The sequence below is a fragment of the Cannabis sativa genome, chromosome 4 (genome assembly GCF_029168945.1).
Source record: "Cannabis sativa cultivar Pink pepper isolate KNU-18-1 chromosome 4, ASM2916894v1, whole genome shotgun sequence".
Taxonomy (NCBI): Eukaryota; Viridiplantae; Streptophyta; class Magnoliopsida; order Rosales; family Cannabaceae; genus Cannabis; species Cannabis sativa.
Genome location: NC_083604.1, coordinates 80,440,477 through 80,501,424, shown reverse-complemented (window position 1 = coordinate 80,501,424; position 60,948 = coordinate 80,440,477). Strand labels below are relative to the sequence as shown.

Genomic DNA, 60,948 nt, shown 5'->3' with positions numbered 1-60,948 from the left:
TGGAGAGTATCTTGAAGTAACATGGGCAAAATTGGTACAATGTTTAAAAAAAGAGGTAAAAATGATAGACTTTTAAAAAAAGGGTAAAAATGAAAGAGGACAATATAAAAATGGTATAGAGTGTAATTTTCTCTTTAATTTTGTTAGAAAAAATTACAACCCGTGCATTATGGGTGGCCTGGGCAAATTATAGCCCAACAAACCCAACCTGATGGGCCGACTAACCCGGCCCTGTTAGTATGGGCTTTATGATATTGGGCTGCTACTTTCACTCTTTCTCACCCTAGCAAACAACGGGACTCTCGCTCTCTAACCCTAACCCTAACCCTAACCCTAACACGACTGCCTTCCTCTCACCACACCAGACGAGGTCACCGCCTCTTGGCCGGGAAAACTCATGCAAGGACGCGAAGAAGGTAACTCGTCTAAACCTTGTTTTTTTCTTTTTTCTGGATTTCTTCTTTCAAAACATTGTGAGTTGTGGTGTTTTGTTTCTTTGATTTTGAGTTTATTAGTTCATAGTTTGTAACTTTATATTTATATTTTCTTTTCAATCATGTTTTATATAATTTTATTTTAGTTTTCTGTGATTTTAGATTTAACTCTTGAGTGTATTGTTTTGCTAGTTTTTCTTTTTTATATGATTTGGGATTTGAGTGTGTTATCAGTGTCATTTTGTTCGCTTTTGTTTGGTCTTTTTAATCTACAACAATTTCTTGTTCATTTGTCTTTTCACTGTTAACTATCTTCTCCCTTTTACCAATAACAAAACTAGTGTATATTATTTAAATCTTGAATTTATATTTATATATACATTAATGTGTTATGGAGGAAGATATTTCAGACAATCATATAATACCTCTCCAACCATGATTTTTTGTTTTTAATTTAAATCTGAGTATTTTGAAACTCTAGATTGTGAAAAGGGAATTAATTATGTTAGAAATACTTAGTTTTGTGATATTAAAATTAGAATGTTTCATTGTTTTTTGGGGGAATCTGGGAAAATTACATGAAATATGGGATTTCATAACAAAGTTAGAAAAATATGGCATTTTTAGGTTTGCCACTTTTCTATGGCATTTTTTCACATTTAAGTTTTTTATGGTATTTGATATGCCATATTTTTATAAACTTATTATCCAATCCCATATTTTATGTTTTAGTTTTTAGCTTAATTAGTTTTATTTATTTTTTTAATTTATTTTACACTTACATTTTAAGATTTCTTTTTATTTGAAAAATTTACACCAAATACTACATTTTTTTTCAAACATTACATTTTTAATTTGACAAGAACATTTTACTTTTATACTTTTATTAATTTTTTTTTCTTTTTTACTTATTGAAACTTCAAAAAGTTTTTTTTTTTGTCTTTTTTATATATTTTTAGTCAATTTTGGCTCTCTTTTTTCTTTTCAACTTTTAAATCAGTTGCTATTTTTTTTTTTTTCTTTCTTTCGCTTATCTCTCTCTATTTTTTTTCAATTTTTTTCTCAACCTAATTTTTTTCTCTTAATATATATAATAAGTGTACATTTTTATATTTCATTTTTTTTTTACAAAAATTAAACTTGTTTTTTTATTTAAACTACTATTCGTTTTTTTTTTGTTAAAAACTAATTATTCAATTAAAAACAAAGTAAAAAAAAACCAAGCTTCATCAATATCATCCCGAAAAAAAAAAACAATATAAAAAATCATAATTTAAAAAGAATCCAAACTTTAAAAACTAAGCTTCATCAATATGAAAGTTAAACTAATAATTTCATTTAAAGAATACAAAAAATAGTTTCATCAACAAGATAATGAAAAAAATTACAATCTAAAGACGATACTAACTTTAAAAACCAGTTTCATCAATATTAAAATAAACGAATTATTTCATTAAAAGAGGCAAAAAAAAAAAAAAAATAGTTTCAACAATAACATAATAAAAAATACACAATGCCTAATAACTAAACTTTTACAAATTAACGATACTAAATTTAAAAACCAGTTTCGAACATATAAAATTTATATCAATACCTAATAATCAAACTTCTAACTTCATTCTTTATTTTGGCATTTAATTTTTTATTTGCTTGCTCAAAAATTAGAGTTAATTTAAACATACAATATGCAGCAAATATAACAAAGAGAATCACAAATTAAAATCAAAGAGAAAAAAAAGAAACAAAGAAAATTAAAGAGACAAAAGTGCAATAAAAACCATAAAAGAATAACAAAAAAAAAAACAGTGGAATGTGAGAAACCAGTTAGTAAAACAACCAAAATAAAAACAAACAAATAAAAACCAGCTTTCGAGATAAATTAATAAAAAATTGAATAAAACTCAATTATGAACAACAATAAAAAAAAATTAATTACTTAAAAAAACTAGTTATGAAAATAATAAAATAATATGTATGTCAGAAACTGATTAATTAAAATAAAATAAAAATTGTTGTTCAAATATCATACAATAATAAAACTGGTTTTATACAAACGAAAAAATATATAATAATATCATAAAAATTGAGCAACCCCATTACGTAATAAGTTAAAACATGTGAAACCAGCTTTCGACATGTGAAACCGATTTGACGTTATAAAAAATCATAACAAAATACAAATGTTAATAATAAAGTTAATTGAAACCAAGCTTCATCGTACAATCAAATAAAAACATACACACACACAAATATACAAAAAAAAAAAAATACTAATCACAAATATAATCAAAACAACACATAATGCCTACCAATAATTTAATAACAAAATATAAGTGTAAGTTTCCAACCTAGAAACAAAATAATAAAAAAGTAACTTGAAAAAAAATTCTAATAACATAATGAAACTATTTTTTTTATTCTTTTAATGAAATTAATAGTTTCTTTTAATGTTGATGAAACTGATTTTTAAAGTTTATATTATCTTTAGATTATAATTTTTTATATTGTTTTTTCTTCGTGAGGATGATGTTGATTTAAACCTGCTTTTTTTTTTTTTTTCTTTTTTCTGTTGCTTTTAATGAAATAATTAGTTTTTAACAAAAAAACAAAGAAAAAAAATAGTAGTTTAAATAAAAAAAAACAAGTTTAATTTCTGTAAAAAAAATAATATCTATAGTTGAGATCATTTTTTATTTATTTTAGTATTTTATTTTTTTAAAAAAGAAAAAATAAATAAAAAGAAACACAAATTTTAAGTTTTTTATGGCATTACTCAAGACTTTTTCCCATATTTGTAAGTTTTTTAAAAAAATGCCATATTTAGTGTAATTAAGTTTTTATGCCATATATATCAAAACTTATTTTTATTTTCCCATATTTTTGTAAATAGCCCTAATTATTATTTTGTTTGACTTAATATTCGGAATTTTTTAATAATTTAATTATTATGTTAATGTTGGTTTTTGAATAGACAATTAATCTAACTAAAAAGCCAAGCAACAACAAAGGAGAACTCAAGAACTCAAGAGACCTTGTTGGTTGGATTTCATCATTTCAGTTTATAGAGTTGGGTTATACATAAAAAAAGTTTTGAATGGGTTAGAAATTTCTAGGATCAGATCTCAGAATTATGTTCATTTTACTTTTTTGAAGGAACAAGTTCATTTTATTTTATGTTTCTGTTAAGATATGAATTGTCAGTAAAATCATCTCAATTTTACATGGTAAACTGTTTACATATTATCTGTAACTTATTATACTTTATTGAGAATTTTACTCAAAATTTGGGAGCGGTTAACAGGTTTGATTGAACTGAACTGAAGCCCTAACCATGGAAACCCTGGAACCAACAACCCCTTCTCCTTCATCGAAAGCAGTAAATATTGATTTCAGAAGCCCTGGCTCCACTCCTTCGCCTCTAGCACCATCAGTATCAAGGCTGTGGAGGCCAGCCGCCCAGCGAAATCTGCGAAACCAGTGGTCAAAGCTATCTTCTTTAAGGAAAGAGTGGAACTCTTCCTCTTCCAATGGACGATCTCTTGCCACCTCTCTTGTCAACACTTACCTTAATGAGAAATTCATGCCCTCAATGGAATTGGGTGCTCTAAGTGATATACCTGATATTAGAAAGACAGCTTCATGGAAACTGTTTAAGCAGTTCGAGCTTTATTGGAGCAAATTGTTGACATCTTATAAAAATTTGGTTGCTGTTGTAACTCAGATGAGCAAAGTTAGTAAATCCATGAGATGCTATCTCAAAGGGACAGGTAATGCTTCATTAGTAGAATTTTGTAGCTCTTCTGAAGACATAAATGATTCAGGAGATGGTGGTGGATTTCCAGTCTTTGTTTTTCGGTCAATTTCTTGTTTTGAGAAATTGTCTGAGGAGCTTGTTCAGATGTTTATACTTGAATTGAATTTGAAGCGTTTTCTTGTTGTGGAATTGTTATCTCTCAGTTGTGAATCTTCAAATGTCAAAAGGTTGAATTGGTCAGATGAGCTCTATCCAGGAGAATTTGATGATCTGAAAGTTTGTAGCTTGTTTTCTGAGGACACATCCGGGCCAGTCCAACCGCGATTGGCGGTCTCACAGTCTGATGTCTCAATTTCACGTCGCGATAATCGACAGTTGAATCATAATAATACTATGGAGGTTTACCTTACAACATGGCTTGCCGAGGTGAACATATGTTCTCGGAGAGTGAATGGTATATTTGCTGAAATTGGAGAGGAAATTCGGTTAAACATTTTGTAAGCTGGTTTGGATGCTGAAACTGAAAGACCAAAAATTTGGAGGAATAAAGAAGAGGTATTTTTCACACCAGTTTTTGCAGTTTGGTACATAAGAAAGGGGAGAATTAGGTAAAGGTTAAATTGTTGAGTAGGTCCTTGTAAATTTATTGACTGAGCTGAATTTTGACTATATTGTAGGTGTGACTTGTGAGTGACTTAGTGAAGTTGGATATATTTTTGTTCAAAAAGACATGGAATTTTTCTATAGAAAATCAAAGCAATTAGTAAATATGTATATATTTACGTAGAGGCATATGTCATAATAATTTGATTTGATTTTGGCATTGTTGTGTTAGTTATTTTGATGTGCATGACATCTGTTGGTGGTGTCAAAAGAAAAATGACTATTCGAGTCCCTCCTCAGTTACCTAAATAACAATTGAGTTTTTGCGGTTAAATTCTCTTACTGATATAATTTTATCTACACTTAACCAGTTTAAATTTTGATAGTAAAATTTTTGAAACTATATAATTATTGGCAATTTTAAGGTAATTTATTTTTCACAAACGGTTAATTTACATTTTTTGTGTATATTATTTTTTACAAGTGGCACGTTTATATTATATACGTAATATTATTATTTAAAAATTATAATATATATTTTTTATTTTGTATTTAATTTTAAAATAATTTTTAAATAGTTTTTAAATGATAATATTAAGTGTAATAAAAATGTATCACGTGTACAATACTATATGCAGTTCATGGTAGAGTTAGTTGGATGATACCTTAAATTTACTAATAGATTAGTAGTTTGGAGGGTTTTCCAGCTAAAATTTAAGCTGAATAATTAAGTGCAAGTAAAACGATAATTAAGAGGATTTAATCGCTAAAAATTCAATAACAATTGATATATTTTTCTTGGTGAAATTTGATTAAATGTGCTAATTTTAAAAACTGTGGACAAAAGATATCCATCGGATCTTATTAGATCACTATCAGCCACATCATACTTCTAATAATTTTCTTAAAATGTGATGAAGTAAGACCCATCGGGCCATTATACCTGTTATTTTTTTCATTAAAAGTTGTACAACAAGTAAATCAAAATTTGCTCATGTAACAAATGAAAATACAATACTATATTTAGCAGAGTTGATCAGAACTTGCTAGTATAATACATAACAGTATGATTACTAAAAATTAAACCAGTATTTTTAACATCGGTACTTGCAAGACTTTTTGTTGTACCCTTTACCACTACACTTGTTACAAGTTCGTTGTATCACTATCTCTTTACCATTATAAAGAGTTCACTTTGACTTAATTCTTTCAACATTTTGCTTCTTTGGTCGCCCTACTAGTTTCTTCTCAAAAGACACTTCAACTGTCATGTTCTTTATGTCATTAGGTAATTCTCAATCATTCTCGTCACCAACTAGCATAATTGTACATTCATTTGTGCTCCTATAATATTTTATTGTGCAATATGGTCAACATTATGTGTACATACTAATACTTTGTTGCTCAGCAGCAGCACATGCATGAGGACAAGAAAACTTCATGATTTAGAACAACCTGCAAGTGCAAGTTCGTTCCTGCAAGTCCACTACGACACCGTTCTCAACTGATCCTTTAAGGTGGACATTCAATGTATAAGGTCCACATCTGTCGACGTTCAAATACCGAGATTTCTCAAACTGCAATGCCAAGTCCTCCATTTCTAGTGCTAGTGTCTTCGTACACTTGTCAGTTTTTTCTTTTCGCGTAGCAAACCAATCTTGGACTTTGAACCCCGAGAATTCAACACAAGCAATGACTGTAAAGTCTCTTAAGTCCTTAGTTGTGTTGTTGAAGCTTTTAGCCCATTTACTCGTCATTACATTGTAATATTCTCCTGGAAAGTACATCTGAACCCATCTTTCAAATCTAATCTCCTCAAGATATATAATGTAACCAAAACATTCATTGCTTCTATCTTCTTTAATTCTCTTTGAAACTCTGTTTTCGAATACATATAGGCACAAGTGTAAATATGACTCGTGAATACATCAGTTTTGAACTTGTGGATGACGTTCATAGTAATGTGGTGGTAGCATGCACCATGGTGTGCATCAAGGAACATGAGCTGCAAAGCATGAATAATGTTTTGATGCATGTCCAACACAAAGCCTAAGTTCTCAACATCACCATTTGCTTCTTTCAAGCTCCTCATATAATAGGTCCAAGAATCATGATTTTCACTGTCAATTACCGCGAAAGCTATCAAAAAAATATGGTTGCCTGAATCTAATGTCATTGTAGACAACATGTGCCCACCATATTTAGTCTTCAGGAAAAATCCATCAACGTACACAATAGGTCGACAAAACCTAAATTCACACCTACAAGGACCTAGCAAAAAAAAAAAACAACAATACTTGAAGCAACCATCCTCAGGCATAAAATCTATAATGATACCCAGATTTCTTAATTGTAGCATGTGCAAGTAAGCCAACAATTTTAAATACTAAGCTTCAAGTACACCCCAAACTAGGTGTAGTACCTCCTCTTTGCACCTCCAAGTATTTTTTCATAACTCATTCGGATGCCATAATAATTGTATATATATATTTAAAATACATATAAATGTGTAGATTGAATTGGATCAGTTACTTTTATATGTCAATTAACATTCAATTCGCACAAATACAAATTTTAAACTTTCCAATTTAATTCAATCTGCAGATAAATGTACTTTATGAATTGGATTGATTATTTTATGAGCAACCATAAATGAGATGACATGATTGTTCATACAAATTGCACTTTTAAGGTAAGATTTGCTTTGAGTATGTCGCATCACAATGTCTTGTGTCGTATGATAGTGTATGTCGCATCACAATTTCACATGTCGTACGGTCCCTTTTATGAAGTAATATCCTACTTTTTTTTCTTTTTTGGCAAAGTATGAAGTAATATTATTCTATTCAATGTAATGTGAACCCAAAAAGTGGTCTAGCTTTTTCCGGCAAAAAAGAAAAGAGAAAGGATATCACGTCCTTTTAAAGATTTTATGAGAAGTTTATAGTAGAATGAAGAGGATGATGAGATGACCCATCAAAAAATTGAAGAGGAGATTTTTAAGCTTTGTTGAAGTTAGTGTGTGATAATAGATAACATGAAATAAACAAAACAATCATTAATCTTTGCAACAAAACAAGAAGATTGATCACAAAAACAAAACAATAAAATGTCCCAAAACTAAAAAAAGAAAAAGAAAAAGAATGCTTATTATTTCATACTCATCATCTCTCCATTCAAGTAAGGCAAAATTCTCAACTTTCTAACCATACTAATAATACTATACCAACCATTAATCTATAAATGAAGAGAAAGATCAAGTTTTGGATCTTTACCCTTATCACAATTGACAATATTATTATTATTATGACTAATGATACTATGATTCATCACTTGAGATCCATTTTGAGATGACCCAACTCCACCAAAGCCATTATATCTTATACTTCTCTGCCAATTCAAGAAGCTTTTTTCATCTTCTTCACATGGATAACTCCCACCATAATAGACGAAATTCTCAAACTTTGGTGCTCCATTTGACCCGAATTGATGAGCAGTAGTAGTAGTAGTAGTGTTGTGATTATTAGTAGTTGTAGTTGGGAAATAGCGAAAGTTAGAGGCATGAGCATTTATATACATTGGAGGAGAATGATGATGATGATGAAAATGGCCCATATGATGATTTGGAGCAAAAACCATGGTTTGTTGAGGGTGTGAAGAGAAGTTTAATGGGGTGTATTCAGATGCTCTTTTGGCTTTTCTAGCTGCTGTTCTTTCTTTTTTGTGAGCATTTTGATGACCCCCTAAAGCTTGAGAACTGTAAAACTTTCTTGTACAGAACAAACAGGGGAACACTCTTGATGTTGTGTCTTCTACATTGCTTCCTCTAACTTGGATTGATTTCTCTTCATCTTCCATAGTTTCTGAAAGTGGGAAAAGGAGAGAACAAAAAAAGATTAAATTTTTAAGACACCCAAATAGAGTTAAAGAAAGGATAACAAGAAAACCCTCTTTTTTCTTTGAAGAAAAATTGTACTTGGGGAATAGGTGTAGAGATTGGGTTGGAAGTTTGGCCTTTGAACTGATCAAAAAGTGTAGATAAAAAGGGTAGTTCAGAAGGTTTGTAAAAGAGTTGGAAAATGTGAAGTCTTGGCAAGTTAAGTATAATTATTAAATAGAGTATTTCGAGTTAAAGAGATGTATGGGCTTTTGGGTTGGAAACAGAAAAAAGAAAAAGATAAGAAGAAGAGGAAAAAGAGAGAGAAATTTCACTTTCCAATCCGAATAAAAACTTCTCACCAATCACTCCACAACAGGCTGCATAGGAAGTATTGGATTATATATAGTTTCCCCACTTATCTCTCTGACAATTACATTTTCCTTTTTTTTTTTTCAGGGGCTTTACACGGTTTTTTAAATTCCATTTCTAACGTTTTATTATATAATTTTTAATGTCATTAATGACTAAATACATGTATATCCACCACTTATTCTTTCCCTATCTAATCACTACTCTTGTAAGTGGCAAAACACTCTGTTACCACCTTATAAATGAAGATCAGTGTGATTAATAGGAGTAGAGTGGTCCCTTCATTTTTCACATTTAAGAAAGTTGTAAGTGAGTGGTTTATTTTTATTTAAATATTACTACATTTATATAGTGTGTGTGGAATCAATATAAGTCATCAGTTATGTCAGAGTAAGAGGTAAGCTTTTAAAGAGATGATCAGGGTTTGTGATACCTTCAATGGCCAATGTGGATTGGGGGGGACTTTAAAGCTAAAGTCAGTCTTCACATCACACACCCACTTGTGTCTGGAACTCAGTAGTGGTTTTCTTTTCTTTTTCTTTTTTTTTTTCTTTTCTTTTTTGCCTTGAGATGAGCTTATTTATACTGCTACAATCCTCTGCTTTTCTATAAATAGTTATGGGGCAAAATTAAGCACCAGTAGCCATTAGCCAATGGTCCTTGCTGCTCTCTTGTCTATCTCTTCCCAATCCCACCGCCAATCTCATGCAATTTGTCACTTTTCACAAAACCCATTCCTTTTACCTTGCATGCACTGATATATCAACGTCACTCTCTGTTTGAATAATGGAATCCAATACGTTTTAAGTTTAAGCTCCATGTTGATGCTCCCTTACACGTGGCCACCTTATTTGGATTGTTGTTGTAATCTCGATGTAGACAAATCTGACGGCTCTTATTTCTTCAACAAACAAAAGACATGGACCAAAACACAAAACTCAAACTCTCTCTCTCAACTCCTACTTTAGTTTCCATCTAACGTGGAATTGTTTAACTATTTATTGCACTCTTAATAATGGGGCCCCCTATCACTCTGTTCCCTAATTGTATTGGACCGTGAAACTCTGTACAGTTGGGGTTACTATAGTTAATAGTTCTACTAAGTTCCTGTGGATTTTTGTCTCTTTTTTTTTTTGGAAGGATCGTAAGAGTTCAAAGTGAAATATAAACACCAATGTTTGGACGAAAAACAAACCATGCTAGATTTGTTTTATGGGCATAATGTGACAAAATGGGGGAAAAGAAATAATGCTGAGGATCATTGAGCTCTCTCTCTAATTGGTCAAGTACTTAATGTAAAGAAACCAACATATAATTTTCTGCAACAGTTTTAAATTTAAAGAAAGATGAATTATATTGCTATAATTTGACTCTTAAGAAGTTAACCTGTTACAGAGAATTGGAGATACATACCAGACTATATTCCCCAGTCTCTAACCTGCCAATTAAAAATCTATCCTTGAGATTAGTTGTACAGGGTCAGTAATTGGCACTGGAAGAATAGTAAAATGTGCAATTTTTCAACACAAAACGACACCAGCAATTATCTGTGTGATGATGATGACCACAACTCTTCTTAAATGATAATGTGAGAAAAATCTTACCCTTCAATGACTGCATGCATAGAACTGCAACTTTGGTATGGAGAAAATTTTATTGTCATGGGAGACTTAGAACATACCGAATATACAGTTGTCCAAGAAAGCAGCATCATAAGACAAGTTATGGTTGATTACACTGAAATGGATTTACTGTAGGGAAGACAAACATTAAGCCTAGAAAACGTACATAAAATTCATGGGGGGAAAGAAAACCAACTTTTGCTTTTCTCTGAATGAATATTGACTACAAAAATAGATATATAATTACAAGTTATGGAAGTAGGAATCAGAGCCTAATGCACAACACTACACATAAAATATATATATTTATATATAAATATATCTGGGGTATCAAAAGAGGTCCATTACGACCAGGTAAAACCAATGAACGAGGGCAGTCGATTGGGAAATTGAGATTTAGGCACAACCGAAACATTTACTTATAGAGAAAAAACTTGATGACACCAATTCTGGTTCTGGGTCGGGCTTCTTGCGAGGAAGATGCTTAAAGAAGGCTTTCACTGCTCCTGTCACACCATCTTCGTTCTCCATGGCCTTGGCGAGCTCAAGAGCACGTTCTTTCACCTGGAATCATCATTGATGTGTGATTCAATGAAGATAATAAAATCTTCTTAAAGCACAATACCAAAAATAATTACCTTGTCATCAATCATATAATTTATGGCATCAATCAACTTTGGAAGTGAAAATTGGTCAACAGGAATAGGTGCAGGACCTACTTCTCTAGCGTGTACTCGTTCTCCCCAGAAAGGTTGGTCTCCAAAGAAAGGAACAATGGTTGTGGGACACTGTAATATGAAATTAAAAAAAAAAAAAAACATAATCAGATAAATGTTTAATGATTAAAATAAATAAAGGGGTGGAAGAATGAGTGAATTAAGCAGAGGCAAAACAAAGAACTGAAAAGATAAGGATATGCATAATTCGATTAGAAGCTATTACCGCCGCTTTTAGACCAGCAGCCGTTGTTCCTGCACCTCCATGATGCACCTGAAGTTACAGCATCAAATCATAAAGATTCCGAGATGGTATAGAAGAAAAATGCCACTTCTCTAATTCTTTTCGATATTTTCCATATTTATTATTAAAAAAAATTGTGTTTGAAACTGAGGTATACTATCATTAGCGCAGCCTATTGAGAATTAACAGTCTAAAACAAGTTAATAGAATGCAGAATTGGAAGCCATAAAACTAGATAAGTAAGCCATACCACAGCCTTGCATTGTAAAAAGAGCCAGTCGTGTGGGCAATTGTCCAGCAAGTATATTGATTCTTTGGGTTCAGCCACTAGCAGTAAACAAAAACCAGGTGAAGAAGATTAGTGCACAGGTGAGATAATTATAATAGCCTTATTCGATCAAAAAACTTACAGTTTCCAAGGCCACCCCAGCCTTTGTTGATGATTCCTCTTTGTCCAGTTTTTTCAAGCGCATCCACAATTATCTGGGTCATTTTTTCTGGCTCTTGAACAGGCTTATAAGACCAGAAAGGGGAACAGAAATTAAGAGGACGAAACAGAAAATTAATTCCAGAATATCTACGAGTAAAGTCTAAAAAAGTTGCACAATTTTGGTCAATCTATACATTTGGAGGAAGAACCACCAAAAAACTGTAACAAAATTCTAATTAATTAGAGGAATAAGAATAACAAGCCAACTGGACTAGACTATTGGAAAAAAATTGTAGTGGTTAAGCTCACTAGTGAGATGAAATTCATGCTAGTGAAAGCTTATGAGTAAACTAGGATAAGTACATTAAAATTACAATTAACGCTCAAAATGCACCGATTAAGGTGTAAAATTTATGGCAAAATTTTTCGGTTTGGGAAAGCTTTATTTCTCTTAATGGGAAAGGTTAACTATAAACCCTATAAAAGGAAAGCTTCTTCTCTACTTTTTTCCCCTCTAATCCCAGTTGAAAGAACTATTAAACCAAAATAGTTTTGTTACATAACAGAAAAGGCCTGTTGATAAAAGAATTAAGATAAGAAACTTACAAGGCTACCAAATCCAATATAAATTGGTTTTTGACCAGCTTTAAGCCATTTTACAAGTTCCTCTGGAGGTTCATAATTTGATGCAAGATCCAGGAAACAGAAACCCACTACATCTACTTTTGGACCCCAATCTGCAAATTATTTAACGAATATATTTCTAAAATGGTTAAGCTAAATAATATTATGCTTATTCATTGCAAGTAATGAAAATGGAAATAAAGAACAGGATAGCATATGAACAACAAAGAATCGCAGGCAACACTATTAGGTACTCACTAATACTCAGTCAAATAACAAAAATTAACATAAGAATATTGAAATGTAAAGCAGCTACCTTTAGGTTTAGGAACCAGGTGGGGACTCCATATATATCCATGAGGAATGTCTGAATCTGATGACCCTTGTGAGCCACTTAAATATGTGACAGGACGGAGTTTCAGCTTCTTTTTGCGAAGATCATTAATCATGTCCCGTATTCCCAGCCAAATCAAAGAGTCCACAATTTGATATGACAGCTAAATATTGTGAGCATAAAAATAACATTAGAATATACACCAAATCTTGGAAGAATAAATGTAATGGAGGATGGCAGTGATCATAGATGTGTGTATTAAAGTCAAAGACTCACTCTATATCCAGCTTGTTGCTTGACACGGGACAGAGGATGTGGAAATTCACTAGTTGGCCTGATGGGAATTAGAACATGTACATCGCATATTATAATCTCTATTCACTATATAGAGTCACCAGATTGAGCTAAAAATGGACTATTAAAAAAATTTTATCTGCAAAAGCTAGATAATACAAACTTAATAAGATCCCATTAATGAAATAAGACTTACGTCCAGGGCATTGTGAAAAATATATGAATCGGTATTTTTAGTGCTTCAGCCACATGTGTATGCCCTAAAGAAACATTTATTAAACATGAGTATCTTGAGAAACATAAACAAAGAACTCTAAAAATGGCTCTTTATAGAACAACTTAATACTATATAGAAAATAAATAACAGAATAAACATATAAATCAGTAAATAAAAAGTTTAATTTGACCATTTCACAAGTTGCAGTCACAAAGGGAAAAAAAAAATTAACAATACCAAATGGATACAAATATAGTATCCGAATATGGTTTCTTTTGTTCTAATCACTTCTGTAGTATCTCATTAAACTTGCAGAATCGTGATTTGACCAAAATATTTGATTAACCTCCTCCCATCTAGCATATTGAAATTTTTTGAACAGAATTGGCAATAAAGATAAACACCTAATAGAACAGTCCGATAAAATTATTTTTTTTAAAAAAAAAAAAAAGTTATTAATTGGAGAGAGACTTACAAAAACCATTTCCTGTTAGTTCCTGTTTGAAAGGTTAAAACAACATAGTTTTCTCTCTTTTTTGTTTTCTTAAACAAAGTTTTTATTATTTGACTGTTGCGGATCTGTTATTTTTTCACAACAATAGGATGTACCACAATAGCATAGTAAGCAATAGAAAGTCCCTCGCTAGCTTTACCAAGTACAAGTCCTTTCCAGGTAGCTAGATGTTTTGATTTATAATGCCTATCCTATTTCTTTCACACAACATTCATTTTAACATAGACGTGCTTCCAGGTTCCCCTCTCTTTCCCAGAAAGCTGCTTAACTTGGAAATTACAATTGATAGATAAATCCTTATGCAAAGGTTGAAAAACATTTCAACGGTAGAAACATATACATACATATGAATAAGAAGAACTTACCATAGGCTGGGGGATTTGCAATGATTGCATCTGCTTTGAAAGGAATTCCAGAATCCATATCGGGTTCTTTACAAGCTGGAAGTAGAGAGTATATAATTTCCTTCATTTGATTTCGTTGTACAGGTATCTCAGATGGTCCTGATGGCAAGAAACCTTTATTTTTAACCATATCTGCAGAAAGATAAAATTTTAAAAATCAAACTGAGTTGAAGAATGAACATAGATTAATGTTCTTACTATTTGGAATGTCACTTGGTTCTTTAATTTATTTTTTCTCTCTTGTTTTTTTTTTCACTTTAATAGCAGGACAAAGTAAGTAAACAAATATTGCGTACTGGTACATACAACCAGCAAGAACTTTTGGGTCACCGCCTAAAGGGTAAAACTCCAATCCAGCAGTTAAGACAAACTCCTTGAAATTTGAGTGAGTTGCTAATCTAACACGATGGCCATAGTCCTGCACACAAATAATAATAATAAAAAAAAGAGATAGATCTCCCTCATTAATATCAATAGTCAAGAGATTAAGATTAGTTCTTCATTCACATCTTATGAATAGAATAGCAGGCAAATGGAAATAAAACAAAATAAAATATGAAGTCAAATTATTCAAGATATGCCTTGAGAGAATAATATTGCTGCAATGTATCACATCAGTGATATAAAATGTGTGTATAGATATATATACTAGGCACACACATACTGTTATATATACATATAAAAGAAAACAAATAGATCCTGACTAAGATAATACAAATAGACTCTGTTTATCACCTGTAAACGTTTGCCTATTGCAATAAATGGCTGAACATCTCCACGTGTGCCAACAATAAGCATTACAATTTGCAGCGGTGGTATATATTGAAGGTCAGTTGCATCAAGAGGCTCACTATCACTAGCTTCAGTGTGAGTATGTTCAGGTCCAGATGCAAGTGATAGAGAATCCACGTCTCCTGGAACTTCAAATTCCACGGTTCCATCATCTTTCAAAGTAGCTATTCTATTTAACAATTTAATCTGCACAAATTTTTAATTAGTTTATTAAAAGTAACTCAAGATATACTGCCTAGATTACTCCATTGTATCCGACTTTTATGGTATTTTACATCAACGACGCACAATGCTCTCTATGCTTAATATAGCTTCATAAATTATTCAATTTTATGCAGATCAACCAACAAGTTGAGTGGTTTTCAGATGAGCAGAATAACCGCAACTAAGAATGTTAACCAGCCCCTCATTCAAAAAAAAAAAAAATCAATCAAAACGTCTGGACCATAGCATGCATCCAACGTCAACAAATTAATGCACAAACCCAGTCATTTGTAGTAGACTAGTAGGGAACCACAGGATTAATAATCACTGCCTCTACCAGCTAATATCTCTCAGAAATCGTCAGTTACAATAAGCACAGCGGCACGTTAATTAACAGAGAAATCATGAATTTCAAAGTTCTCCCCGAACTTTGACTGACATGAACCAAATCATCTACGACAACTCGACAAGGGTCCGTTAGTAAAATTGAAAAGAAATCCTTGAATCTATTAATTTTAATAGTTCGGGAAAAGATTTTAACAGTCTGAAAAATTCAGGGGTACGATTTGGTACATGTCAAAGTTCGAGGGACAAAATTTGGTACATGTCAAAGTTTGAGAGACACAATTTAGTACATGTCAAAGTTTGAGAGACACAATGTAATACATATTAAAGTTCGGAGGTACGAATTGGTAGATGACAAATGCCACATTTGTTAAATTAAACGAAATTAAACAAAAATCCTTGAATCCAATAATCTCAATAATACAGGAACAATTTTTAATAGTCCCAAAAGTTCAGGGGCATGATTTGGTACACGTCAAAGTTTGGGGGCAAAAGTGCTAATTAGTCTCTAAACAAAGTCCATAACAGTAAAAAGCACATGCATAATCAGCACAACACAGTTAAACTTCAGCCAGTTCCTTCTGCTTAAAAACATTAATCAACATGCATTAGAACACAGAAAAAGATCGCATCTTTCACCAAAATAATAATAATATAACAAAAGTAAGCTAGTAGTACCTTCAAAAGAAAAACACTAAACAGGAAAGTCATATTTGCTATATTGTACCTTTTGCTGAACTGAAAGTTTGTCATCAAAAATTTGTGCTGCATCTTCAGAAAGTAGGTTATTGTTATTATGCCTATGCCTCTCAGTTCTCGACCTTTCTAACTTAAGAGGTCCTGCACTCGATTCGATTTTGTCAGAATTTGATATTTCCATCGGCAATGTGTTTATCTTAACGCCACTCCTGCCAGAAGTTCCTGGAATTTTTTGAATTTCAATACCGTTAGTTATATTCAAACGTTTCAATACATTTCTCCGCACAATTCACCTAAAATTAAACTAAATTCATTTTCCTGAGCTTTCTCTTTCTCACTAACCAAACACAAGTTCAATCAAACAAACAAACAAACCTGGTGAATTTACACTAGCTTCTCCGCTTTCAACTTCAATTCTATTACCGTCACTAAATTCTCTGCTCTCCACTTCTTTTACACCACCGCCATTCTCACCGACAGTCTCTTCCTCAATCCCCGCACGAACTTCAGCAGAATTCACAGACGAAGGGAGAGAATTTCCCGGCGGCTCCGCCATCGCGGTGGTTTCCAGTTCCGCCGAGTGTTATTCGACGGTCTCCTCTCCGGTTGCGATGCAGATCGGAAGTAGAACCGGAAGTAAAGAGAAGACGCGCTGTGGCGGCGCGTGGTTGGATTAAGCGGCAGAAATATCTTGGAGTTGAAGAGCGAGATTTTTTCCGTTGAAATTTAGAGAGGAAAAGAAAAAAACACGTTCAATCAAGGTAAGTGGGTAACGGTGCCCTGAATACTCAGTACACCTATTATTTAAATTTTTGAGGCCATTTTTCAATTACGAATAAAATTTAGAGAAATGGTAAGACCATGTTTTTTTTTTTTTTATCATTCAATTAACAAGATAAAATAGTTAGACCTTCCGGTTATTACAAAACAATTACTTGAAAAAGAAGAGACCTAAAAAGATTCATCTAGTGAGTAAATGCCCATTTTAACTATTATGGGCAACATAATTACAAGTTCTACTAACATTGAGGATTTAATACAAAAGGAAACATAATTTTCAATAGCCCAATTAGACTCATTCTCATTGAGAGCATTGATCACTTGTCTCGAGTCACTCTCTACAATTACAAATCTAATACCTAAATCCAACGCCGCAGTGATAGCCAAACAACAAGCTGCTGCTTCTCCACAAACTACATCAACAAAATCCAACCGAACCGTAAGAGCATGTTAATGTTAAGGTGTAAATCACGATAAATGCTAAAAGGCATATGGTGTTTGGTAATTAAATTTTAAGTCATATATAAAATAATTTTAAAAAAAATATCATTAATTAATTGTAAGATTATAAATATAAAAAATGTTATATATCACTAGTGTCCACTAGTAATACTTGTAAAATATTGTATATTATTATTACAAGTTTCATATAATTAAATTTAATTTATGATATGAAAAACTAATAACAAACTATAAAAGATTATATAATTAGATATCCAATTAAAAAACTGATGAGAAAAAAAATATTAAAATGGATCGGATACCCAACCTACTCATATCAGATAAGGTCTCCCTCCAAATCCTAAAAATCTAATCCATTTAAGTAAAAACCAAATTAAAAGAAATTTTATTTGCATCCAAAAATTTATAAATTCATCTTATTTTAATAATTTTTATTTTACATAAATTATATTTTTTTGAACAAATAAATTATATATTTTTAGTTATATTAGCTTTTTTTTTAATTTTTTTCTTCTAATTTATATTCTTGAAAAATATACTTATCAAGCAAAAATAAATTATATTACAAATATTATAACAAAAAATTATGTAAAATTTTATTAAAAAAATAAATAAATAAATTATACATGATTTAAAAAAAATTGTGAAAAAATAATAAATAAGCATTGAAATTAATAAGAAAGAAATTAAAAATATTAAGAATGAATTTTAAAATTAATTTTAAAGTGTAATTATCATTTTGTGAGATGTAATAGAATTTCCCACAAATTAAATATATCAAATACTAAAATTATCCTTAAAAAAATAAATATTTATATTATAAGGATATTATTTAACCAGGCAGCAGGGAATATAATCTTCTTTTATTATTGAATCAAAAAAAAAAATATCTATCTGGCGAATAAAGAGATAGGATTGGAAAATATATAAAATATCTGGCACCAATGATTCCTATAAATTTCTTTTCTTTTTGGTTTGTAAAGCAATTCATTTTTTTAATTCACAAACCTCTAAAGTTATTCCTTGTCTCTAATGGAATGTTTATCAAGGTCTTTATTAATATGTTTATTAAATTTCGTTAATGTTTATTTTCTTAGATTTTTATTTTATATAACTTTATTTATTAATTATTTTTGTATATATAAAAACTTTAGATAATTTTTAAAGCAAACATATATATATATATTTAAAAATTGAAATAACAAACAATTTATAAAATAGTTTATTTTAAAAAAAAATAAAAGAATTTTTAACAAATGTTGAATATTTTAATATTTTTATAAAAGTAGTAATTTTAATACAAATAAAAATAAATAATTAAATATGTTATTTACAATTTATAACATAACATATACCATATTCTAAAATTTGAAAATATTTAGAAAAATGAGAAAAAATAAGAGCAAAATAATATAAAAAGATAAAATCTTACAAAACCACATTTCTCTAGGTGGCATTTGGTTGGGAGGAATGAAAATATAACAATAGGAATTCAATGGAATAAAATTTAAAATACATAAAAAAAATTGATAATAAAATCGTTAATTTTTTTTTCTTGTTATATTGGAATGGTCTTTCCTTTATTTTTAAAATGGAATAGTCATTCCACCAAAATAGTGGAAAGATCATTCCATTAGAATTTCATTCTAATACTTTAAAATGCAACCAAACAAAGAAATGAAATGAAAATTGTTTCATTTCTATTCCATTCTATTTCATTACCTCAAAAGTGTCAGAATTATATGAATATATAGATAGATTGGAATTATGACTTGGTAGTAGTATTATTTTACTTTTAGACATTAAAATTATCTCTTTCTTTATATGATATTGTATATTATAATTATAGTTGGTATTTAATAAGTTTTCGAAAAATGATAAATATTTATAATATAAATGATTTAAATTTAATACTATAATAGAGTTTGATAATTGGATAAATGTTATATTTAGTGTGATTTTATAAATAAAAAAGAATTGTAAGTATTAATTATAGTTTCACTTTTACCATAGGTTAATGTCCTTACTATAGAACTCTCATGAGTTTTTAATTGTAGTATTATCATATTTTCCCAAAAATTATTAAGGATTTGGAATATTGTTTTTAATTGAAAAAAAATTATGTTTATTGGAAAGTATAAAACCTCAAATTCCCTTCTAATACTAGTACTACTTTGAATGTAGCAACAACAATGGGCTACTTTTGACTATGTTTGGGCTTTAGAAAAGGAAAAAAAAAGGGTAAGTTGAAAAATACATCTTTTATTAATCAATTAATCAAATTTACCTCTAATTTTATATTTATTTAAAACATACCTCTTTTTATATGTATTATACCCAAAATACCCTGACATAAGAGAGTCACATGGAGAGTATCTTAAAGTGACAGGGGCATAATTGGTACAATGTTTAAAAAAAGAGGTAAAAATGATAGACTTTAAAAAAGAGGGTAAAAATAAAAGAGGACAATATAAAAAGGGTATAGAGTGTAATTTTCTAAAAAAAATGGTTCTCATTCTAAGAATACGGTATTTTTAAAAATTACAACAAAAGATTGCCTATTTTCTTATAAAAAGAAAAATAGAGAAGGCTCATGGATGGGATGGGTCCATGACGTAAACCTACTAGCCCAGAATCTAGTGTGTTCACTAATTATTGTTACAAAGTACTACTATATCGAAATATGGGTTAGATTTTTCGACACGATACCAAATCGGAATGAGTTCGGAAAGTACAAGAACGATTAGACACTAAAAAGTACGAGCTTGGGTACAATACAACACAATACTATAAATTGGTACAAAATATATGGCCCTAAGCATGACACGACACGAAATGAAGAAATTACACTCTATACCTTTTTTATATTTTCATCTTTTATTTTTACCCTCTTTTTTAAAATCTATCATTTTTATCTCTTTTTTAAAATATTGTACCAATTTTGCCCCTGTCACTTCAAGATACTCTCCATGTGACTCTCTTATGTCAGGGTATTTTCGGTACAATACATATAAAAAGAGGTATGTTTCAAATAAATATAAAATTAGAGGCAAATTTAGTTAATTGAATAATAAAAGAGGCATTTTTCAACTTACCCCACACGAAATGACATGAGAAATGTTTAAAATTCCGTACAACTGTATTTTCGTAATTTTTTTGTTATTTTAATGTATTTGTAAAATAATTTTTTTAAAAAAATAATCACGTGTAATACAAAATATTGTGAACTTATTTTTAACATTGTAAACAATTTAAAATTTTCTAAAATTTTACAAGTAATCTTAACTAATTATAGTGTACACATCATTAAAAAAAATTAGACTTAAAAAGCTCTCATGAAAAAAATAGAGAGCCTATCCAAACACTCTAAGACAATAGACTTACCATTACCATGAGAGTGATTTTTTTAGTATATTCATTAAATATACTTTCAAAACAAAATTTTGGTACCGATAGTTTTATTTGCATCTTAAAAATTTATAGAAATGTCTTATTTAATTTTTTTTTTTTATTTTATATAAAAATTATAGCTTTAATTTATGTTAGTTTTTCTTAATTTTTATATTTTATCTTATATTCTTAAAAAATATACATATAAAATAAAAATAAAATATATTTTAGACACTAAAACAGAAAAAATAATGTGAAATTTTGTTTTTTTTTTTTAAAAAAAAAAAAATAATAATAACTACAAGTATCTTTTAAAAAATATAAAAATAAAAGTAAAATAATTATTGAATTTAATACAAAATAATATGAAAATATTTTTTTAAAAAAAATATATTAAGATTAATTTTTAAAAATATATTTAAATTACATTTTTTTAAAAAAAAAAAATATTGGAGTGTAGTTACCTTTTTTTTTATAAATGATTTTTGTTAATCGTTTATTTATTTTGTTTATGATTAACTTATGTGACTAGTCATAATTTGAATTTTTATTTATTTTTATATAGATAGATAGATATTTTAATATTTATAAAAAGGAATAATTTGATTTGAGTCAATCTCACCTTCTAATATTTTTTAGGCTACCAACTCTGTGTCTGTGATAGTTATGTTAATATATATAATCTTATCTTTATAACTATAAGCACATATATATACAACAAAAATAAATGATGAAGCCAAAGACTTAGTCAATCATTTTTTGGTATATAGCTTCATTTCACTAGAGTAAAATATAAATGTTATTTTTTATTTAGATATAAGACTACTTATAACTTATTCATGCACATCATAGTAATACAAGTTACAATATGTATAATATATTTTAGTGTAATTTTAAAATTTTAAAAATGTATCTTTATTAGGGATGCACATTTTCCTCATGGGGATGGGCCCCGTAGGGACCCGCCTCTAATGGGGCAGGGATTTCCCGTCTAAATGGGGAACGGGGCGGGGACGGGAATCAAATTTTGTCCCCGAATCCTCGTCCCGACGGAGACCCGTTTAATTTATTAATTATTTTTTTTATTAATAGTTTATATTTTATATATGCGTTTGTATTTTTTTAGTATATTAATATCATCTTTACAATTTTTGAAGTTGTGTTTTTATATAATAATTATTATATTGAATAGTAAATAATATGTAATATTTTATCTTTTATGTAATTTAATAATTTTATACATTTAAATTTTTAAAATAAAATTTATTTTACAATAGGGGATTCCCCGTCCCGTCCCCGCCCCATTAGGGGATTCCCCGCCCCGTTCCCGATGGGGAATAAACGGAGATGGGACGGGAATGGGGATTAAAATCCTTAACGGGGATGGGGACGGAGAGAGCACTCCCCGCTAATTCCCCGCCCCGTGTGCATCCCTAATCTTTATAAATAAAAAATTTAGATCATAAATTGTAAATAAAACATAAGAAAAAGAGTTAGTTTCATAAAACAAGGATTTGTAGGAATACAATGTGCGTAAAATACTATGAAATGGATAAGTGGATTCAAATTGAAGTCGGTTGATGAGAACACTAAAGTGTAGCTAAGCTACCCACTTTTGCACTCATTCTCCATCCAAAAATCAATCAATTTAAATTAATAAAATAACAAAACCGACTACCCTCTCAACCCATATTCACATGTTCTTATTATATTTGTATATTTACATTTCAATTAACCTAACTATTATATATACTATTATTTGAATATTGCTCTTTTTATTATTGTACTCAAAGGATTCCTTTATTTTGCTACTTCATATATTCTTAATTAGTAATGTTTTGAAGTATCTACATTTTCTTCCATTGAATTGTGACTAATTTGTATAACTTATATACATGTATAAATACTTAGTCTAGTAAATCATCATTAAAACTTAAAAAGTTTAGCAAGTATATTACTTAATGATATGAAATTCTCAAATTGAGTTAGAAAATATAAAGATAGAAAAAGAGGAGAAATAAAATTACGATTAGAGTGATAGTAGAAGATTTATTTTTGGGCAGAGAAAAACAAAAGTAATTAAAATAAAATTGCATCATCAACAAATTTAGATCAAGATCGCTAATATGTATATATTTTTAATCTCACATGCAATAATAACTCGTTATGTAAATATTAACGCATGCGAGAAATTATTCGTCTCGTATGAACTTGTTCTTATTGTTAAATTTTATAGCTTATGAGATATGGTTTTATCAAACAATTCAAAATTTTCAATGAAGCTTAATATGTAACTAAAGTAATTAATATATTTTATTGGACAATATTGTCCTATATGAATCAAATGCAAAAATATTAAACCATATATAAGAACATGAGCTACTTCACTCCTTACCAATTAATTAGTTTTGAAATGGAAATTCTCAAAATATTTATTATTTCAATAATTATTGAAACGATCAAATATTGATCAAATATATGTACATGTTACATATAACTATACTTTCCAATATAAATAGAGGAAATTACATAGTATACCCACTTTGTTTTATTTATTTTAATTTTTACTTCCATTTTCATATTTTTTTTAGATATACTCACTTTTATGAATGATGTCTCCATTAGACCCCTTAGGTTATGTAAATTATATACTAGACTTAATAGAGAGTGAGGGTATATTAGGCAATCTATTTAAAAAAGTGGGTATATTTTAATAAAAAAAATAATATGAGAGTATTTATTAATAGATGAGATATTTTTCAACTTATCCCATATAAATAGGTGAACTAAATACTGAATTAAATAAATGTAGGCATCAATTGACCCAACCACAAAGACTCAATTCGAGTTCTCCACTATAAAACAAATTTATATAAGAGGAGTGCTATAATTATATTTTTCTGTTACGTTAACTTTTACGCTCGAAATTACATATGCCATAATATTTTTTTTAAAAAAAATTTATAGCGGTATCCGTTATAGTTACAATATCATTATTCCTATAAATTTTTATAAAATTTACAGTACTGAAAATAGAGTTCTTAATATTCTAATTTACCATACGTAGTCAAAAAATTTCAAATTTATTTTCGGTACTATAAATCATTCGAATTTTTTTAAAAATTAACAGAGATAATATTGTGAGTATAATAAACCCAAATATGATTTTTTTTTTAAAAAAAAAATATATGAGTAATTATTTTCCGACATAAAAATTAATATTAAGAGATTGTAATATAAAAATTTGCCGGTTGTACTATTTTTTATATAATTATCCATAGCGATGCAATCATTATAGATAGTAGCTAGTGGGTATGTGTATATATTTATTAAAAAATAAAATAAATTAAAAAAAGTTTAAGAGGAGAAATGGGGTTGTAAAGTTTTTCATACCAATGACTTTAAAAATCATCACATTCACACATACATATTTATAACTTTGAGAGATCGCGATCTAATTCATAATTAAATAACAAATGTATGGTATAATTCCCAACAATTAATATAATTATTGGAATATATTATATTATATATATTTAATTAATAACAATTAATGTATGGAATCAAAGACATGGACAGCTCTATTCCATTGAGCAAGATAAACATAGCACGAGAGAGGATTATATGCATGCATGCTTTAATTTCTAGCCCAACTCATCACATCATGACTCACTAATAGTACTACTAATCTAAGCTAATTATGACTTAACCACGTGCCATATTGGGTGTGACTAATTGTAACAACCTAGGGCTCCATATTATTTCAAGTAGCTTTCATCATTGTTAAAGGTATACGGTTGTGACCGTTAGTGACAGTTGTAACAGTTAATTTGTTACAATAAATCTGTTAAATTAGTTGTTAGTTGTGTTTAGTTGTAACTAATTCTTTAATTTCTAACTCTAATCTTTGTCATTATAAAACTGTGTACCATCAACACTAAATCAATGAGATTGCTCTTTGTTTCATCAATCTTTCTTTACTCTCTTTCTGTTTTCTCTTTGTGACTTTTTTTCATTCTTGCTCTGTTTTTTATTGTCTTTCAATTCAGTCATGTCCAAGAGATTCAACATGGTATCAGAACCTTTTTCTTCCTTGATAGCAAACATGGGAAGCACAGGAATCGACAACAATGGCAATCAAATCAACTCCAACACCAGTAGAGCTCAAAATCAACAAAATGGAGCCTCTGGTTTCAATCGACCGAGAAGCAACTCCGATGAACCTAATCTTGTGTATTTTAATCATAATATGTCTATTAGATTAAATGATCACAATTATCTCTTGAGAAAACAGCAGGTTTCAGCTGCGATTCGTGGAAATAGACTAATCAAATACATTCAAGATCAAGCTCCACCACCTCAGTTCTTGAGCGATGCTGATCAAGCTTCGAACACGTTCAATCTAGAATTTTTGGATTGGAAAGTTCAAGATCAACTTCTAGTGAGTTGGTTGCTATCATCAATGACCGAAAGCCTCCTTACACGCATGGTGGGATGCCAGACTGCACGAACGACAAATCTGGAATGCACTTGAAAAGCACTTTACATTGCAAGTTTCTTCCAAGATCTTGGAATTTCGAACCAAGTTGCAGAAGCTTCAAAAAGGATCAATGTATCTCAATGACTATCTTCTGAAAGTTAAGCAGCATGTTGATCTTCTTGTGTCTGTTGGAGAAATTCTAAGTCCTAGGAATCATATTGCTGCAATCTTCAAAGGATTACCTAGTGAGTATGACACTTTCATCATCTCTTCTAACACTAGAATTGAAGAATACTCTGTTGCAGAAATCGAAGCCCTATTTGCTTGCCTCTGAGTCTCGGATAGAGAAGACAGATCTTGATCGAGATTTTGATCTAAGTGCTAATCTTGCAACGGTTGATCTTGATCAGTCTTCTGAGGTCAATGTTGCTTACCAGAACTATCCAAATCGAAGCACCAGACTCTCAAACTATAATCGTGCTCCTTCTCCTCTATCCACATCTCGTGGTGGAGGCCGTGGATACTCAAATCGTGGAGCTTTCACAGGTAACAATTATGGATTGCCTACTTTTACTAATGGTCGTGGTGTCTCTACTGTCAACAGAGGTGGCAGGTTCCCAACACTAGCAAATCGTGTGCAGTGCCAGCTTTGTCATAAGCTTGGGCACACGGTTATTGATTGCTTCTACATGTTTGATAAGAGCTTCACAGGGGTTTTTCCAGGCTCAAAACCCCCACAAATCAAGCTAATCTTGCATAGATAACTCAGATTGATGACACCAGTTGGTATTCAGACTCGGGTGCAACACATCATTGCACTCCAAATGTGCAAAATCTGACCACCAGCATAGAATATGAAAGGTAAGATCAACTCTATGTTGGAGATAGTAAAGTAATTAAAATTATATATACATATATATATATTTAAATTTATAGATTTTTTTTTCATAGTTTTACAGGATTTATGATTTTTTTAGAGGAAAAATAATGTTAATTTCATGTTGCCGTAATGCTATATTATATTTTTGCAACGTGAAAACTTGTAAATAATAGCTTTTCTTAGAACAACCCAAAAATAACAATTTGTAAAAAAAAAAAAATCCATAAAAATGTAAAACAGAAAAAATTAAAATTTTGTAAAAACGTAAATTTATTGGTTGTTTTTAAATTTTTAGGATAGTCCTAATTATTATTATTTTTGAAATCCTCCGTAAATTAAATTTATTATTACTTGATTAATAGTTAAAGTAATTATGGTGCAGATACAACAATATGTAAGAGGTTTCAATGGTTACATTTTTATTGTAACCATCATGGTTACATTTTTTTAAGCCATTGGATTACTATTAAATCGTTGTGATTAATTTGAAAATTAAATAAAAATAAATAATAAATAACTTGTAACCTGAAAGTGACCTAATCATTTATTTCCTTACAGAACTTTAATTAAGATTAATTATATTTTAAAATTAAATTAATTATAATTATTAATTATTTTTTTGCAATTTATTACTATATAAGGATCTTTTAGCAATTTATTTTTTTATACTTAAATTATTTAAAATTTTATAGCAAAACTTTTTATAATTTAAAATTATATACATATAATTTCATAATTTAAATTTTATTATACTTGTAATCTTAATTTTAAATTATTACACTTAATTATTTAATTTTTTTATTTAAATATTTAAAAAGTAAAAAATGAAATAAGTTGAAGGATTTTTTAGAAAAAAAATGGCTGCGCTTGTTATCGATTGATTAGCTTGAGGCCTCATACTTAGTTCATATAATTGTTACAAAATAATTAAATATCATTTAAAAATAATTAATCATTTAAAAATTTATTATAAGAAGAGAATTTTAATTTGTGTCAAAAGAAGTTTAATCTTTGTAAAAAAATAAATTTTATTGTAAATATTATAATTAAATGACTTAATTATTAAAATAATTCAAGTAAGGATTTAAATATAAATATTAATTGCTAAAAGAGGTCTTGTTAAATATTTAATTAATTATTTTAAGAAAATAGTTAATTATAATTAAATAATTCTAAAAAAAGGAATGTCTACTATTTAATTAATTATTTTAAGAAAATAGTTAATTATAATTAATTAAATCTAAAAAAGGAAAGTCTACCCATTAGTAACCTGCTATTACACGTTAAAAAAAAAATGTAACTATATGGTTACAATAAAAATGTAACCATTGAATAGTCACCCTGTAATGGTGATATCATGGGTCCAAGGGAAGAAGGGTAAATGTGTAATTACCGAAATCCATATATAAATGAGATGAAATGTTTGTGATCAAAGCTGTAATTTAATTTATTTTTATTGTATGAAGTTACATAAATTATTTATAAATTAATTTTAATTATTTATATTTTCAAGTGGGTTCACAAGTACTAATTGAAATCAATAATAATAAAAAAAAATTGTAGAATTAGATTAATTACATGTAAAATATAAATTTGAGATCAATATAAGATTTAAATATTGTGCTAAGGTAAAATAATCAACAAATGCTATATATTAATTACAATATTTACATGCTCTAATACACAATAATATTTTATGATGCAAATTGTAAAAAACAGTAAAATAACATTAATAATTATTAATAAATCAATCTTTAAAAAATAATAAATAACAATATCATAAATAAAATATGTGTACTAAAAGTTCATTAATAATCAATGACATAAGTGTAATTAAGAAATGTGCATTTAGGTTCGAAAATTAAAAGATAACTCAATGTTGTTCATACAAACAAATTCGTCAACTATTTTTTGATTTTTTTTTTTTTTTTTAAATTTGTATTACTCATTTCATTTCAAAAATCACATGCCATTTTTATACCATTAATTTTCTAAATTCAATTTATAGGTAAAAAGTCCAATAATTTTCAACACAAAAACAAAAAGAGCACAATATTTTTCAATGGTCAAATTGGTCAAACCAAAGAACTAATTTTTTTTCAATCCCAAGGTTAAAAGAAAGTCCATAACTAAAATTAAGGAAACAAAAACAAACCTATACATATCTATTAATTAATTATATTTAGAGTGAAAATTAATAAAGAATATAATACCGAAAAAGCCGCAAGCTCCCTTACAAAAAAAATAAAAATAAAAATTATTTATTTTATTTACGAATTTCGAAAATTTCAAAGTCCTAAGAGAATGTGAGGCCACGTAGGAGAGAATGAATATTCATAAAATATAAATAATTAAATAAATAAATACAAAATTAATTAAAATGAATGAATTAATTAATTAATTATAAAATTCTCGTAACAGTTAAAAAGGTATTCCCTAGTGTCGATGGCGCTTAATTCTCGGCAATGTCGCTCTCCGACGCCCGAGATTGAACCTCAAAGACTAACCCAAAGCTCTCATTTCATCTCTATCATCATCTTCTTCAATCTCAATCTCTTCTCTCACATCAATTTGGGAGCCGTTTTTATCAGCAATGACAGCTCTGAAGCTCCGTAATAGAGCGGGAACACACCCAATTACGCCACGATAACAATCAGGTTTTTTGTTTTTGATTTTCTTCAATTTCGATCGTAATTGAATTCGTTTTGATTTTGATCCATGCTCATCTCGATTTTAGTCTTACCCATTAGGAGGAAAAAATGAAAAAAAATAAAAATAAATTGTCGTTGAAATTTCGTACTCTGTTCTTGATCTGTATGCTCCTTAATTTGAAGTGGTTTGGGGAATCTTGTTGAGTTTGAAATGGTTTTCAAGTGGTTGATTCTTAAAAGAGAATTTTGGTGTTGGATCGTTTGATTTTGTGCAGGCGACTATTTATTGAAGAAGATAAGGGACTTGGGTTTTTTGGTTATTTGATGGTTTTTACTCTCGGCTGATTATCTGTTGCGAATGATCCAAGAATTTTATCAACTGTGGGGTTTGTAGAGGAGAAACCTGAGCTTATAGAAAGTGATAGATTTTTTTCTTATGAAGTTTTGATTTTGCATGAGACTGAAAGAGGAAAGATCACATGGGTAATTTACTTTGATACTGGAGCGATTATTTATTATGATATTTTTACCTTTAATCTATTGAACGTAATTTGCTCAAATCTTATTTATTTAATTTTTTATTTGAAAGGGTGTTTTGATTGAAGAAATGAAGAAATAAATTTATGTGAGGATTTTGGGTACAGATCCACTTTTATGCATGTTCTTGATTTGTGGGCTGAAGGGTGAAGGGGCCACTTAACAGCTCAGTAGATAAGAAGTGTTTTTTTTAATGGCTCTAAATAAGTCTGACAAGTTGTTTGATCCCATGATCAATGAGTTTCATGGCCCATCAGGTCGTTGGATCGAGCAAGAATCAAACCCAGTTTCAACTTTGGGAAAGAATATGAATAACAACGTGTCAGTGCAGACTGGGGAGGAGTTTTCCAAGGTGTTTCTTCAGGATCGTCTTCCAGCTAGAAGGGTTGCATCTGTCACTGATACTGTTCAGGAGCGTGAAAAAAGGGTTGGGTTTATTGGTTATGAGAACTCTTTGCCGGGTTATGAGGATCTTTCTCGTGTCCTTGGATTGACGAGAATGGATTCTGAGAATGCTTCTGAAACACCTGACTTTGTGTCTGCAAAAGGGTCTTTGAGAGAGATTGATGTTGAAGCTTATGCTGATAGATTGAACAGAAACAATAAGAAGGAGAATGGTGAGACTGGTCATGGTGGTTTAAGGAAGGTTGTTAGTGATCAGAATTGTGATAGGACTGGCGGTGTCACTGTTATACCAAGTTACAAATCTGAGTCTCCTAGTTCAAATAATTTCAATGGATCAGAAGTATTAGATGGCTCTCAGTCAGGGAAGATAAAGTTTCTCTGCAGTTTTGGTGGGAAAATCTTGCCGAGACCCAGTGATGGTAGACTCAGATATGTTGGTGGAGAGACACGTATTGTATCTATCAGTAAAAATATTTTATGGGATGAGCTTGTGAAGAGAACTTCTAGCATCTGCAACCAACCTCACGGCATAAAGTACCAGCTTCCAGGTGAGGATCTTGATGCTCTTATTTCTGTATCTTCTGATGAGGATCTTCAAAATATGATAGAGGAGTACCATGGGATTGAAAAGCAAGATGGTTCTCAAAGGCTTCGAATCTTTTTGATTCCATTGGGTGAATCTGAAGGCACATCTTCTCTGGATGCAAGCACCATAAAGGACAATAATCCTGACTACCAATACGTTGCGGCTGTTAATGGCATGGTAGATCCTGTTTCTTTGAAAAGTGTTGGAGGGCAGAGTTTGGCAAGTGAAGCAAATCAGCTGGGAGTTAAGAATTCCCCATTTACATTGGAAACTAACATTGATTCCACTGCCTTGCATGATAGCAAGTATTCAGAATCCCAGAAGATAAATGTATCTCCAACACATTCTCCTCCATTCTCTCCCATTCAATGTCATCAAGACTCCAAAAGTGCTAAGATACAAGCACAAAGTAATACTGCTTGTGTAAATCCTTCACCAGAGGGTGTGAATTTGATGATGTATGATCAGCCTACTGTCTCACACTCAGAACAACTGCATGGTGGACATTTTCAAGACCACGATTTCATGAATGGTTTTACTAGTCCAATAGCTGTTGATCGAACTGATGGTGATTTTGTTGGATTCTCTCATGACAGGCCAATCTCTAAGGAAAGGGTATTTCATTCTGAAAAACCGGGCTCACGCCTCAATGATCCTACCGGTCTATTATCAGACTGTTCTGATCCTCATCTGGGAATGTCACATGCATTTTCTGATTCACAATTGCAAGAGAGTGGAAGGAGGTCTGCATACTGCTCGCAAGAAGGAACGAGTCCATCATCCCCCTTGTCTTTTGCAAAGGCTCAGTTGTCTTTGCAACTAAATTCAGGTACCTTGCAAGAAAATCCATCCCAACTGCATGACAATATTAATGTTAATAATCCTCAGGTACAAAAGAACTTGTTGGACAGCGAGTCTGTTGCAGTTCAAAGAATAATTTTGCCAAATTTTTCTTTGTCTTCAGAACTAATGGCTTGTAATGAAGCTAATCCTAAGTGTGGTACTGGTGATATTGACGGTAATCTCCTTACGGTTAAAGATGAGATTGGCAGCTCTAATTTTTCCATGCCGAACCAGTGTGAGAAAGATTCCCTGAATCCAATAACATTGAAAACGATTGATGCAAAGAATCCATTCGAGGATCAATATGGACAGCTTTATGGTGGGAGTCCAGCTGTTCTTGCAGTAGACTGTAAGAATGAATTGGACAGTACAAACCCAGTCCAAGACCCACTTTTTACTATTGGCTCTCAAGAGAGAACTCCATCATCTTCATCCGTTGGCTTGATACCTTTGGTTGACGATTTGGTGGTGCCTCCCAAAAACAATCATCATTGTGACCAAAACATCGCTGAACTCTTCAGCATGAGTCAGACATCTTCTAATGATCATAAAAATGTTTTGATTGGGACAGCAGATGTTCAAGGAAATAATGTTTTTGGAACAAATAATTATGATGCTTCAAGATTATTTCCAGGTGCCAAGCAACACTATCCTAAGGAGGATCCTTTGGGTGATCTTTTGGCTGGCTTTTCAGTTGATCCGGTACTACGTGAGCCTGCACAACCTGCTCCTAGTGATATGAGTTCTGAACCCAGGTTGATAAGTCCTGTAGATATATACCAATTGCCACCAGTTCATGGTGACCCTATTATAAGCTCTAATTTGCAAAAGAGTAACCAGATAACGTTGCAGAATCCTACCCAGGGCACTGCAGTTAACCAAGAGGTTTCTCTCCTGGATGTCGATTTTATAAGCTATCCCAATGAGAACTTTGAAAAGATTAATTTCTACCCGGGCCAAAATTTTGAAAAGATTAATTTTGGAGATTCTACTGATGTGGAATCTAATTCTGAAGGCATCAAATTGACACAAACAGAACCAACAGGAAATGATAACAATCAGGCGTCGTCAATGGCTCAATATCTTATGGGTGAAACCGTTGTTGACGATTCTCCTACTGCAACAGAGGTGGATAGCATTGTTCCAGAGTCTGAATCTGAGGTGAATTTGAATTCATACATTTGGGGTCTTTTAATTGGGAATGAGAAATTATAAAAACAGGAATCTATTTCTAGTCAAGTTATGATTTAGATGATTTCTTTTCTGCTTACAGGATGGTAAAGCTGATGAAGACAGAAATGATTTATTTAGTGATGCAATGATTGCTGAAATGGAAGCAAGCATATATGGATTGCAGGTTTTCATCAATTTCTCACTTCTGTATTTGACTAAGCATGAATTTTCTTGTTTATTACATCGCCACTGTATCTTATAGTACTGAGTAAATGTACATGGTTTCTGATAGGAACTTCTGTAAACCAACATATAGATGTAAAAATTTCTGTCTTGTTGCTAAAAATTATATTGATTCACTTGTGAAAATTCAGCAACTAGTTGATTTCTTTTTGAGTTTTTGGTTGTCAATTAGTTATAGTACTCCTTCCTGTTACATTTATTTGTTCTATGTCTGATGCTCCTACTGAATGAGTGCCCAAATTCAAATGTACAGATTATAAGAAATTCTGATCTTGAAGAACTGCGAGAGTTAGGATCTGGTACATATGGTACTGTTTTTCATGGAAAATGGCGGGGAACTGATGTTGCGATAAAGAGAATTAAAAAGAGCTGCTTTGCTGGAAGATCGTCCGAGCAAGAACGCCTGGTGAGTCTCCTAATTTTATGTTTTGCATCTTTTTATCTCTCTTATTATATCCATTTCATCCCTTCTCTACCCTCTAATGCAAGGCAGTTTCGTTGAGATGTGAAAATGAAAGTTTAGCATTAAGGTTTTAGGAATTTTATAGTAATTGAGGTGAGTTATAAGTGTAGCTATATATATGTATCACAAAAAAGGGAAAATTTATTTGATTATATGTGTAGATGTACACATATATTTGCAATCTGTTTCATTTGTTTAGTTTTTATCTCAATTTGCTTGTCATTTAACCCATATGTGAAGCTGAAATTATTTCTCATGTCATACCAGACAAAAGACTTCTGGAGAGAGGCGCAAATCCTCTCAAACCTTCACCATCCAAATGTGCTTGCGTTTTATGGGGTAGTACCAGATGGAGCTGGTGGAACACTGGCAACGGTAACAGAATTTATGGTGAATGGGTCACTTAGGCATGTCCTTCTAAAGAAGGATAGGTAAATTTTCTTTGTTTGTTTCACTTCACTTTATATTCTTTGGCATAGTTATTTATATGTTAACTTTTTTCTTCTTTTGGAACACTGAATAGGTCACTCGATCGACGTAGAAAGCTCATTATTGCCATGGATGCAGCTTTCGGCATGGAGTACTTGCATTCAAAGAATATTGTCCATTTTGATTTAAAATGTGATAACCTGTTAGTCAACCTCAGGGACCCCCATCGACCCATATGCAAGGTAATTAAAAACCTAATTGTCATGTCTAAACAAAGATGGAAGTGTGTGCAAACTGTACTCAACTACTCATATAATTAGTATTTTATTTTCTCAAATTTTTCGTTTGATTCCAAGGGCCATGAAAAGGATTTAGAAGAAATCAATTTTCATTGAAAAAATATATATATATATTTTACACTACAAAATTCTCTGGGGATATTTAGGCTGAAATAGATTCATGGGAAACATTTTCTCCATTATTTGTGATGTATGACGTGGCTACCAGATAGGAGCCATATCTTGATGATTCTAAGGATGTTTTATTTTTATTTTTTGTTAGTTTCCCAGTTACTGGTTGAATGTCTCTGATTCCTGAGTATCTGTTTTTTTTTAGGTTGGAGATTTTGGATTGTCAAGAATCAAACGCAATACTCTAGTATCTGGTGGTGTGCGAGGAACCCTTCCATGGATGGCACCAGAACTATTGAACGGTAGCAGTAGCCGGGTTTCTGAGAAGGTGGGTAGCAATTTGTTATGTATGCTAGCAGTGTAGAAGAATGATATAAATAGTCCAGTAAAACAACTGACTAACTGTGTTGACTTTTGTTAGGTTGATGTTTTCTCCTTTGGCATTTCTATGTGGGAGATATTGACCGGGGAAGAACCATATGCCAATATGCACTGTGGTGCAATCATTGGTAAGTTAATTAATGTTATAGGTAGTCCTAAATGTTGAACTAGCATGGTTTTAAACTGATTATGAAATCAAAATCCATGTAGTTTCTCAAATTACATGACTATAAAAGGATATGCTTTCTAATTAATCTTCTATAACAAGTCCTTGAAAGTGTGTATAGTGGAATAAAGACCATTAATTTTAGTTTGTTTAAGAAACTTATAAACTTCATTATTAGTAGCCATTTCCCTTTTAGATTCATTAATTATTTGAAAGGTGTTGAATAGAGGGTTAACAGCGATTAGCAATCTAATACACCATGACAAATTTGTATTCCTAGGACTCGGTAGTTTTGTTAGCTTGTTCATATCCTTTACATTCCTAATCAACACTATGCTTATTTTCATTGCGAAATCTCTCTAAAATTATGTTACCTGCTTCTGAAGGGGGCATTGTGAAGAACACTCTTCGGCCACCAATTCCAGAGCGTTGTGATCCCGACTGGAGGAGGCTGATGGAAGAATGCTGGTCACCAGAGCCTGAATACCGGCCATCATTTACCGAGATAACTAACAGGCTGCGGTCCATGTCAATAGCGCTGCAGGCAAAGGCGCAAAGCAATCCGGCAAAAGTGCCTATCAGCCCTCGACCTCGTGAATAAAACAGTAAATATATATATAAAAAAAAGCACAGAACTTTGATTCTTCAAATAGTGAGTCTGGTCAGGTACACACTCCCACCATTGAAGCTAGCCAACCCATTGATTCGGGTTGCGGATCAAAAATTTGTAGGTGACCATTCTTGCAGTTTGATATCAGATATTGTTTTTCTTCTTCTTTCTCTTGTTGATAAAAGAAGATATATATGTTCATTTTTTTATTCTTTGTTCACACAAAAAAACATCAGAGCAGAAAAGAGTAGTAGCAGCAGCAACAGGTAAATGCCAAGAGACTTTCTCTTCAATTTTCTTAGTTTAGTTTCTGAGTTTTTTTTTTTTTTTTTGCTGGAAGAATCCGTACACGTCCATATGTACATATATATACACTGAAAAGCATAAGATTATTGTTACTATTATATATTCTCTGCTTTGAAGAAGGTTTTGCTCTCTATATTTATTTGTTTTCTTTTGAACTGAATTTCTCATTGGAATTTGTTAATATTATAGTTATTTTATTTATAATGTTTTTTTAAAAAAAATATATATATAAATAAATAATTGAATGTCTTAGATGAGGAATGGCTTTTATTTTTGGATTTGAGGTGTGGTCCTAAGTTGGTCTGGACCGGACTCAGAGTGATACCCAAATAAAATAATAATTAGATTAATTTTCCTATTAATTTCTTAGACATAAAAAGTCAAATTTTCATCTTGACTAACACTACAACTACCGACCATTTGTTGTTTTGTCATATTGTTATTTTCTGAGAAGGAACTACCGACCATTTGTACTATTAGAGCACTTGCTAAGGTATACTTGGTCTAGTCTAAGGCTAGAGATAAAAAAAATCTTTGTAGAAATAAATATTTATATAATAAGGCTCTAAAATTTTGAGTTTGTAACCATAGAGTCTATAATTTATGTATTTTTTTTTATTTAAGCATTTACATGTAATGTATAAGTTGAGATTCGAATTCAAGATTTTCAATATATATGCCTTCTTATAGTCCCTTGAGTTAATCTCAAGTAGTTATTTATGTATCCAATGTTAGTAAAATGTAATTTTTGTTTAATTTTATAAGTATAAATTCTGTTCGTATTTTAAAAAATATACATATAAGACTCAGATTTTAAATTATTGAGCTTAATAAAAATATGTAACTTGAGTTATTTTTAAATTTTCTTGTTAGTAAAACTTGAATAAAAATTACAATTTTAATACCATTAGATACACTCCAATATTTATTTGGCAAGGAAACCACAACTAGTATCATCAAAGGTGGTAGGCCCGGTGGTCAAGGTGGTGATAAGTGTATTTGGACTAAAGAACTAGATGATCATTTCTGTACGAAGTCCGCTTACCTAGTTCAGGCTTTGGAGCGTGCTCCTTTGTGTAATGTGGCTCCTAGTTTATGGACTAAACTATGGAATTCTAAAATCTTGGAGAGGCACAAAGTTCTTTGGTGGAGCATTCTCTCAGGTGCTTTGCCTATCTGATCAATTATTGCATAGAGAATCCAGATTGTGGATGTATCTTGTCCCCTATGTGGTGAGGGTGAGGAGACTTTGGAATACCTCTTCCTCTACTGCAACTTTGCTTCTCATCTGTAGAGGGTTTCCTCTTGGGGAGTGATGCCAATGTTAGACTCTGAAGCTCGTATGTGGGATTAGGTAAAATTCTTATGGGATCTGGAGTCTAGGGCAATGAAGGTCAAAGAAATTTTTCTATATGCGCCAATTGTGGTGGGTAGGATTTGGAAATCCCGAAACGAAAATGTGCAAAATAATTTAAATTGTAACATTAAGCATTACATTTATTCTATTTCTTTGTGTCATGCAGATTATAGTTCTTGCCATTTTTTTTCGCCGGTGACGGTTGAGCCTCCTTTTTGGTTTGCCCATGAAAGATTGGGTCAAAATCAACTTTGATATAAAGTTGGTTGTGATTCAATGTGTGTGGTAGCGCTGGCTAGGGACCAAAATGAATCAATTTTGTGGGTAGCTATCATATTGCTCAACTTCTCTGATTTGCTTATTGGGAAAACAACGACCTGTTTGTTAGCAATGGAATTAGTGGTTTTCTAGATGTATTTTTTTGTGTTGATCGAGAGTGACTTAGAGATAGTTATTAACGCGCTGAAATTAGCCTCTTCCGCTTGTGGTATTAGTAATTATGTTTTTTAATGCAAACAACTCTCTAATTGGTTTATGAGTTGTAATTTTTTATTTATTTTGAAATTGTGTAATTTTATGGTCCTCAATGTGATTAAAAATGAACTTTTGCTAATGATATAACTAATATGGTGAATCGTTTTGCTATATTAGGTAACATTTTATGTAATTATTTTTTTATTTTAGTTAATATAACTACGCTGATTTTTTTAATTTAAAAAAATAACAATATTTGTCTAAAATAAATATAAAAAAGCCAACATAATGGTCCACGCCCTTAAAAAGTATTGTTGGGTTTTAATTTTAACAACCACTTAATTTAAAAAAATAATAGTAAATAATAAAAGGAGTCAGACTTTTGACTTTTGAAGTTGTTGTGGTGCGTTATGAATGAATGACAATGAATTAAATTTCATAGTATTTATGGTCATTTCTTCATGGAAAAAAATGGAGAAATTATATATTACAAATACACTAAGTATTGACCACTCACTGATCAAAGCCACCGGCTTGAATTCAACCGACCACTCCCACTTCTTTCTCCTTCCTTTCTATATATAATCATCTTCCTTTCTCTACAACAACAACAACAACAAACCCCTTTCAAAAATGGAGAAAGCTCTCAACAGACAGAAAATTCTACTCCATCATTTGAAACCCACTTCTTCTTTCTCCTTTTCCTCTCAAACCCATCATCAATCTTCTGCTCTTTCTGTAAGTTTTTTACTATTTTCCCAGATTTCTTTCTTTTCAAATGTCTTTGTATAACCCTGATTTTTCTTTATTCTAGGCTTCTGTATGTGCAGCTGGTGATAGTGCGGCTTACCATAGGGCACCTGCCTTTGGAGACGATATAGTCATTGTCGCGTAAATTTCTTCCTCAAATGTTTGATTTGATTTTAGATTTTGTTGATTTTTCTTATTTTTTTAGTATGAATTTTTTGTGAAACAGGGCTTATCGAACTCCGATTTGTAAAGCTAAGCGAGGAGGGTTTAAGAATACTCCAGCTGATGATTTACTTGCAGTTGTTTTAAAGGTAAACAAACCCATTGAATTTGGCTTTTAATAATTCACCAATACAAATATCTAGAATTGTATTGAGCAATTTACATTGTAAATACTTTGTGACAGTCAGTAGTCCTGTGATCCGTAAGGGGAAATACCAGGTAAGCTGTGCTATCTCACATCGCCTGGGGAAGGTCAAGTGGTATGAGATTCTGAGACTGTGTAGGTATGGGACTGCACAGTTGAAGAGAGCATAAATGGATTGATTGTTACTACCTATATCAACAAGGTGCATCTTGTTTTTCGGTAGCCCATCACGAAAGAACCCCACAGTTAAGCGTGCTTGGCTTGGGAGCAATTTCAAGGATGGGTGACCTCCTGGGAAGTTTTCCCAGGATGCGTGCAAGTGAGGACAAAGCACGCGAAAACACTCGTGTTGGTTTGTAGGGTCGATCATCAATCCGGAAGCAAACGGCAGTGACGTACTCGTGTATAAGAGCCATTAGTCCGTGGGTGTAAGGGCCCAATGGAGGCTTGAAGCGGGGACGTTACAAATGGTATCGGAGCCTTGACCCGAAATAGGAAGTGTGGTCGACGAGGACGTCGGACCCCGTAAGGGGGTGATTGTGACGATCGGTAGTCCTGTGATCCGTAAGGGAAATACCGGTGCTGTCTTTATCTCACATCGCTGGAAAGGTCGAGTATGAGATTCGAGGCCCCTGTGTATGGGGGCTTGCATTGAAGAAGCATAAATGGATTGATTATTCTTACTTGTCTCAATAAAGGTGCATCTTGTTTTTCGGTAGCCCGTCACGAAAGAACTCACGAGTTAAGCGTGCTTGGCTTGGGAGCAATTTCGAGATGGGTGACCTCTCTGGGAAGTTTTCCCCGGGATGCGTGCTAGTGAGGACAAAGCACGCTGAAAACACTCGTGTTGGTTTGTAGGGTCAGTCATCAATCCGGGAAGCGGCAGGAGTGACGTACTCGTGTATAAGAGAGCCATTAGTCCGTGGGTGTAAGGGCCCGATGGAGGCAGACGGGAACGTTACAAATGGTATCGAGCCTTGACCCGGAAGTGTGGTCGACGAGGACGTCGGACCCGTAAGCGGGGGTGATTGTGACGATCGGTAGTCCCGTGATCCGTGAGGGAAATACCGGAGTAGGCGTGCTATCTCACATCGCCTGGGGAAGGTCAAGTGGTATGAGATTCTGAGACTGTGTAGGTATGGGACTGCACAGTTGAAGAGAGCATAAATGGATTGATTGTTACTACCTATATCAACAAGGTGCATCTTGTTTTTCGGTAGCCCATCACGAAAGAACTCCACAGTTAAGCGTGCTTGGCTTGGGAGCAATTTCAAGGATGGGTGACCTCCTGGGAAGTTTTCCCAGGATGCGTGCAAGTGAGGACAAAGCACGCTGAAAACACTCGTGTTGGTTTGTAGGGTCAGTCATCAATCCGGGAAGCAGCCAGAGTGACGTACTCGTGTATAAGAGCCATTAGTCCGTGGGTGTAAGGGCCCAATGGAGGCTTGAAGCGGGGACGTTACATACTTAAATTTAACTTCAATTTTACATAAATACCAAGTTTAACTTTTTGCAGTGGTAATAATAGGTAGTCGCCTTGATGTCTTAATTTTTATTGGTATATTTAAATTAATTTTTAAATATAAAGTATAAATTTAATGACTTGGAACAATCAAGAACTATCACGTAGTCATTAACTGATTCTACGCAAGTTTCAGAAATATAACTTGAGTATTATTACACTAAAAAATTAAACTTAAATATTTATCTGTAACCGAAAGTTAAACATAAATATTTATACGACAAATTACTTTTTTCTTTTTATGTATATTTACCTATGATTTATTAAATATATTTTTATGAAACCTCATAAAAATTACATAAAAACAATGTAAAATCAACAATCTATATTTTTGTGAAAAGGAAAAGTTTAAATCAAGGATCATTTATTTAATTTTTAATTTTTTTAATGATGATACAATATAGGCTGTGGTAGAGAAAACAAATCTGGACCCAAGTGAAGTAGGGGATATAGTTGTTGGAACTGTTTTGCCACCTGGTTCACAAAGAGCAACTGAGTGTAGAATGGCAGCAATCTATGCTGGTTTTCCTGGTAAGTTTTCACCTTTTATCATCTTTATGATTACCATCTATATTATAACCCAATCACTTTTAACTGGAATCTATGTATATCAAAAGAGAAGATTTTCTTTGTTGGTTTGTGTATTCATATTTACTGTGATGAACAAAATTGAGTTATTTTATTCTATGGTATATACTTTATTAGTCTAATTTAAACTCAATATCAGATGACAATGCGTCATGTTAAGATTCTCAAAAGATAAATATTTTCTTGATATGAGTTAGCAGAAAAGTTATATGACTAATTTGGTTTGTTCAGATACGGTGCCAATCAGAACTGTTAACAGGCAATGTTCATCTGGTCTCCAAGCAGTTGCTGATGTTGCTGCTTCAATAAAATCAGGATATTATGACATTGGTAAGCCAAAATAATGAAATTTCTATCTCTAGCTCTCGAATTTCGATGTCCTTCATTAGATTACTAAAACCCTTTTTGGATTCAGGCATTGGAGCTGGATTAGAGTGTATGACAGTAGACAATATTACCAGAGTCAGGAACATGAACCCAAGAGTAATACATAACAACTCTTCTTAATCTTTTTAAGCCTTTCTTTTGACTAATCACACCATAAGAAATTGTGTTTTGTGAGCTGAATAGACATACTGTGATCTGATCTCAGCAGGTAGACAACTTTGCACAAGCCCGAGATTGTCTTCTCCCGATGGGTATTACTTCAGAAAATGTTGCAGAGCGGTATGGGATCACTAGGCAGGAGCAAGACCAGGCTGCTGTAAGCTTCATATGTAATGTTAACTTTCATTAATTAAGGGTTAAGGAATAGACAGTAGTTTAAATTGTTTGAAGCTAAACATGGACAGGTTAATTCTCATAGGCGCGCTGCAGCAGCAACTGCATCGGGTAAATTCAAAGATGAAATCATACCAGTTTCTACCAAGGTAAAAGAAAAGGCCATATACTTCTCTTTATGTGTAACTACATTTTCTAGTGTTATTTTTTTAAGTATTTGTCTCTATAGATTGTAGACCCGAAAACCGGACAGGAGAAGAGAGTAACAATTTCCGTGGATGATGGAATCCGGCCAAATACAGATTTGAGCACTTTGGCAAAGCTGAAGCCTGCCTTCAAGAATGATGGGTCCACAACTGCAGGTATTTCATGATTTTGTAGTGAAAAAAAGTTCAGTATTCATGATATTTAATTTGAGCATAGTGAATTAAAGATTGGACTTTGTTTCTTTTCTTTCAGGGAATTCAAGCCAGGTGAGTGATGGTGCTGGAGCAGTTCTCCTGATGAAGAGAAGCTTAGCTATGCAGAAGGGGCTTCCAATTCTTGGGGTCTTTAGGTATGATTTTTGGGTCATTTACATTAAAGTTGAAACCTTTAACTAGGGAATTTTTACACAAAGAAACGACAATGTAAATGTAGCAGTAACATGAAAACAATGTGTAAATAATATAATAGCTAAAATAATATTAAAAACAACTGGGTGTAGTTTTGTAAAAAAAAAAAAATTTAAATTTGTAAAAATATTAAAAATGCTGTAAATTTGTATATTTGTATCTTTTTTGGATAATTATGATAAAAATCCCTATTAACAAACCAAGATGGCTCTTTTGCTTGATATGGCGAGAGTTTGGTGGTCGGAGTTACCTGAATTTGTTAGACTTGTTTTTGACAGTTCCCTAATGAAATGTTTCATTCTATTCTAAAAAAAATAAAATAAAGGAGCTTTCAATTCATGTTGTACCTTTATAAAATGCAAATTCGGAATAATTTTCAGGAGTTTTTCTGCTGTTGGTGTGGATCCTGCTGTTATGGGCATTGGTCCATCAGTTGCAATCCCAGCTGCAGTGAAGTCTGCTGGTCTTGAACTCGATAACATCGATTTATTCGAAATTAATGAGGCAAGGGATTTCTTCTTCTTCTTCTTTGTTTTTGTTTTTGGACAAAATAACTATATCTTAATTAGCACTACTTTATAGCTAGAAAATCTCATTTGCTCCTTTTTCAGGCATTTGCATCTCAATATGTATACTGCATTAAGAAACTCGAGCTTGATCCCGAGAAAGTGAATGTCAATGGAGGCGCCATTGCCTTTGGCCATCCTTTAGGCGCTACAGGTGCCCGCTGCGTTGCAACTTTGCTTAATGAGATGAAGCGCCGAGGGAAGGACTGTCGTTTTGGTGTTGTTTCCATGTGTATAGGTCTGTCTTTTCTCATCAAAAACTACATGAAAACAAAAGAAAGAAAGAAAAACTTAAAATGTAATTTTAGAACAAGTTTTATAGTGTTTAGTGTGATGAGTATTGAAAATATTTGTGTGTGTGATTTGTTGCAGGGACTGGCATGGGAGCTGCGGCTGTGTTGGAAAGAGGAGACTCAGTTGATGAGCTATGCAATGCTAGAGCAGCTCATAGTTGAATATGGATTCATTTTGTTATGGTGGTGTCTTACTATAATATTGTTCCTAATATTTATCAGAGTGAACAAATAATCTCACATATCTATTTTTTATGTTTTTAGAAATAGAAAAAACTGTTTTTTCTGTTACTTTGCCAAAGATGTGGTTAAAGTTTTTTGCTCATAGTACCAATTTAATATTAATGAATGATGATATTCCTAGATGGAAGATGGGTTATATTTACTCCCAAAAATTATGAAATGCTCTGTTGTCTTATTTGAAAAATAGTACACAAAATTTCTCAAACATTATCTCCATAATATATCTGATAATTTACACATGAAAATGGGAAATAAACCATCAAATATTTTTGATTTCATTATGAATAGAAATACAAAGTTTTATATTAAACATTTTGAAAAATTCTACAATTGCATCCCAATAAAAAGGGTGTATCGATGTATTTTCTGTTTGTTTTGACATTTAAATTTTTTAGTCTAATTTTTTTTTTATGGTCTTGTAAGTTATAGTTATTTAGGACATTTTACAAAATTTTAAGAAATTTAGAATAATTTACAATATAGAAAGCAGTGTTTAAACAGTCTATTTTATACGCGTATAAAATAAAAGAGTCACATATGCAAAAGAATGTTTAAACTCTATTTTTGACATAATTTTTTTAAATTTCTTAAAATTTTACAAGATATCTTAAATAATTACAACGTACACGATTATGAAAAAAAATTAGACTAAAACTCTTGAATGATGAAAAGTTCACCAATGCACTCCTTTTAATTGGGCACTATATTTACACTTGAATCTTGGTATTTGTAATTTTGACATGTAAAAAAAAATTGTTATGCATTTATGTTAATTCTCCATAAAAATCACAGATTTAGGCTGTTAGTCCAAGTCTTGTTTTTGACTAAAACATATTGTTAACTCAAAGTTTAGTCGATTGACACCAAAATTTTATTTATGAAATTTTATTTATGATTGCCAATTATTAGGTGTAAGTAATATAAGTAAATAAGAAAAGCGACACAACAATTTATAAAGATTGGAGTTTCGATCCTCTTATTTAATGGATAATAAATTTTTTTTTTTTTAGTTATATTGATTCGAGAAATAAATTATAAGTTTTTATTCAGTAATTTTTAGTATGACTCTCTTTAAATGTTAGAGCATATAAATTTTGAAAACGTGTTCTTTTTATTTTTTCATTTATTTATTTTTTTTGAAAGGAATGTTCCTCTTTTATTGGAAATTTTAATATATTTTTATTGGGACAATTTGCCCATGGTTTGATATTCTTTCCAATAGCAGTTTTATGAGATGATTGGTACATGCTTCATCCTCAACCAATTACAACCCCTTTAAAAATTAACAAATTATTATTATTATTATTATACAGATAAAAGAAATGAATCCAATTTGACTTTGTTGGTTGGAAGGTTCAACTATGACCCATCTCTATATCCAAGAGTTTATTTATTGAAATGATACGATACTTTTAGAAAGAGAAGGCTTTTTATGTACTAATTTATTTAACATGACAAATAAATTGCCAATATAGCCATAGCTATATCTTGGGTGGTTTCATAGTTCTCCTAAATAAAAAGTCCCAAATACTAATTCCCCTCTTATATAATATATATTTCTTTCTAAAAAAAATATATAACTAGCAATACTAATTCCCGTCTTGACATAAATATGAGTTATATGATGATACAAGAAAGTATAAATCATTGTATTATAAAAAAAATATGAGTTACTTCCTATCATACTTTACTTGAGTTGATTTATTTTTTATATATATTTTTACTTTTTCATATTTAATGAGATAATTATTAAATTATATCTATTTTTTACAACTTTAATTATTTTTATATAATTTTTCAATAATTTTATAATAGAAAATCATATAAGAAATTTATTAGAATTATTAAAATTTGAATATTTATTAATACTCAAATTATTATTATTATTATTATTATTATTATTATTATTATTACTATTATTATTATTAAATTATAAAATTTTTAACTTCTCATGCTTTCGAGCCTTGCTTAGGTGTTATATCTTTTAGACTTGTGGTGTTGTGTTATATTGTGTTTACTTGTCGTGTTATACTAATTTTTAACATAGTGTCGTGTTGTACTCTAACTATTTTTTTCGTGTCTAATCATTATCGTGCCTCCCAAATTTATATCAATTTTGTACCTGTTGGAGTAAACCTCCACTTACACTGATACACAGACTTAATACAAGGACAGAAATGTAATTACAAGCAAATCCCTAATTTGGCCTTCGGCCTCTAGAATCCCTAACAGAAATTAGTTAGAATGGATTTGGTTAATCCACACCTAACTAATTTCTATAACTAATCTAACTAACAATTACAGAAGCAAAAACCAGAACCCTAAATCTATATATACCTGCATCAAATACACAACCAATAACGGTTGAGTGTTCTCTTCAAGATCCAGAGGCTGAAAGCTTGAAGGAGAAGGAGTTGATGATCTCGCATGCACAAGAAAACAAACAGAGAGTTAATAATTGTTAGAGAGAGGGATTAAACACTTAAACTTGTATTAAAATATGAGATTACCCGTCAGAACATTACCTGTGACTTGGAATCTCCATTATTGTACTTCTGATCAACAACAAATAGTGGAATCGAGCTCTCAAATTTGAGGAGCAGCTCAAACGGAGACGTAGCCAATTTATTGGTGAACTTCGGGAAAAATCTGGTGTTTTCTAAACCTAATCTATTTCTGTTTGTGTGTGTGTTTGAGGATAGATCAGATCTTGTTAGATCTGATCTTGGCTTTGTGTTTGTGTTGGGATTTCTGGGTTATCAAGGGCTAGGGTTCGAGTTTCTCAGAGAGAAACTCTCTGCTAGGGTTTCGAGGAAAATCTAAGGGAGAGAGGAAGTGATTGAGATGCTTCTCGAGTATTGAGGGTTTTGTTCAAAGAACAAAACGAGGTCGTTTTTTGGTCTGCTGACTTTGAAAAGTCAGGGAAGTGTTAAAGGTCTAAATTGATCTTGGTAAAACTGATTGTTTTTTTAATGTTGGTGTAGGGCAAAGTTGGAAAAGAACTTAAAATTACCTACAGTACCCTATCAAAAAACTTAACTCCTATATAGAGCATAGAACCATCAAAAGATATGTAATGCATGTTATCTTAAAAAACTAGTAATTTTAATTGAAGAATCTACCCAATTCAATTACTATAATAATGCATTAGTTAATGATATGACATGATATATTGTCTAATTTTGTAATTTTGTTAAAATTGGAAATTTGACAAAATAAGGTGGGCTGAATGAAAATCATTTTCTATGTGTAGCTGACTCACTTCCCAAGTGGTCTATCATCAGTATCATTAATTAGCTATTTGATGTAATGTAAGGCAATTTGGCACATGTTGTCAAGTAAATAAATCTCTTTCTTTTTATGAGAAATCTCTAGAACATTGAGGAATTAACTTTTCAATTTTTGGTGAGACTACTTTACTTTCTTGGTCAATAAGTAAGAATTGGGTGTTTTGGAGAAAATTTGCTACCATCACTCTCATCGATTGGATTGGTATACAGCACATAATAAAAATGTAGTGCTTTTGGATTATTGGTTAGTCAAATTCTTTTTTGCTTCCTTTTGCCTATAATACAATTGATGAAGGAAAATTAAGTGTATTGATTTTTAGCTTTCAATTTTTCATACTTAATTAACTCATTAATGTAAGAACAAAAAAAAGGCACTTTCACTAAGTTGGGGTTGTCAGTTATAGTTTAATTTAAATTATATAAAATTCCCAATAGCAACATGATAAGAACAGAGTTTTTTTTTATGATTTTTAAATAACTTATTTATTTAGTTTTAATTTTTTTATTAAATTAAAATTATAATTTAAACTAATAATATTTTGACACATGAACTTCTCAGCATTGTTTCGATTCAGGAGCTTCTCAATTGAATCTTCGACAGTAATATTTTTTAGTATTTCTCATTCAATTTAGATAGAATGAATAAAAGTAAAAAAATTAGAAACCTCTCATTTGAAGTAAATACGTCTTGGTTCAATTTCATATCATCTCTAATGACTAATAAGAATTAATAAAAGAGTTATGTGCCACTTTATGTGTAAAACTATTTCAAAGGAAGAAAAGTAAGTGATGAAAAGGTTTCAATTCAACCAAATATTCAAATAGAATAAAATCAATAATGCCCTCTTTTTTCTCTTTTTTAACACCAACTTAGGTCTTATGTTAATTTGCTTTCCACTGCTTTATTTTCTCTCCCTATTGACTGGAGATATATAAAGTTATCAAGAAGAGTCTTTATCATGTTATTTTGTTTTGAATAAAGTTCACAATAATTGATTAGTCATGTTATTATTGTTAATGAAATTATAATTAAGAGGTGGTCAAACTCTAAAATCTAAACCATATAGAACAACTAAAGGTGAAAAGTAAAAGTCCCATTCTGCCCTCCTATTTTAAATTAGGCTTTGAAGCTTTATTGGTCCAAGCCCAAGTCCACTTAATGGGCTGGATCCAACAAAAGCACAATGTTGTATTAATGCTTCTCACTACCACGTTGTAAAAGAAATTTACATGGTATACTAATTTTTATTATTTTCTTACAAAAATATTGTCAGGTGGTATTTTTTACTTTTTTATTGTGTTTTTTTATAAGTTTCATACTGCAATATACTGTGTTAAGTTTTCACTGTTATTCTACTGGTGTTTTTTAATTGTTCTACTGTTGTTTTGAGTTGTTCTGTTTCGTGTTCTACTGGTGTTTTATAAAAACACAACATTTTTGAAAAAATTTCCGTGTGACAGTATTTTTGTAAAAATTAATCCAAATTCTAATATTTTTGTAAGTTTCCCATGTTGTATTAATGCAGTGTTTGGTTAAAAGTTTTACTTGTTAAATTTTAATTAAGAGAGACTGAGATTAAGAAAATCTCAAACTCAAGTGTTTAAAGAGTTTGACATGAGTGGAAAAATAAACTTCAGGATGAAATTGACACAAACATAAATCATCCACTAAAATATACCAAACATAGATTTGATTTACATTTCTATTGCCATGATCCCAATTCCCAAACCCCATACCAAACACGCCCTAAGTTTACCAGGCACTTACAATGGTTGTTTGACTATCATTATGGTACTCTCTCGAAAGGGAGACACACAAATTGTGATGTGTTAACACAAAAATTAAATATGTGATATATTTGCTTCAATCCATCTTTAACACTAAAAATTTACATAATTGATCAATAAATAATAAATTATATTTTTAATTGTTTCTAGTTGTGATGAGGCTATTTTTTGTTTTTTTTGATTATTTTATAGTTTATTTATAGTTAATTTATAATTGTCTTGTGATTTATTTCTCGTTGTTGTTTAATTATTCTTTTACCTTTTATTGAGTAAAGTGTGTCTTTATAATTTTAAAATATTACAAACATATTTTTTTATATAAAAATTTTAAACTGTAAAACTATTGATAATTTTTTTAAAATTCCCCATACTCAAAATATATAAAAAATAAAGAATAATTTGCGGCATAAATACTTAAGTTTAATTTCTGGTTGTAAATAAATGCTTAAGTTTAATTTTTAACAGTAATAATAATTAAATTATATTTCTAAAACTATAACAATTAAATGTCAAATCATTATTCTGTCATTTTATTATTAAAGATAAATAATTTTAATTATTTATTTGTGATAATTAAAGATTTTAATAAAATAATAAAGTAAAAAGTCTCACATTTAATATTGATATCTAAAAATAATAATAAAATAATCAAAATACCATAATTATAAATAAAAAAAAGTAGTCTTCATGGTTACCTAAGTTTTATGTCATTAACATAATTTCCAACGTGCGTTTAATTTGGCTTATCGATACTTTTGTGGTTATGCTATTGAAACCTATCAACAAAGGGAAAGAGGATAAAAAGGAAATGCTAAGGGTTAGTAGCGTAGTTTTGAGGTTTTTTTTATAATATTATTTTGGATTTTGTATTTTGTAAAAATTATTAATTGGATTTTTTATTTTATTAAATAACAAAATGAATACTATATTTTTTAAAATTGTACAAATAGAACACTTAATAATAATCTGATCTGATAATGTTAAGACAAAACTAATTACATTTTATATATTCGTGTTAAAGATTACATTAAAAAAATAATTTTTTTAAAAATTAAGTTAAGAGTCCTATTTTTTCCATTTTAAAAAATATAAAATTTATTTTATTATAAAAGTTTCAATTAATAATTTTTGCAAAATACAAAATTTACTTTTTTGTTTGGTCTATAAATATAACTCAAGCTAAAACCATTTCAATCAACTTAACTCAACAGTCCAAAAAAAAAAGAAAGAAAAACTGAGAGCAACTTTGTAATAGTAAAAAACTACAAAAAATCTCAGATTTCGAAAGGGCAATGAAATTGAATCAAACCCCATCTCAGAATGAATCGAAGGTCTCCAACCCAGACGAGATATCAAAGACGAAGAAGAAGAAGAAAGAGTTCAAACCCATTATCTGTGATGTAAATCCTCCAAAGAAAAAATTGGTGAAGACAATGGCGTTTGAATATATAGCCTACAAGCTCATTTCTTCCATCCATGGCGAAAAAAACCCAGAACCTGAAAAATTCAAGATCAATTAGCCGACAAGTTCACTAATTTCTTTCATGGCGAACAAAACCCAGAAGCAGAATCATTAGTAGCTTAAAAATTCAGATCAATTTTCAACAACTACATAGGTATGATTAGGAAGTTTCCAAATAAACCCAACATTCCCCTGTGATAGAGTTGTGCTCTGTTCTAGTGTCATCTCTTTCTTTATATATTTCAATACAATACCCATAAATTAATTTAGAGTGTGATGATGTCTTAAGTTCTCGTTCATGGGTTTTCAATTCATGGCACTATTTGTAGTGTTGTATTAATTTTGATATTAATATAGTTATTTATTTATTATTATTATTATTGTTTGATGTGGTTTAACTTGATGAATAGTAGCTCTGGTTAATCCCCTCTTCTTCCACTCATGAGTATATTTCAATTAGTCCACATGTAAAAAAAAATAAACAAGAGTGAATTGGTATTGGACCATTAAGCTTAAAATAAGTATTTTAAAAAAATCTTTTTTAAAGTTGTTTAGAAGTGATAAGATTGGTTGATTGATTGGTTTGGTGATGTTCAAAGATGGAAAAGATTGTGACATTTCTCTTTCCTTTGTTCATTTTGGTAAAGATAAATAAACCCATCATATGTTATTTTCTCAATCACTAACCCAAATAGGATTCTTTTCAAGTGTTTTTCTATCTTTCTTCTAAGAAAAGTAAACCTCAAGTTGCAATCCCAGCTACAGTGCAATCTGCTGGTCTTGAACTTGATAACATCGATTTATTCAAAATTAATAAGGCAAGGGAATTTTTTCTTCCTCTTCTTTGTTTTTGTTTTAGGACAAAATTAGCACCACTTTTTCAGGCTTGATCCCGAAAAAGTTAATGTCAACCGGGGCGTTCAGTGCTTTTAGCCATCCTTTAGGCGCTGCGTTGCAAACTTTGCTTAATGAGATGAAGCAAAGTTGTTTTCATGAGCATAGGTTTGTGTTTCATCATTAAAAACTATATAAAAATGAAATGAAATATAGAACAAGTTTTATAGTGTTTGGTGTGATGAGTATTGAAAATATTTATGTGTGTGATTTGTTGCAGGGAGAGGCATGGGAGCTGCGGCTGTGTTAAAAAGAGGTTGATGAGCTATGCAATATTTAGTGCAATTCAATATCTTGTTTTAATACCTTTGTGAAATGTAATATACTAAATACGTTAGTGCCTAAATGCTCTTTTAGAAATTGAGAACCCAAACTTGTATCCAACAAAAAAGTGGTTGGTGAAGAAAATGATGTTGGATTACATAGTTGAACACTTAGTAAAATATGGTCAAATGACCATTTTATCCCATTACTAATATCAACATAAATAAAGACTAAGGGCATAAAAGCCATTCCTAATATAACACAACTACATAAATATAGTCATACATATTTATAAATATCCATAACACATAATTTCACATATTTGGACTCCGAACTCGGTCTGAGCCAAAATACCCGTTTATAACTATACCATACTAACTTGTCAAAATCACATGTAACACCTCAAAATGAACACTCTACATAATAATGTATTCTGTTAGCACATAGAATAATAAAATTATAATTTTACTCTTATCAACTCAAAATTATAAAAATGTCCCTAACACATAAATAGGATCTTAAATTCAAAAATTCACATATAATGTCATGTAATATTGGATAATATGATAATATAATCCCACATGAATTTTTAATTAAGTTGATTAGGATTGCCAATCGATAACTCATTTTTCAGATATTATAATTATCCCTTTCTTATAAAAATTTCATCCCGAAATTTACTTGAACAATATAGGATAACACTGTCTCATATCAATTTCTAACTCCTAGGTCGCTTCTTAGACCTCACTATTCCTCCATAACACCTTCACTAGTGTTAATGTCTTGCTCCGCAAGTCTTTCCCTTTTTTATCAAGTATCGGTACCAGTTGTTCCTCATACGAGAGGTCTGGCTGAAGTTTCAAAGTTCGTAACTTAAAATATGGGATGAATGTGACACATACTTTTGAAGCATTGTGTACATAACGTCCTCGCTTCAAGTCTCCATTGGGCCTTACACCCACGGAATGATGGCTCTTATACACAAATACGTCACTCTGGCTGCTTCATGGACTGATGATTGGTCCTACAAACCAGCACGAGTATTTCCAGTGTGCTTTGTCTTCACTCACACACTTCTTGTGAAAACTCCCCAGGAGGTCACCCATCCTGAAATTACCCTAGGTCAAACACACTTAACCGTAGAGTTCTTTCGTGATGGGCTAACGAAAAACAAGATGCACTTTTGTTGATATAGGTAGTACCAATCAATCCATTTAAGCATTTTTCAACTATATAGTCATATACTTACACAGTCTCAAAATCATCACACATGACCTTCCCTAGGCGGTGTGGGATTGCACAGCTTACTCGGTGTTTCCCCTTACGTATCACGGGACTATTAACTATCACACATAAAAACATGAAACACATTGTGTACAGGTGCATGTGCTGGGGGCATAGCCAACCTATACACCACTTGCCCTATCTTTTCTAAGAAATCGAAAAGGTCCTACGAACCTTGGGCTTAACTTTCTTTTTCTTTCCAAAGCACTTCACACCTTTCATAGGTGATATCTAGAGAAATACCATATCTCCGACTTGAAAGTCAACATTTCAACGCTTTGGATCTACATAACTTTTTTGCCTACTCTGGTCAACGAGCATTGTAGCTCTAATTCTATCAATTGTCACACTTGTTCTCTGAACAACTTCGTGACCTAAGAACTTCTTTTCACCAATTTCATCTTAATGGATAAGTGATCTATATTTTCCTCCATATAACAATTCATAAAGGGGCATCCCAATAGTTGATTGATAGTTGTTGTTATAAGAAAACTCAATCAATGGAAGGTACTTCACCCAAGATCCTTCAAAATCCAACACACATGTCCGTAACATGTCTTCTAGAATTTGAATAGTCCTTTCGGATTGTCCATCTGTCTGAGGATGGAATGTTGTGCTGAACTTTACTTTGTACCCAGTGCTCGCTGAAGACTCTCCTAAAATCTTGATGTGAATTTCGGATCTCTATCAGATACAATAAACTTTAGAGCACTATGAATACGAACTATTTTTCTAACGTATAACTAAGCATACTGATCAATGGAAAAGTTCATTCGGACAGGTAAGAAGTGAGTTGACTTTGTATACCTATCAACTATTACCCACATAGAATCATATTGCCCCATAGTATTGGATAATCCAATCACAAAATTCATAGTAATATCTTCCCATTTCAATTCAAAAAGACTTGAAGGCTATAAAAATCCTCCTGACTTTTGATGTTCTACAACTGAATCCTATATCAAGTAATTCTTGCAACTGAATCTTCAATTCTTTCAATTTTGTAAGAGTCATTCGGCATGGTGCTTTAGATACTGATTTTGTTCCCAAAACTAGTTCAATAACAAACACAATTTTTTGGTGAGAAGGGAACCCAATAAGCCTTAAAAAAAAAACATCTAGATCTAGATGCCTTATAATGAGAAGTTCATTTTATTTAAAAAAAATAAAAATTAAAAAAGCTCTTACTGGATAAGGATCATACCTAACAAAATTTCCTATATACTTTTTAGTGAAGTCAATGGATGAAGGAAGGAAACGTGTTCCTCTTTTATTGGAATTTTTAATAATTTTTATATGGGGATTATGTGAGATCTTTAATTTTGCCCATGGATTGATTTTCTTTCCAATAGCGGTTTTGATGAGATGATTGGGACATGCTTCATTCCTACACCCAATCACAAACCCCACTTTAAAAATTAATATTTTTTTTTGTAAGGTAAATAATAATAAGAGCTTTTATGTTTATAAAATTATATTTATTTATTTTTTAGCTTCATATTTATGTAATTATATATAATACATAGAGAAGAGAAGAGAGAGATTCCAATAATTTGTGCCATTGTACATTTTTTTTTAAATGTAACATATAATTTTTAGAAACAAGAAGTTATTTATTCACTATTTTATTTAGAATAATTATTATTTTCGTTCTTTAGATTTTTTATATTAAATTGTGCTCTTATAATATACGATTCGTTAATAATATTTCTCATAACGTGATCACTTTATTACGTTCTATTTAATTTTGTCATGGAACAAGTGTAAAAAATAATTGATAAATTAATACAAAATAAATACATTCAATCTTTTGTTTAGAGGAAAAAAAAAGACTAATTATTCATTTATTTAAGGGTATATACCATTTTGGACCTTCTGTTTTACAAAAGTTACCAATTAGACCCTGTGTTTTGTTAAATAACAAAATGGACCCTATTTTTTTTAAAATAGTACATATAGGATCTTGAATTGATTTTTTGTCAAAATAAAGTTTAACTATAATCTGATCTAAAAGTGCTATGACAAAACTGTTTACATTTTTTATATCTGTTCGTATTAAGCATTGTCTTCAAGTTGGTTGTATTAAAAAAAAAGTTGTCAAAAATTAAGCTCAGGGTCCTATTTTTACTATTTTAGAAAATATAGGATCCATTTTGTCATTTAATAAAACACAGGGTCCAATCTATAACTTTTGTAAAACACAGGATCTAAAATAGTATTTACTCTTTATTTAATATGACAAACAAAATGCCAATTAAAATTTCATAAAAAAACAGAGAGTATTAATATGTAAGTAATGTAATGCATGTTATCCTTAAAAAGGTAGTTATTTTATTTTTTTAATCAAACATCTTAAAAAGTTAGTTATTTTAATATACTAAACTAAACATCTCCAATTCAATTACTATAATAATAAAGTAGATAGGCAAATTTGTTTGATTATTTTACATAAGATATTGTTTTGTAAAAAATGGAAATAATGAAGATAATTAAAGCAAGGAAATAGAATATTAATTTGTAGCATATAAATGGTCCATGAGAGGACACTCATATGTGGGAGATGTGTAATTTAGGATATTTAATGTTAGTGACATAACATTGAACCCCACAAAGATTTTGTTAGAAACAATGATATACATACATTCCATTACTATCATATATATATATGTTTTGTCACTGAGCTTCAATCATGTGGCTATGATATTTTATTCTATTTTTTTGGCATTTTACATATATATACATATATACTATTTAATTGGCATGTGCCTAGTTGATTAAAAATTATTAAACAAAATTAGCAATATTTGTTATATTATAATTAAAAATTATAAATCTTAATTAATTTTATCTTTGTGTATTAAAACAATGAAGCAAAGTACATTATTAAAAATGAGTAATTAGTTATAATATTTTAATAGAGTTTTTTTTTTTCAATTATTTGCTTTGATAAAAGGTTAGATTTGGGTGTAAAAAGTTCTTGTTGTATTTAACTTTAATTCTAGTAAGCCGTATATATAGCTTTTGAATTTGTGTAAATCTACTTATCTAATATGGGACTAATTACAAAGTGAATTTCAGTTACTTTTTCTTTTTTCTTTTCTTAGGGAAAATTCAGTTACTTTTTCAATATCGATAATAGTTTAGTTTTTTTTTTAATTTTTTTTTTAAAAAGTTTGTAAATTTTATTAATGTAAATAAGCTATAAGAATAGTTATTCCAAAAAAAAAAAAAAAACTATAAGAATACTTGCAAATTAGTAGAGACAAGTCTTCCACTATAATTACGACCAGAAAATAATTTTCATATTGTTTTTACAAGAAACTTGAGATGGGTTCAAGTTACCCTTATATTGTTTTTTTTTTTTTTTTCATATTTTTTAATTTTATATTTTCCTACAAAATACTTTTTTGAAAAGAATAATTATAATTTTGTAAACTTGTACCTTAAAAATTATAAATAAAAAATCCCCATATTTACATGGAGTTTTTATAAAAATACTAGATTTTAAGTAAAAAATTATAGTTTTACTACCACATAGAATTTTTTACAAACATACTGTCTTTTTATAAAAATAACTATAAAACACTAAATAGAACAATTAAAAATAACAGTAAAATAACTAAAAAATAATAATAAAATAATAAATAAATACATAAAAAAAAAATTCACTCGACAGTACAAATAAAAAAAAGTTAAAAATTTAAATATGTAATGTAAAATAGGTTTCTAATAGCAATGAGTCCACCAAATGACACTAGGTAGGTACTAAACAAATAGAATTGGTCTCCACTTATTCTTTAAAAAGGAAAGTCTAATAAGAAACCCAATTGGGATTTTGCACAAAGACAAACCATCTGCATGCGTGTTAAAAAAACATTTCATATAAAAAAGAGAATCTTTTAATATTATACATTTTCTTTAAAAGAAAATTTACACCTCTCACCCTTATTTACACCTAATTTACAGATGTGACTTACCTATTTTAATACTAATACTTTATAACGTTTTTAAAGAAAGATATATATATATATATATATATATATATATTGACGTCGTAATCAAAATCATACGTGATTAATATTGTAGCAATTTATAATTGGCGGCAACATCTTTTCGAATTAAGATAGCTAATTTTGTAACCAAAGGACATAGTTTGCTAAATTATACACTTTAAAAATCAAATCAAAAGCTACATGAGATAAAATTATCTTCGGAAATTTAAACGATAAAGTTATAATAATGTTATTGTGTTTTTTAGTTTCTAATGAAGTGATAAGATTTGTTGTGTGATTGAAAAAGTTATGTTTAAATAAATTTTGAAAATCATTTATTTTTGTTTTAATATTTTTAAAATTTTTAATTCCTATTATAAAAATTAAAAAGAAAATGAGTATGAGTTGACCAAATAATATAGACATGTCACAATTTTATAATTAACTGAAAAAAATTATTTAAATAAGTGTTATAAAAAGACCTTATATATTTGTCATTAGACATTTAGACAATTAATTTTAGTTTGGCTAATTAAGAATTTTTTTGATATGTACCAAAATATATTTTTAAAATTTTTCAAACAGTTAAAAATTTTCTCCCAAATCATTGAGATTGTTAGATTTCAAAAAGTTTCATCCAATTTTACTAACAGACATTTGACGTGAATAAAAGTACATGGGATACAATGTTGTATGTGTCAAAATTTAGGGAGCACTATTTAGTACATCTTATAGTTCGGGGGCAGGGTTTGGTACATTGACAATCAACACTTTAGTGAGATTGAATAAAATTAGACAAAAATTCTTGAATCCAACAAGTACACAATTTGGTACATATAAAAATTTGAGAGGCGAAAATCCTAATTAGCTTTCTAATTTAAAAATTTGTTTACAAAATTTTATTATACATTTTTGAATATCAATTTAAAAATGTTAAATAAGGTCGGCTGATGTGACAGTCAGTAGTCCCGTGATCCGTAAGGGGAAACACCGGGTAAGCTGTGCAATCCCACACCGCCTGGGAAGGTCAAGTGGGATGATTCTGAAACTGTGTAGGTATGGGACTACACAGTTGAATAGAGCTTAAATGGATTGATTGGTACTACCTATGTCAACAAGGTGCATCTTGTTTTTCGGTAGCCCATCACGAAAGAACTCCACAGTTAAGCGTGCTTGACCTGGGAGCAATTTCAGGATGGGTGACCTCCTGGGAAGTTTTCCCAGGAAGCGTGCGAGTGAGGACAAAGCACGCAGAAACACTCGTGTTGGTACGTAGGGTCGATCATCGATCCAGGAAGCAGCCGGAGTGGCGTACTCGTGTATAAGAGTCATTAGTCCGTGGGTGTAAGGGCCCAATGGAGGCTTGAAGCGGGGACGTTACAAATGGTATCAGAGCCTTGACCCAGCCGGAAGTGTGGTCGACGAGGACGTCGAACCCCGTAAGGGGGGGTGATTGTGACGATCGGTAGTCCGTGATCCGTAAGGGGAAACACCGGTAGGCTGTGCAATCCCACACCGCCCTGGGAAGGTCGAGTGGGATGATTCGAAACCGTGTAGGTATGGGACTACACGGTTGAATGAAACTTAAATGGATTGATTGGTACTACTATGTCAACAAGGTGCATCTTGTTTTTCGGTAGCCCATCACGAAAGAACTCCACAGTTAAGCGTGCTTGACCTGGGAGCAATTTCAGGATGGGTGACCTCCTGGGAAGTTTTCCCAGGAAGCGTGCGAGTGAGGACAAAGCACGCTAGAAACACTCGTGTTGGTCTGTAGGGTCAGTCATCGATCCAGGAAGCAGCCGGAGTGGCGTACTCGTGTATAAGAGTCATTAGTCCGTGGGTGTAAGGGCCCAATGGAGGCTTGAAGCGGGGACGTTACAAATGGTATCAGAGCCTTGACCCAGCCGGAAGTGTGGTCGACGAGGACGTCGGACCCCGTAAGGGAGGGTGATTGTGACAGTCAGTAGTCCCGTGATCCGTAAGGGGAAACACCGGGTAAGCTGTGCAATCCCACACCGCCTGGGAAGGTCAAGTGGGATGATTCTGAAACTGTGTAGGTATGGGACTACACAGTTGAATAGAGCTTAAATGGATTGATTGGTACTACCTATGTCAACAAGGTGCATCTTGTTTTTCGGTAGCCCATCACGAAAGAACTCCACAGTTAAGCGTGCTTGACCTGGGAGCAATTTCAGGATGGGTGACCTCCTGGGAAGTTTTCCCAGGAAGCGTGCGAGTGAGGACAAAGCACGCTAGAAACACTCGTGTTGGTCTGTAGGGTCAGTCATCGATCCAGGAAGCAGCCGGAGTGGCGTACTCGTGTATAAGAGTCATTAGTCCGTGGGTGTAAGGGCCCAATGGAGGCTTGAAGCGGGGACGTTACAAATGGTACCAGAGCCACAGTTACATTGATCTTGAATTCACGCGACATACACACCATCGCTGCAAAGGATCAACTTGTCATCAAGTATGTATGCTTTATATATGTTATGTCTTATATGTTAAATTTGGTTTAGTCTTTATCTTTTAATTTTCCTTTAGTTAGCTAGAAGTTTAGGGTATGGTTAATCGAAACAATTAACTGATTCTTCGGAGTTAGAATTTTAGTATAACTCAAACAATTTTCTTATTAGTGTAATTTTTTTTTATGAGTGAAGATTATTTATTTATTTATTTATTTTACATGGTGAATTGTTGCTTGATGATTTACGTTTTTTTTTTTAAGTTTATATAATTTAGTGTATAGATATTTCCTTTTTGAGCGGGATACATCTTTGGTTATTTTATTTTTTTTTACCGCTACCATCTCCTTTCTTTTGAAGAACAAGTTAAGGGATTTGATGGAAAACGGTGAACCCAGAAGATCAATCCGGTTTAATGAAAGAGCGGTAAGAGGACCGAGCTAGAGGTCGGGGGCGAGGAGGTGCTCACGGTCGAGGTCGCGATCGAGGCGGGGAAACCGGCATGTCCCTGGAGGCGGTGATCCGGGAGAATCAAAATGCCCCCGTAAATGGACAACAACCGGGTCGAGGTGGGGGCAACCACGAAGTCCCCTGCCGGGGTAGTTGGTCGAGAACACCAAAACGCCCGTAGCAGTGGTGCCACCACAACAAGAAGATTTGGCGCAAGAAGTTGCTCGTCTCGGAAGAAATTAGGAAGCTAGATGAAGAGGCTCACAACCGTCAGGAACAACCCAATCAAGGACAACATCAATTTTTGCGGTGCAATACATGCTCGTGCTTGGGAGGGTCGATGGGAACCAATATATGAAAGGTTCGCAAGCAACACCCACCAAATTTTGAAGGGGGCTCGGATCCAATGGAAGCCGAGGAATGGTTAAGAACGATGGAAGGTATTGTTGAGTACATGCGGCTCGGTAACGGAGATAGTGTAGCTTGTCTTTGCTAGTTTATTGAAAAAGGATGCCCGCATCCGGTGGGATGTTATTAAACAAACACGGGATGTGGCCGCAATGACTGGCCGACTTTGTACAAGTTTTTAACAAAAAATACTACAGTCAAGCAATACGCTCAGCTAGAGTTAATGAGTTCACAAACTTGAGGCAGGTAAGTCTACGATTCTGAGTATGCTCGCCAATTTGACGGATTAGCAAAGTTTGCCACGGATCTGGTTCCCTGCGAGTTTACGAGGATTCATCGTTTTCTTGAAGGGCTCGACTCCCGAATAAGTCGGGACATAGCGATGTCGGGGAGTAAGGGCAACCACGTATGCCGAGGTACTAGAAAAAGCCACTGAAGGCGAGTTGTGTGAAAGTCGTATACAGAAAGACAATACAACAAGGTGGGAGGCCAAAAAGGCCAGTAATGGAGGTGGTGATAACAAAAGAAAACTGCCAAGTAACCAACACAACGAAGCCGACAAGAGAAACAAGATAGGGTCCAATAACTACAAAGGGAAGAAGCCATATGTGGAGTACCCGTATGCCCAACATGTGGTCGTAAGCATCCGGAGAATGTCGATCGAAAGGCAAGACTTGTTACAAGTGTGGGCAACCGTGCCACTATAAGAAGGACCGTCCACAAAAAGGTGATCAACTCAAGGATGACAAACTTGTCCCGGCTCGAGTATTTGCACTAACCGGAGGAGGCCGAGGACTAGTAACACCGTGGTTGCGAGTCGATTTCTATCTCTGAAAAACTATGTACTGTTTTATTTGATTCTGGAGCTACGCACTCATTTATTGCTTTAAAGATGATAGATAAGTTAGAACTACCGTATGTAAACTTTAGTTATAAGTTCATGACGGAGTTGCCCTCGGGCGAGGTTATGATATCATCTAGAGGAGTGCGGGATGCGCCAATAAGGATTGCAGACAAGGAACTTAGTGGAGATCTGATAGAGTTGGAGATGAGGGATTACGATCTTATCTTGGGTATGGATTGGCTATCACGACATGGAGCAACAATAGGATCGCCGAAAGAGGACGGTGACTTTCACCCCGAATGCGGAGAGGCATTCATATTTGAAGGAATCAAAGTCAAGTCAAGCTTACCGCTAGTTACGGCCACGAAGGCACAAAAGATGATACGTGCGGGATGTCAAGCATACTTGGCCAGCATAGTAGACAAGTCCAGAGAAACCACCCTCAAGCCAGAGAATATCCACATAGTATGTGAATTCCAAGAAGTTTTTCCGGAAGACCTACCAGGGCTACCCCCAGATAGAGAGATAGAATTTGTGATTGAGTTAGCGCCAGGCACAGCACCAATCTCGAGGGCTCCATACCGCATGGCTCCCAATGAATTGAAGGAATTGAAGGCTCAACTACAAGATCTTTTAGAC

The 60,948-nt window shown here is 31.6% G+C and overlaps 5 protein-coding genes across 9 annotated transcripts; 3 read left to right on the top strand and 2 right to left on the bottom strand.

Moving 5' to 3' along the window:
* The first annotated feature begins 266 nt into the window (after nt 1–266).
* On the top strand, nt 267–4,987 carry LOC115715263 (uncharacterized). The gene is made up of 2 exons (XM_030644107.2): nt 267–416; nt 3,736–4,987. Exon 2 carries the CDS (start codon nt 3,766–3,768, stop codon nt 4,687–4,689), a length of 924 nt encoding a protein of 307 aa, XP_030499967.2. The 5' UTR covers nt 267–416; nt 3,736–3,765; the 3' UTR covers nt 4,690–4,987.
* Nucleotides 4,988–7,829: 2,842 nt separating this feature from the next.
* Nucleotides 7,830–10,708, bottom strand: LOC115712969 (protein LATE FLOWERING). Of its 2 annotated transcripts, none has more exons than XM_030641412.2 (2): nt 8,768–10,708; nt 7,830–8,654 (listed from the first exon to the last, which is right to left on the bottom strand). In XM_030641412.2, the coding sequence occupies exon 2, from the start codon at nt 8,647–8,649 to the stop codon at nt 8,029–8,031; it is 621 nt and encodes a 206-aa protein (XP_030497272.1). In that variant the 5' UTR covers nt 8,650–8,654; nt 8,768–10,708; the 3' UTR covers nt 7,830–8,028. The 2 variants fall into 2 exon arrangements, with proteins under 2 accessions (XP_030497272.1, XP_030497273.1); XM_030641413.2 differs by having other exon boundaries at nt 9,474–10,708.
* Nucleotides 10,709–10,838: 130 nt separating this feature from the next.
* On the bottom strand, nt 10,839–17,282 carry LOC115712970 (sterol 3-beta-glucosyltransferase UGT80A2). The gene is made up of 14 exons (XM_061114959.1): nt 16,855–17,282; nt 16,508–16,701; nt 15,175–15,417; nt 14,746–14,857; nt 14,401–14,571; nt 13,501–13,564; nt 13,287–13,344; nt 12,993–13,173; nt 12,659–12,789; nt 12,033–12,135; nt 11,873–11,949; nt 11,605–11,652; nt 11,301–11,450; nt 10,839–11,226 (listed from the first exon to the last, which is right to left on the bottom strand). Exons 1-14 carry the CDS (start codon nt 17,033–17,035, stop codon nt 11,059–11,061), a joined length of 1,881 nt encoding a protein of 626 aa, XP_060970942.1. The 5' UTR covers nt 17,036–17,282; the 3' UTR covers nt 10,839–11,058.
* Nucleotides 17,283–28,706: 11,424 nt separating this feature from the next.
* On the top strand, nt 28,707–35,793 carry LOC115715197 (uncharacterized). Of its 2 annotated transcripts, XM_061114958.1 has the most exons (11): nt 28,707–29,128; nt 29,398–29,605; nt 29,712–31,479; nt 31,615–32,654; nt 32,767–32,850; nt 33,163–33,315; nt 33,640–33,803; nt 33,896–34,043; nt 34,417–34,539; nt 34,633–34,720; nt 35,145–35,793. In XM_061114958.1, the coding sequence occupies exons 3-11, from the start codon at nt 29,853–29,855 to the stop codon at nt 35,357–35,359; spliced, it is 3,642 nt and encodes a 1,213-aa protein (XP_060970941.1). In that variant the 5' UTR covers nt 28,707–29,128; nt 29,398–29,605; nt 29,712–29,852; the 3' UTR covers nt 35,360–35,793. The 2 variants fall into 2 exon arrangements, with proteins under 2 accessions (XP_060970941.1, XP_030499887.2); XM_030644027.2 differs by having other exon boundaries at nt 28,898–29,128; nt 29,712–32,654.
* A 2,108-nt stretch (nt 35,794–37,901) lies between these two features.
* Nucleotides 37,902–43,320, top strand: LOC115714562 (3-ketoacyl CoA thiolase 1, peroxisomal-like). Of its 3 annotated transcripts, none has more exons than XM_061114678.1 (13): nt 37,902–38,243; nt 38,320–38,396; nt 38,482–38,566; nt 40,549–40,675; nt 40,964–41,062; nt 41,148–41,215; nt 41,328–41,435; nt 41,524–41,601; nt 41,682–41,814; nt 41,912–42,008; nt 42,447–42,570; nt 42,678–42,870; nt 43,005–43,320. In XM_061114678.1, the coding sequence occupies exons 1-13, from the start codon at nt 38,139–38,141 to the stop codon at nt 43,085–43,087; spliced, it is 1,377 nt and encodes a 458-aa protein (XP_060970661.1). In that variant the 5' UTR covers nt 37,902–38,138; the 3' UTR covers nt 43,088–43,320. The 3 variants fall into 3 exon arrangements, with proteins under 3 accessions (XP_060970661.1, XP_060970659.1, XP_060970658.1); XM_061114676.1 differs by having other exon boundaries at nt 37,905–38,243; nt 41,325–41,435; XM_061114675.1 differs by having other exon boundaries at nt 37,908–38,243; nt 41,325–41,435; nt 42,678–43,320.
* Nucleotides 43,321–60,948: the final 17,628 nt, after the last annotated feature.

Coding starts and splice junctions, on each gene's coding strand:
- LOC115715263 (XM_030644107.2), top strand. CDS start 3,766: ATGGAAACCCTGGAACCAACAACCCCTTCTCCTTCATCGAAAGCAGTA.
- LOC115714562 (XM_061114675.1), top strand. CDS start 38,139: ATGGAGAAAGCTCTCAACAGACAGAAAATTCTACTCCATCATTTGAAA. Junction 41,602..41,681: donor TCATACCAGTTTCTACCAAG/GTAAAAGAAAAG, acceptor TTGTCTCTATAG/ATTGTAGACCCGAAAACCGG. Junction 42,009..42,446: donor CCAATTCTTGGGGTCTTTAG/GTATGATTTTTG, acceptor AATAATTTTCAG/GAGTTTTTCTGCTGTTGGTG.
- LOC115715197 (XM_030644027.2), top strand. CDS start 29,853: ATGGCTCTAAATAAGTCTGACAAGTTGTTTGATCCCATGATCAATGAG. Junction 33,316..33,639: donor CGTCCGAGCAAGAACGCCTG/GTGAGTCTCCTA, acceptor ATGTCATACCAG/ACAAAAGACTTCTGGAGAGA. Junction 33,804..33,895: donor GTCCTTCTAAAGAAGGATAG/GTAAATTTTCTT, acceptor AACACTGAATAG/GTCACTCGATCGACGTAGAA.
- LOC115712969 (XM_030641412.2), bottom strand. CDS start 8,649: ATGGAAGATGAAGAGAAATCAATCCAAGTTAGAGGAAGCAATGTAGAA.
- LOC115712970 (XM_061114959.1), bottom strand. CDS start 17,035: ATGGCGGAGCCGCCGGGAAATTCTCTCCCTTCGTCTGTGAATTCTGCT. Junction 11,950..12,032: donor CTGGGGTGGCCTTGGAAACT/GTAAGTTTTTTG, acceptor GTTTACTGCTAG/TGGCTGAACCCAAAGAATCA. Junction 11,227..11,300: donor ATTATATGATTGATGACAAG/GTAATTATTTTT, acceptor TGATGATTCCAG/GTGAAAGAACGTGCTCTTGA.